Source organism: Ruditapes philippinarum, unplaced genomic scaffold, assembly GCF_026571515.1.
Source record: "Ruditapes philippinarum isolate M1 unplaced genomic scaffold, ASM2657151v2 ctg20205_1_1_1_1, whole genome shotgun sequence".
NCBI lineage: Eukaryota > Metazoa > Mollusca > Bivalvia > Venerida > Veneridae > Ruditapes > Ruditapes philippinarum.
This window is the reverse complement of record NW_026863790.1, coordinates 10542-73545: the sequence shown is the minus strand read 5'-3', so window position 1 is coordinate 73545 and position 63004 is coordinate 10542. Positions and strand designations below refer to the sequence as shown.

Sequence of the window (63004 nt, the reverse complement as noted above, 5' to 3'; positions counted from 1 at the left end):
AAAATAAACAAGATATGTTTGTAAAACATGTATGCCCCCTATCAGCAGCCAATTAGTCATGTGATAAGGTTATTATGACTTCTGACCCAGTGATCAAACAATTAATAAGGGTTATCCAGTATCTACTGGTCATGACTTTAACCTTTGACCCCTTGACCCAAAACTCAATAGGGCATCTGCTGGTCACGACCAATCATCATACAAAGTTTGAAGTTCCTAGGCCTAAGCGTTTTTAGTTAATTGATCGGAAACCGTTTTAACATACAAGGTCAATGTGACCTTGACCTTTGACCCCTTGACCCCAAAATCAATAGGTCATCTGCTGGTCATGACCAATCACCATACCATGTTGAAGTTCCTAGGCCAAAGGGTTTCTTAAGTTATTGATTTGAAAGCATTTTTACCTACAAGGTCAAAGTGACCTTGCCCTTTGACCCCTTAACCCCCAATATCAATAGGGGTCATCTACTGGTCATGACCAATAATCATACCAAGTTTGAAGTTCCTAGGCCTAAGGGTTCTTAAAGTTACTGATCGGAAACCGTTTTACCTAAGAGGTCAATGTGACCTTGACGCTTTGACCCTTGACCCAAAATCAATAGGTCATCTACTGATCATGACCAATCACCATATCAAGTTTGAAGTCCCTAGGCCTAAGGGTTCTTTCGTTATTGATCGGAAACCGTTTTACCTAAGAGGTCAATGTGACCTTGACCTTTGACCCTTGACCCAAAATCAATCGGGGTCATCTACTGATCATGGACCAATCACCATACCAAGTTTGAAGTCCCTAGGGCCTAAGGGTTCTTTCGTTATTGATCGGAAACCGTTTTTACCTACAAAGTCAATTTGACCTTGACCTTTGACCCTTAACCCCAAAATCAATAGGGGTCATCTGCTGGTCATGACCAATCACCATACCAAGTTTGAAGTTCCTAGGCCTAAGGGTTCTTTTGTCGTTATTGATCGGAAATCGTTTTTACCTACAAGGTCAATGTGACCTTGACCTTTGACCCCTTTACCCCAAAATCAATAGGGGTCATCTGCTGGTCATCATGACCAATCACCATTACCAAGTTTGAAGTTCCTAGGCTTAAGGGTTCTTTTGTTATTGATCAGAAACCGTTTTTACCAAGAGGTCAATGTGACCTTGACCTTGACCCCTTGAACCCTAAAATCAATAAGGGTCATCTACTGATCATGACCAATCATCATACCAAGTTTGAAGTTCCTAGGCCTTAAAGTTCTTTAGTTATTGATCGGAAACCGTTTTTGCTTACAAGGTCAATGTGACCTTGACCTTTGACCCCTTGACCCCAAAATCAATAGGGATCATCTACTGATCATGACCAATCACCATATCAAGTTTGAAGTTCCTAGGCTTTAAGGTTCTTTAGTTATTGATCGGAAACCGTTTTTGCTTACAAGGTCAATGTGACCTTGACCTTTGACCCCTTGACCCCAAAATCAATAGGGGTCATCTACTGGTCATGACCAATCACCATACCAAGTTTGAAGTTCCTAGGCCTAAGGGTTCTTTAGTTATCACTCGGAAACCATTTGGTCTACGGACCGACGGACCGACAAGTGCAAAGCAATATACCCCCTTTTCTTCGAAATGGGGGCATAATTAAGTATAAATGAAAATGAAATTTTTTTGAATCAACTATTTTTATCATCAATTCCTTCAATTGCTTCTTACGTCATAGCTAATTCATGCAGGAGGGGCTAAATGGTGTATTGGTAATTTGTGGAAGCCAAACAATAGTCACTGTGTCTAATTACATTAGCCTGAATGGCTTCATTTGTAAATTTAAAGCTTGAAAACAATTTTGAAATTTGCATGAACAGAATGAATGTGGAGGTAACATACTGCTTCGAGTACAATAAACATACCAAGGTTTGTATTTTTCTGGTTGGATTTTACGCCACACCAACACAGTATATGTCATATGGCAAATGTCCGGCTTTATTGCTCATGAAGACCTCAGTTACCCCTGTGTGCACCTGAGAAGAACCACCTACTTCCTCACATTCAAAGTCCCTGGTCGGGCAGTGATGGGGCAAGTGGTTTGAAGTCAATAACTTTAACCATCCAATTACAGAAGCCCCACCAAGGTTTCACTTCTCAGAGAAATTCATTTGTAGTTGACAGGGGTCTCTTACAAGTCAAAATTTAAATCTAACCAATGAAAAAGCTACTCAAAAAGAATGTCTTTTTTCCTTTAAACAGCAATCTGAGATTGTAATAGTGAAAACCAAATGCCACATTCAAGTGAGTTTCATAGCTGAAGACAATTCTTTCAAAAATTAAAACAGCCACGCTAATGCTGTATGACACAAACTTCTAAACTTGATCAACAGGACTTGAATACATACGACTAACCACTATTTACAAATAATGACCACTCAAATATGGACATACACTTTTATCAACTTTAATAACAACCATTCTAACACCTGGTCTACACAAAACTCTGCTATACAACCATGGAATTTCATTTAATAATGACAGTGTTATCAGAAAAAAAAGTCTCAATTTCTGTTAAGTCCAGATGGCCAAACTACTAGCCAATCAAATAAATACACCAGCCAAATAATCAACTTCTCCACTAATCTGAAAAACTTTATTAAAACAATAAAGAATGGATCACTTACTGCCAGCATTTGACCGCCTTGCCGTCTGCCGGAATTCTACTTCAGGCATTTGTGATGTAACAGTAATTCCACGACTTTTGTAGTAAGCATCGGCCTCCTTATCAACGACCAGTAGCTTAGTCTCGTCACCGCCAGCTTTAATTCTAGCAATAACTTGCTGATGTGTTTCATTTTCAATGTTTGCATTATTAACTTCAATGATCCTATCATTTTCTCTAAGGCCAGCATCTTCTGCGGGTGAATTTTCATCTATTTTACCGATATACTGTCCACCACGCTCTTTCTCCGCATGAAGGTTAAATCCATATCCTTGGAAATCAGGCCATTTGATCACATGACACTGTCTTGGATGGAAGGTCATTGCTGAAAACCCAACAAGAAACATGATAAATAAAATTCTGAAGAATCTTTAAAAACTGCTTTTTGAAGATTTGGGAATAAAATTGTAAAGATTTTAATTCTAAATGGATGCTTTATAATGGAATCAATTAAAAAACAAGAAACATGGCAATGCCATGAAACCAGGTTTTCAATTATCACCATTGTAGATAAATATGTTGTATTTGAAATACAAATACAAGCAACAAACAATGTAACTATGTGCAATGTAAACATGAATAATGTAGGAGGAATTGCCACAGAGGAAGTGTTCACTATAATTATATTCTGTATAAGGAAAAAAAACAAAGGGCCATAATTAAATAAACAAGAACCGGTTGAACCGGGTGATGCTCCCCGAGAAGGTTCTGGACACAGGAAAGTATAAAAAAATGAACAAAGGGCAAAAACTCCAAAATTAGGCAAAGCGGAGTTATGTTTTTTTGCACTGCACTTCTATTCAATGAGATCTATCTATCTATAAAGTTTCCTGATGATATCAGAGTTATGTCCCGGGTAAAAAGTCAAAGTGTAAAAATGAACAAAGGGCAATAACTCCAAAATTAGACCAGGCTTTGTTTAGGTTCTTTAAGCATTGCAGTTCTATCCAATTATATCTAGCTACCTACAAAGTTTCATGTTGATATCTCTAATAGTTTTTAAAGTATTGTCCAGGACAAAAGTCAAAAAGTAAAAATAAACAAAGGGCAATTACTTCAAAATAAGGCAAGGCAGAGTAATGATTCTTAAGCACTGCACTTCCCACCCAATGAGACCTATCTATCTACAAAGTTTCATGTTGATATCTCTTATAATTTTAGAGTAATGTCCCAGACAAAGTTCAAAGTGTCAAAATGAACAAAGGGCAATTACTCCAAAAATAGGCAAGGCAGAGTTACGGTTCTTGTGCACTGCACACCTTCTCAATGAGATCTATCTACCTACAAAGTTTCATGTTGATACCTCTTATACTTTTAGAGTTATGTCCCGGACAAAGTTCAAAAAGTAAAATAAACAAAGGGTGATAATTCAAAAATAAGGCAAGGCAGAGTTACGGTTCTTGTGCACTGCACACCTACTCAATGAGATCTATCTACCTACAAAGTTTCATGTTGATACCTCTTATACTTTTAGAGTTATGTCCCGGACAAATTTCAAAGTGTAACATAAACAAAGGGGGATAATTCAAAAAATATGGCAAGGCAGAGTTACAGTTCTTGTGCACTGCACACCTTCTCAATGAGATCTATCTACCTACAAAGTTTCATGTTGATACCTCTTATACTTTTAGAGTTATGTCCCGGACAAAGTTTCAAAGTGTAAAATAAACAAAGGGGGATAATTCAAAAATTAGGCAAGGCAGAGTTATGGTTCTTGTGCACTGTACACACCTATTCAATGAGATCTATCTACCTACAAAAGTTTCATGTTTGATACCTCTTATACTTTTAGAGTTATGTCCCGGACAAATTTCAAAGTGTAAAATAAACAAAGGGGGGTAATTCAAAAATTAGGCAAGGCAGAGTTACAGTTCTTGTGCACTGCACACCTACTCAATGAGATCTATCTACCTACAAAGTTTCATGTTGATACCTCTTATACTTTTAGAGTTATGTCCCGGACAAAGTTCAAAGTGTAAAATAAACAAAGGGGGATAATTCAAAAATTAAGCAAGGCAGAGTTATGGTTCTTGTGCACTGTACACACCTATTCAATGAGATCTATCTACCTACAAAGTTTCATGTTGATACCTCTTATACTTTTAGAGTTATGTCCCGGACAAATTTCAAAGTGTAAAATAAACAAAGGGGGGTAATTCAAAAATTAGGCAAGGCAGAGTTACAGTTCTTGTGCACTGCACACCTACTCAATGAGATCTATCTACCTACAAAGTTTCATGTTGATACCTCTTATACTTTTAGAGTTATGTCCCGGACAAAGTTCAAAGTATAAAATAAACAAAGGGGGATAATTCAAAAATTAGGCAAGGCAGAGTTACGGTTCTTGTGCACTGCACACCTACTCAATGAGATCTATCTGCCTACAAAGTTTCATGTTGATACTTCTTATACTTTTAGAGTTATGTCCCGGACAAAGTTCAAAGTGTAACAAGCAATTATTATAGTATTGCAAGCAATCCATAAGTCCCCTACCGGTAAGAGCCCAAGCAACATTCTGAAGGGCCATTGGCCATTCACTTAGGTTCCTATTTTAAGTAAATTTGTTGAAAAAGTTCTTTAAAAGTGATCACAGGAAACAGTTTTTATGTACAGACAGACGGACTGAAGGACACTCTAAAGTTATTTTTTAAACATCCCTGTTATCAAAATATAACATTTTTAAAATCCTATCATGATTGAAGAAGTTGGAGTAAAAATTACCAATTTCTCAAAAAAAAGTCTAAGTTCAAAAGGGGCATAATTCTGGAAATAGTCTTGCTAGAGTATTGAACACTCACAAATGTTGAGTGATAATAAGAAACATTTATATGAAGTTTGAAGTAGATACATTCAGAAAAAGAAGTTATTAAAAAAAAAAACAATGTTTTTTTCATGAAAATTTTAAGTTCAAGGGAGGTAATTCTGATAAATTTTGTGCTAGAGTTGTAAACCTTGTCACATATGATGTGGTTGATGACAAGCAACTTATATTTAAAGTTTGAAGAAAATACCTTAAGAAATAAAGAACTTATAGTGAAAAAACTTAAAAACTAGAATCAAAAATCCTGAAATTCAGTCTATTTGTTGCCATAGCAACCAGAATTTTCAACATAGGAAGATAAGAAAAGGATGTGCATAATTTCCATACTGCCATCTACCCATATGTCAAGTTTCATAAACATATTTTCAGTACTTTTTGTGTTATCACTGGATCCAGGTTATGTGTAAAATTTGCCATATTTTCAGTCTATTTGTTGCCATAGCAACCAGAATTTTCAACATAGGAAGAAAAGAAAAAGACGTGCATAATCTCCATACTGCCATCTATCCATATATCAAGTTTCATAAAAATATTTTCAGTACTTTTTGCGTTATCGCGGGATCCAGGTTATGTGTAAAATTTGCCATATTTTCAGTCTATTTGTTGCCATAGCAACCAGAATTTTCAACATAGGAAGAAAAGAAAAAGACGTGCATAATCTCCATACTGCCATCTATCCATATATCAAGTTTCATTAAAATATTTTCAGTACTTTTTGCGTTATCGCGGGATCCAGTTTTGTGGACGGACGGACTGACGGACGGACAGACGGACGGACAGACGGACGTCCGGCCAAAATGGAATAAGGGGCCATTTCTTTTGTTATTTTCTATTGTTTAATAGAGGGCCAATGGCCCCTTACTCTATTGTTACGGAATGAACTCTATTGTTCTCTTTTGTTCTGTTTACAGTTAGATGGCCCCCTATCCCTATTCGGTAGTGCGGACGGACAGACAGACGGACAGACGGACGGAGGGTAAACCTAAAGTCCCCTCCGGTAAACCGGTAGGGGACTAATAAACAGGATTTTCAATGTTAATGTCACTGTGACCTTGACCTTGGAGCCAGCCATGCGGAACATGCGTTCTGCACGTCATCTTGATGTGGTAAACATTTGTCTGAAGTTTCATCAAAATTCTTCAAAGGGTTGAAGAGTTACAGAGCGGACAGGATTTTCAATGTTAATGTCACTGTGACCTTGACCTTGGAGCCAGCCATGCGGAACATGCGTTCTGCACGTCATCTTGATGTGGTAAACATTTGTCTGAAGTTTCATCAAAATTCTTCAAAGGGTTGAAGAGTTACAGAGCGGACACAATTTCGTTTGACGCCCGCCCATCCGCCCATCCGCCCATCCGCCCGCCATACCCCAATCTAATAACCAGGATTTTCAAAATTGAAAACCTGGTTAACAAACTTCATACACATTTTAGACTTACTTTACAACATTAAAAAACAAATGAAAGAAAAACAAAAACCAAAGACTTTATTATGTTCCACCAACCATTATGACTATTACTAAATGACACAGCATAAACTTTAAGTCATCCTATTTTGTATCATAAATTCTTCATTTTTTTTTTTTAAAGAAAAATGTTCACCAAGAATTAGATCATACATATTTAAAAACTTTTTCAGAAAAACAACACCCTTTCTTCCAATCAACTACAAAACGTTAAAAAAAATCAAACAATATGAGTGCTAAATATATTTCTGGACAAACAGAAAAGTAAAAATTTAATGTCAAATTTAATAAGACCAAAATGCTTACACTTTCTTTTAGAGAAACTAAATCTTTCCTTCAAATTTTTAATCATGACTGAATAAAAACTCAATTTTGTAGTAATCCAAAAAAACAAAACCTTTTGAAGTAATAATAACAACAAAACTTCTTTTACATATTTCAACAATAGCTATTTTTCTCTTATCCAAAAACAGATCAACATGTTTATGATGGAAGACTGACCAATCCATTAGCTCGTAACATTCAATCAAGACAATTAATTTGACACATCTAGTGTTTTGCCCATGTTTTTAATTGTCATCCCACATATGGAAACATAGATATTCATTTTTATAGTAACAATTAACTATCTGATGATATGTAATACATGCCAAATTTATTTTGACAACTGATTGCGTCTTTAGCCTTACAAATACTATTTTAGTGGTGGCGTGGCCGAGTGGTTAACCTGTCAGACTAGTAATCTAAGGATTGCTGACCGCATGGGTTCAAACCCCATCAGGGGCAAGCCGTTTTTTCCTTTGGCAAGAATTTTTACATTCATTGCTTAGTACTGGTTGGTTCCAGGAACAGATTCGAGAATGTTTCAATAAGCTTATAGCTTCCAACACAATCAAACTAAAATAAATTTGTATATAAACTAAATACTATTTTGGTCCTGTGCAACATTAATAATTTACAGAAGGGCACCTAATATCTTCCTGTTTCACCTGTTTTTTTCTTGCAAAACAAATTTTTGGAGTCACTTGGCACTGACATTGACTTAGTCCAAAGCATATTGATGATATATCTATATCGGATGCTAAACATCCACGACAGAGTATAACTTATCTTTATTTCACTTTTATACCCGTTTTCATGATTTCATGTAAATACAATTATGGTATGCATTGTTAATATTTAGTACCTTCTGCAACTTTTATCATTACTGCTATGAAATGTGTCAATTACATTGCAGTTTTAGATATGTCATTTTGACAGGGCACCTGCTTGGTGAATTTTTAATCTTTTCTAGGTATTTTGATAAATTAATGATTCTTTCAATACTGCATCAGTTATTGATAAAGATCAACAGGAAAATATCAATGATACACCAATATCATCAATGACAGCTTTGCTTGAACCTCTCAATACAATTTTTAGGCATAATGGCAAAGGACCATCTGGGCAACAGACCTGATAATTTGCTGAGGCCAACATAGATGATAGGAAAACCAAATGAATAAGCCTTGTTAAATAAAGGTGTTACATACCTACTTATGATTATTCAATAATGCAGCTTGACAGGATCCGGATAATTGTCATTTTTGTCTATTCAAAACCTTGACATTACATTACCATCAGGTAAATATATATCGTCACCTTAGTGCAAAAACTCAATAACTGCATATAGATAAAGAAGCAGATATTGAGTTCTTGCACTAAGGTGACGATATGGTAATTACATTTGTATTCTAAATCAGAGACTCAGGCTTCTGGGCATCAAAGACCTTTGGCATGTCACCTTCAGCCAAATGCCACTTAAAATTATTGTTTAAATAAGGACACTATTTCAACATAATTAGGAAACTAAAATAAAATCATTGAAGATACGAATCAAAAAGATACATCAAAGTTGTATATATATAGTAAAGAAAGAGCATTGTAAACACATCACACTAGCTCTATAAATCTAATATTCTCATGCAAAGCATATCAAAAGCAAATAAAATTTCATGTAAAACCACAAAATAAAAGGAATATCAAACAACACCAGGGCAAAAGACTTACTCCAGAATTAAAAATATTTTGGGTTTTTTCCCATCTAAAGAGTTTTAAAATTTTTTACAATCCTTTAATATTGAAGGGAAATATTAAAAATTTTTAAACCCAGGAAAAATCCATCATTTCAGGGGTAAGTAAATTCCAAAGGTTTTTAAGTGTTTCTACTTACAACGTTTGTATTGCACCCTATCCTTTAAAAAAATTCAAGAACATACCTGGCACCTCTTTTTGCCTTGTTTCTGAGGCAACAACTTCAGGCATATCTGCCTTTATCTGGATTCCATTTCTCCTATAATAATCATCTGCATCTGAATCTACCACAAGCAGCCTTGTTTCATCACCTCCAGCTTTTATCTTCTGAATAATTTGCTGATGGGTATCTCTTTCAATATTTTCTCCATTAACTTCAACGATTCTGTCGCCTTTCCTTAAATCAGCATCCTCAGCCGGGGAGTTGGCATCAATCAGTCCGATGTACTGTCCGTTCTTCTCCTTCTCAGCATGCAAGTTGAAACCATACCCTTGGAAATCGGGCCATTTTTTGATGTGGCAGAGCCGAGGATGGAAATTGTGTGATTCAGAGGTTTCTGGAACTGAGACCGGTTCGGGGGTCGACGAACGCTCTGATTCAAAAAGGCAAATTAGAGAGTGTTTGTAAATAATAAATGAGAACTCTTGTTGTATATTCCTGTTCAATTTTTGAAAAAGAAAACTAAAATGATTTTTACTTAATACATAGCGACAACATAAATCAAAATAAATTAGTTGAAAACAAACTTTTTTTCCATACTTAGCATCATTTACTCTGCATACCCAATGTTTTACATAACAGACGCATATAAAGGCTTGCAGTTTTCCCAAAAATCTGAACTTACAGCACTTTTTAACTTCCCAAATAATAAATTTTAGCAATATTTTCCCAAAAATGAAGAGACTAATGCCTTTTCCCAATTAAGTCAGAAAAACCACTGATACCAGAAAATAAGTGACATATTAGGTTACAGCTCTGCTCAGCTATTTACAAGTATGTTAAAGTCTGCACCAGGCACAAACTGTCCGATTGAATTTTATGTATGTATGCTAAACATGGAAGACAAGTCTAACAGCAACAAAAGAAAGGTACATGTAGCTTAAACTATCTAAATTTTTACTGGCATCATGCAAAGCAAAATCAATATACAAAATACACTGTAAAGCATCTCACACTCTTACCTGATACTTCTTTTTCCCTCGTTTGATTGAAAATCACTTCTGGCAAATCAGGTGTAATTTTAATTCCATTATTTTTGTAGTATTCGTCTGCTTCTGGGTCAACAACTAACATCTTTGTTTGATCACCTCCTGCCTTTATCTTCTGAATCACCTGCTGGTGTGATTCGTCTTCAATATTTTCACCATTTATTTCAATAATTCTATCACCTTTTCTTAGATCAGCATCTTCAGCTGGTGAGTTGGCATCTACCAGACCAATATACTGGCCTTTCTTATCTTTCTCAGCATGGAGATTAAAGCCGTAGCCTTGAAAGTCGGCCCATTTTCTAATGAGACAAAGACGTGGGTGATAGTTATGTGAAGGTGTATCTACAGGCACGGGTTCTGGAGTTGGTGCTCGGTCAGGTTTGGGCGTTTCGTCTTCCTGGTCAGCTTCTTGGTCAGCTTCCTGCACATCATTATAGCTAGGTGGCTCTGAAGGGGGATCGGATTCTGGTTTTTCATCATCTGAAAACAATACACAACATTTTAATACAAGTTTCATCATCTGAAAACAATACACAACGTTTTAATACAAGTGTGATACATTGTAAATAATAATATTATACATTGTAAAAGTTTTCAGTTTACATACATATTTTGGAACTGCTTCACCTTATAGAGATAAAAAAAATTCTCAAACAAAGAGAAGAAATAAATCAAGACAATTTTACTAGTATAGTCTAAACATAAAATAACACAAAGAAATCTAACCATTTCCAATATCTTAATCTATGTACTCTATGTCTTGCTATGTTGACTAGAACAGTCTGTATTTAATTTCTAGACTCATCATAATAGAGTGTTTAAGTTGAGTGGACGCCCATATAGTCTTGTGTCAATTTTTAGACTGATGGCATCATATAAATCAATTAATGCAGCGTTAAATGTGTATTGCTTTTTTCCAACACTTTAACCCTTATCCTTCTATATTCGTGTGGCTAACTTATGACTTGCAATATTTGTGCGGGTCACTTCATTTTGAACTGTTCACATTACATTGTAATTACTTGATGGATTCCATCAGTTTTATGATATCATGCATTTTTATGCATCAGAATAGTAATAGAAATTGAACATGTGATATGAAAATGTCACAGAACCAGGTTTTACATGAATTTTATATTCTAGGAAAAATCAAAGGTCCATAATTCTGCCAAAAATGATCAAATAACAAAAGTAAGAAAGCCAACCAGCTGATGGACCATCCCTGGTGCCTCCTAGTGCCATAATTAATGCATGGAGAGGCACCCAAGGTTTTCTGGAAAGTTGCCATATAACTATTACTGTGTCCCCTTTGTGAAAAGTAGGACTGGAAAAAATGTTTTATAACAGGCACCCTTATACACTTTTTTCATTTCTGGTTTGAAAATTTTGTTAAAATACAAGTAGTTCAACATCAGATTAAATTTTCTTAAATTCAGCATGCCACCATTAAAATCTAGATCTGAATACCTTGTTTCCTGCTTCATTTTGGAATGATATAATTTTCTTCATAAGTATTAACACATTTTCTACATCAAATACTTAATTTGCATAACTTTATGAGAGGGAATCGAGGTGACTTCATTCATAAAATACCGACATAGCTTTTATTGAAAATGTCAGTCTTGCCCCACCACTAATATTAGATATAATTAATTTCATAAATTATCTCTTCCTGAATAAGCTTATAAAGAAATATGCTATTCATTTCTTTTTAACTTCCTTCAATATTTAGATTGTATATAAATTACACGACATTTGTATCCTATCACAGCTTTACATTTAGGGAGAATATTATATAATATAGTTTTTACAAATGTATTTCATTAAATTTAGTATTTTCAATTTTTAGGCACAGGTTCAACCTGACAAGGCTACCACTATAGTTCTACGATTATTGATGAATATCTAAATTCCTTGTGACAATATCTTTATATTAATGTAACTTTAAAATCTATGATTTTTTTATTGAGGAATTAACCCTTTTTTGTTTACACAAAGTAGATGTTTCAATTAAGTAGCATCCATGTACCAGGTGTTTAATTATTGTACAGGTGCCCTGGCTTCAGGGTAATGGTGGAGGGGGGATTGCATTATCCTATTATCAGTGAGAATTTGCTTTACAACTTTTAAAAAAATCGGTGACAGTGTCAGATGGTGGCAAACAAATCTTTAGAAAAAAATTCATAAAAGACAAAGCTAATTTTAGGTGAAAAATTTATATCATAACTAATTGAAGGATTGAAAACAAAATATAAGAGAAATTTCTCAGACATGTCAACATGTTTAATCATGAAGAATAGAAAACTAATCCTTCCAATGTGATTAATGAAAGAGACAACGTTCAATCAAAACAATGGGTACAAAATTTTAAATTCAAATTGGTTCACTCACAGACAGATCTTTGTATGTTAAATGTCTTGAGTGCATTAATCTTAAACTTAAAGTTAACACCTCTAGGATTATGCTGTATACTAGAGCTGTCACTGTCAAATCACGACAATCATAATTATATATCTTTTTTATCTGTGTTTGTTTGAGGTTGTACACTTCTACCGTATTTCACCTATGTTTTCTCACAATTGAAATGATCCACCATGTATATCACATGAAACAGGAATGTAAAAACAATGCTAAAATTGTGCAGAAGAAAGACCAAATACTGTATTCATCAATGACGAAAAGAAACAAGATAGTAAGTAAAATATATCTAATACTTATAGCAAAAATAATGGAAAGAAAAGAATTAGGCATTAACCCAGACAGCTTCTGAACCCTCAACATAAATATAAATGGGTTCAAATCAACCCTCAGCATAAATATCCAAGGGTTCAAATCCCACCAGGGACTTTGGATTCTTTCATTTACAGAAGCTAAAATAAACCAGCTACATTATGAAATGGTTCAACTTGGGTGCCTGTTTGTGCCTGAAATAATGATGCATGTAGGGGCAACTGAGGTCTTCCTCAAAAGTTGCCATATGACCTCATCTGTGTTGATACAACATATAACCCAACCAAAAATCTATATATGTATCATTCAAATGTTTATGTCATGACTGAACCTTCATGTGTCTGAGCAATTTATTCATATTTTTGTATATGGTTTGGTGTTAATTAGGCAAGATATGAATATTCCTACGAGTGTTGCTTTGCTGCAAACAATACTGATGTTATATGTGTAAGGTTACAACAGCTATAATAGTATGATAAACATATAAATCAAACAGTATGACAGTCTGCACACTATAGTGTTAAACTGTCAATGGACAATGGTGATTGATAACATGACAATTCATAGATCACCCACCTTAATCATCATGATGACAGTTCACATGCAGACATGTTCAAACAATGTTTCTATTTTCCCTACATCAAAACTTATCTCAATGCTTTTACCATTTAGATTAACTGGAAGAAATTCCAGCATATTAATTTACATCATGGGTTCTTATTTCAGCTCAGTCACACATCTCCATGCCCCCTGAGTCTTTTCCCACAAATTCAAAGGTAAAGACAGGCACAGAAGCAGCCAATCACATTTGTTATAATATACAATAAATAAAGTTCTTAAATACTTAATTATTTCATAACTGTAATTTTATTGCAAAATTGTATTTATACTATAATATATAACTTCCATTGTTGGGTACAAGTGCCTGTACATTAAATCGGCTGCTTAATTGATCAATTAACTTTCTTCATATGCAAAAACAGACAAAAGTCATGTCAAATTTAAGATTCAAACTTTTAAGTAGCCAAAGTCATGTCGACCAGACATAGCTGAAGTCATGTCACATTTAAAATTCAAAGCCATAAGTTATGTTAGCTTAAGTTATGCAAAATTCAAAATTTAAACCCGCAAGTAGCTAAGACAAAAATTAATGTCCCTTTGGATACAGAGATGGCAGATTGGTACAACAAAATCTTCCCAAAAACTTCCTCTACTCTTGACCCCATGAGGAAATATATTTTTTTGCTCAGTGTTATTAACTTTTCTATATAATAAATTTCCTTCATCTGAGGTTTTCCAGTATCAGAATTCATATATTTCTTTGTTTAAATAAAGTACCGCATAATATGTTACATCTACATGTTACATTCAAATAATATAATTTATATGGCTGTGTGGTTTATAAGAATCACTTGACCTTCACCTGTGTGGGTTCAAATCCCGGATCTTTCATGTGCAGAATTTAATGGCTTGCTGAAGATTAGTCCCAGGTCATGCTTAAAATATGCACAGAGGTGCGCCCGAGTCCTGGAGTCCTCTGCCAATAAAACTTAAATGTTGCCATTTACATTTACAACATCAGGGACACTTAAACCCCCAATCAAAAGCAGAGAATTATTTAATAGTAATGATTTACCATGTACCTTTACATACAGTCATAAACACCTGACAATTAGTATACTGTACAGTAACATTCCTAATGTTCACTAAGACCATATTCATCAAACAAAATAAAGTTCGTAGATTCTACCACCACCTTTTTTTACAGGCTGTAAGTGTTTCATTATCAAACATCTATAAATTTTTCTTTTTGTGTGAACAAATTTACAAATTCTTTATGATCAAATGTAACACCTAGTAAATCATGCTAAATGATCAATATTTATTTTTCACGCATGTACGATCTTGCTTTTTTAAAAAAGACATAAATTTTCAATTGATAGTCAGCTGAAATGAACCCTGCACAATTTCTTTTGGTTTTCATGTAAGATCTTGTTTTTAAAAGGCTGTACTTTTACTTACAGTCAAATGTCATATATACATGTAGTGATGCAAATTAAATACATGCATAAATCAAAACTTTATTTCAATTTTATTAATGGGTTTGATTTTTTTCCAATAAATTTTTAGCATCAGGTTTGACCGAGGGATAAGCCTTATAATTTGTTTCATGAACTTATTCTGCTATCCACTGTTGAAATATGAGTGATTATAAAGCGCCCAGTATCGAAAGCCAATGTGAGAGGGTTTCAGGTCAGAGTTCACATGTGTGCAGGTCGGCAGACAGACTCATACCACAAATGGCATTGACAGGTGTGTTTTTACCATGATCTTCAGCACTAGGTCTTGTCAATGGGTGGAGCCTATAGGATTACCATAACCTTCCAACACCCACACAAAATATAAACAAATCCAAATAACTTTCATTTTAGAAGGTAACACCCAGAAATTAAATATAATTTCAAATTGACCAAAATAACCATTGATATGATAAACTATACTATAGATCCCCTCAAATTATTAAATAATGAATAGGTGGGTCTTTTTTGCTTTTATTTTATTTTCATTTTTTTATTGTTACTGTTTCCTTGTTTGTTTTTTAAATAACTGCTGGATGCTTTAATATGATTAATTAATGCCAGCAAAACAAAAACCATGATTTCTGAAAAAGGCCTACATACCAAATTTGATTTTTATCTTAATAACAATCATATAGAATTAGTAGATTCTTTTAAATATTTGGGCGTTCATTTATATAAAAATGGCAATTGGAACCGAACACAAAAGCGAACAGCCCAGCACGGCTCGTACTCATTACACAATTTGCTTATTGTTTTTAACCAACTTGATTTACCCGTGTCCAAACAATGTGACTTATTCGATTCATTGGTAGCTTCTACGTTAAATTACGCGGCTGAAATCTGGGGTCATCATGTCGGGCCTGATGTTGAACTCATTCACTCCAAATTCTGTAGAAAAGTATTATCTGTCAAACGCTCTACAAATTTAGACGCTCTTTACGGCGAATTAGCTAGAATCCCGATGACCGTTCGTAGGCAATTAATAATGGTAAAATATTGGATAAAATTATTGACATGTAAAAAAGAATCTCTTCTTTTCAAAACCTATAACATGCTTAAAGTCGATGTTGAAGGAAATAACACATATAATAAATGTAATTGGGCTTATCAAATTAAAATTATACTTGATAAATGCGGACTTTCGTATATTTGGCAAAACCAATATAGCATGTTAATTGACTACAATATTATTGAACGACGCATATGAGATATTTATTATCAAAGTTGGTATTGTTCTATCAATAATTCTAGTTGTCTAGATACATACAGTTCTATAAAATATAAATTTGAATTTGAAAGTGATCTTGATTATATTAAGGACAAAAGATTTCGAGTTGCGCTTACAAAATTTCGCACATCATCTCACGACTTGTTTATTGAAAAGGGAAGATATACAAACGTACCTAGAATGGAAAGAATATGCAATAATTGTTCTTCGAGACAAATTGAAAACGAATTTCACTTTTTGTTTACATGCTCACAATATGCTGACCTTCGCAAAAAATATCTCAGACGCTACTTATAATTATACATGGCCTACATTGCAGAAATTTACTAATTTATTATTGTCTGAATCTAAAATAATTGTAAGAGATCTTTCTAAATATTTATATTATGCAAATTTGATTAGAAAATAGTTTTACAGAACTTCAAACACGTCACAATTATGAATTCATATGTTTTACATTGTATTTTTGTGCTCCTTGAAAAATCCATGTCTTCTGCCTATAGTTATGTTGTATGTGCTATAAACATATATTGTATGTTCATTACGCAATAAAATTATTTGAGTTTGAGTTTGAATTAAGTCCCCATATAACCAAGGCGTCAAACTGTAGAAAAATCACCTGACAAATACCTTAAGTAACAAATTATCTCAAATGACCATTAGACTAAACTGTTCTACTTATTTTTTCTTGCATATTTTACCTTATTTTAAATGGTTTACCACAATAAATTAACTTTTCATAGAAATCAAGCATAGAAATTTACAACTTCATTCATTAAAAGACGAAATGATGTTAATGCAGTTTGTTAAATGACAATATTATAAAGCAAGCAACTCATCCAGCACACTTCAAATTGCCATATAAAATTTCCGGCAGTCTGATATGCAAGAATAATCCTATTCAAATTAATTCACACAGATATCTAAGTCATGGAGGCCACATTTTAAAAATGTTTTCAACATGCCAGCCTTATGAAATCAAAAACTTATGCATGTATAGAATCTTCCATACAAACTACACAGTCAAATTCATGGGAAAAAAGCAGCTTAATTTGTAAAGCATTTAACAAGGTTTGTGTGCCTGTCACTAAAGTAATTATAGAATATTCGATTCTGAAATCCTATAATTTAGTGTCATATTAAACCAGTACTGACTGCTGGATTATTGTGCAAACACCAAGTAAACTAGCAGGCATTGGATGCAAAAGTATTTCGTTATATTGTACTAGGAAGTAGACTGGTACATTATCAATGTAACACAGACTGTGTCCTATTAAATTGTAGGTGTCAAAGGGAAGATTAAAACGGACCAGTCTGTCCATTACCAAAATAAGTACAGACACTGACAGAGAAGATCTTAAAATTCATGTGTACATTTATGGAGAAAATTTACTTTGTTGTGTTTCAAGGCACTGAAGAACTTGGTTAAGTCAAAGTTCAAGTAAAAACTTCCAGACATGGGGACTTATATAGGTTTTATATTAAGAAAATATAGGCAAAAACACATCAAATCAATTCAAAACATGTGAGTTTTACTATAGTTCCATCAAATGAGAAATAATCTCTGAAATTTAGATAATGAAGTTAAGAGGTTTTGATATCAAAATAGATATTTAAGGCAGCTAACAGGATTTCAATTGACAACAGCTTCAGGTGAGTCCGTAAGAAGTTACGCAGACACACGGTCTTACATTTCAACTTTTAAGAGAGCCTTTGAAACAACCAGTTTAATTTTCTATATTATTCTCTTGCTGTAAACAATATTCAAATCAGTTTTTAAGTTAATGAAATATTAGACAGCAGTAAGACTTGTTTCATGATGTGATGAGTCCACATTTCAGGAATGAAGATGGGTATATTTTACATACACTAACACTGCAATGCCGCATTAAAACTTTATCTCCGTCTATACTTTCCGCATGAACTATTTTAACAAGTCTATGAATATATAATTTAAATTACTATCATCTAATTGCACATTCATGTAAAACAATGAATTTAAAATTCTAATTCTCTTCATAATAAGATGTTTTTTTGCAAAGTCAGCTAAATCTATGTAATAATAGAAAAATTCAATGTTTGAGGGGTAACATAGTTTCACGACACTTAAAAAATACTTGAGCCTTCATGTCAGCCTACATGTCTGTGATGTCAGACCATTATCTGCTTTTGAAATTGAAACCATTATCAAAATATTACGTTTGAAATTCAAAGACGGGTAAGTCAAATTAAATACAAATTAAGCATTATTGTTAGGGTTAAGATGCAGGGGCAGATAAAAGATTTTTACTAAAGAGCGCCACAAAATTGCAATGTCTATTAGACATTTCAAAGGGAGTTCAGCATTTCGCAAGGGGTCCCCGGTGTAAGTCAAATTTTGTGCTAATTTTCAGATTTTTTCACTATGATAGCTCTTTAAGTTGATACTGAAATCTTAGAGGTTTTCAAATACTAGCCAAATCCCAGTGAAGGGGGAGGTCATAACCTCTTAACCAACACCCGCACAATGTCATGAGTCATACACACATCAAGTTATATGAGCCGCGTCACGACAAAACCAACGTAATGCGTTTGCGACCAGTATGGATCCAGACCAGCCTGCATATCCGCACAGTCTGATCAGGATCCATTCTGTTCGCTATCAGTTTCTCTACTTGTAATAGTGTTGATAAGCGAACAGCATGGATCCTGATCAGACTGCCCGGATGCGCAGGCTGGTCTGGATCCATGCTGGTCGCAAACACATTATGTTGGTTTTGTCGTGACGCTGCTCATATGATCTCTATTATACTTTCAAGATTTTAATTTTAATTTTTTCCTGATATCTATTGTTTTTAATTTACAAATCTATAACACAAATTCGGAGGACTATAATTTTTAAACATGCACTTAAATGTATTTTTTGGTTATTTCAGTTTCTATAATTAAAATTTAACTTAAAATGTATGGAATTAAATGCAACTAAACAGTCATTTTAAGTATTTCGATTTCCCTTGAAGTAAACTTTTCCCATTAGAATCTAGATTAACTAATAAATCCTCATTACTGTCATAAAATATTTTAATGGAAAAGAACGTACAAGTAAATGCAAGGCACAGTTTCTCGATAATTTGATAAACTATTTCCAAATGAGCACAATAGTTACATACAGAGAAAAATTGAGACATCAAATAAAAATTTGTTCTTTAATCTTATATAATACAAGGTCTACAACTTCTATTAAATTCTATGAAGAGCATAGAAGAATATTGTTGACTCCCTGTTTATTTCAAAATGAAAGCTATAATTACTTAGTTAATTCTATAGTAATTTATATAATGAAATATACCAGCATTTTCCTTTTCCTCATTATCTAGGTTTTCTCTATTTAATTCTGTCTCTTCAGAATTAACCTTAGCTTCTTCTGAAACAACCTCCTCAACTGGCTCATCTTTATCTTTTTCATATGATTTCTTTACATTATCTTCTAAATCATCCTCAACATCTGATTTTGTATCTTCATTTTTACCATTTTCAGCAACAGTTTCATTTTCAGCATTTTCAATTTTGTCCTGACTTTGTTTTACTTCATTATCATTATCTACTTTTACTGCATTTTCTGTTGCACTTAATCCATTTTCGGCCTGTGTTTCCATTTTGTAAAGTTAGCTATTTAATGTCTTAATTTATTAAACGATCAAGTACTTGAGGAGTTAAATATTAAATTGTAGGCAATTTTGTTGGTCAATAATTTAAATAACTAATAGTTAATCTATTCAATTCCAGTGGCACAAATATCAAAGTATTCTATTTCAGTGTTCAATTTCATGTAATCTATTCCTTAAACTTCCACTTTGTTCTCAAAAATACCAAACAACTCCCCTATAGATCAAATTTTGATAAATCCCTTTCTATATGCCAATGACAAAATGTCATTAGATCTTTTGAAAACAAAATTCCGGCAATTTGATAAATAATCCTTGGCTAATCCCAGAAGCTATATGGATGATAAAAGAGACAGAGTTGCCTTTTAAACCACAACAAATCTTAAATGAGTGAATGAGAATGAGTGTAATCTACCAAAGTTAGTAATGCGTAGTATACAGTGGCTAGGAACCTCCCTATGTTATCTGTATAACAAAAAATAAAGTGTGGGCATAGGCCCTTATATTATAATTATTTGTTTGTCTTTCTTATCTCTATAATAAATACCATTTGACACCCAGGGATTTTTATGACTGATAAAATATTAATATATTCAGCGCTTAAACTGTTACTATAGAAACCTGACAATTTCTTTCTTTAAATTTTTTGAAAATTGTTGTATGGTCAACTATTATGAGCAAGTAAAAACCCATCTCAAACTGTTTACAATACTTAACTATTCTTTAGACAATTATTACAAATCTTAATATGTTATTCTAATAATAATATAATAATCATAAACACACTGTATTAAATCAGAATTTTCAACATTCATCTGAGGTAACTAATACTAAATATGCTTGGCCTTGTGGATAAAAACAACCCACTTACAAAACCTATCAAAACTATGGACATATGACATACACATACATCATTTACAGAAAAAAGTATGTTGTATTAATCACCAATTAATATAAAAATAAATTTGTTCCAAATTTGGGGCGTTTTAGCATAATTTAAAATTTAAAGAAAATAGTAAAAATAATAGATTACTGCATTATAAATTTGTCAATTATTTACTGATTATTTTGCATAAAAATGAAAATATTGAAATTTCAATTCAAAATTATTCAAACAAAGGACACAATATTGTATGATTATATGAATAACCAACATTACCAGCAATTAATTCCATGGCTATTATAAATCAGCAAAAAAAAAGTTGTTTTTTTTGGGGTTTGTCATTTTTGTTGAAACTTTATAAAAAAATGATCTAAAAGACACTTTATTCAATTAAAATGTAGTGGAGTTTTATTTTTCATTCCCTGGGACAATTTTGGAAAAAAAATTTGAGTTTGCAAAATTGGGTTAAAAAATATTTGAAAAATTTTACTTGTATCAAACAGCTAAATTTGTGAATTCATTGAAAACTAAAACAATATTTTGGAATGAAAAAATAATGAATGGTTCTTTTTTAAAAATTTAACCAAAGATAGACTTGTTCCCAAAACCAATTTTTTGATAAATTATTAAATCAATTCTATTTGAATAATTACTGAAAACCAAAAAATTGAAAAAAAAGATAATTTTCCCATGGCATATTCAGTTCATTTAACAGTATTTACATTGTCATTTATTAATACATGTACGGGTACCTTAGGCCATCCTTAAAAAAAATGTTTTGTTTGCAGTAACGCGACCAAATCACAAAATTTGCCCTACTCAAATGTTTTTTCATGGTCTGGATAAAAAAAAAATTTTTTTGGAAATCAGAAAATTATGCCCTGTGCTTTGTTTTCCTTCTTTTAAAGGTTAATAGAAGAAATAAAATGTAGTTTTTATTAAATTAGAATTTCAGTTATCAATTTATTAATTGTTACCAGATTATTAAAGCATATATTGTCCAGCATTTTTTGAAATTCCATGTTTATTTGGGAGTACAGTTCAATAAAAAAAAAAAAAAAAAAAAAAAAAAAAAAATCGACCTACCTACCACCTTTTTTGAAAACTCTGGGTCGAGTTACTGCAAACAAACATTTTTTTTAAGGATGGCCTTAATCATGTATAAATCATGAATTTGATGATTATAATTATAGCAAATTGGTTTTCTTTACATCATTTTTGAGCTGATTCATGTTCAATAAAAGTGAAATAAAAATGAATTTGTAAGGAACCGTCTTAATAGGCAAATAATGGAAACAACACTTGAAAACTTAAAGTCACTGTTGTTAATGCATGATATTATGCACCAGTAAACTACACTGTGGTGTTGGGGATTGTCCCCTAAATGACCAGGGATTTTAGCCTTGTCCCCCATCAGAGAGATCCCCATTAGGGATAGACACACTGCCTAGGCAATTATGCAGTGCTTTTGATTTCCTGCCTAAGTCTATATCAAGACAGACACATCTATCTGTAAACTGTAAATAATCTTTAACAAAATTTTCATCAATATTTTTCTTCTATAAAAACTAGGACATCATTAATCATTTGTTAAAATCAATGAAAACTCATTATCAACTGAAAGTGTGGCGAGTTTTAACCTTAGAAGACACAAGTTCACACACAGGAAATTGTTAAAGAAATTCTGTCTATCTAGCTGAGAAACAGAGTTATGTTTTAATGAAGTCTTATCAAGGCCCCGTCAAATCTTCTTATATAGAGTAACCCAATTAATGTCCATATTTGCACCTTATCTATATTTTTATAACATTGGTCAAACTAAATTTGACAACAGGTTGCCAGGCATCCTATGCGATCTGAAGGCACTATAATCAATCAGTCAACATTTACTTTTATTACACTGCCATCTCTAACTTAACACACCCACCTCAGCCGTTTATACATGAGTGAGTGGGCAGAGAATATTTCCATTAGCTTCTCAATCTAGGATTTGAAATAAAAACATTAGAAAGTTGATATAATTATCCTCAAAGTTTTTTTTATCATTTAGAATTACTCACTGTATGTCATTAACCAGAACAATCCTAAATATCTGAAATGGAAAGGTCTATCTTGCAAATCTGGACAAAACAGTTGGTCCTTTAAAAGGAAATTTTCTATATAAATACAGACTGCATGAATAGCCAACATTGCAGACCATGATCATGGAAGCAGGACAAGTATGACAGGTGATACTAAGTCGATCACAGTCGGCAATTGGTCACATAGGAAGCATAAATTGCCAATCAGGAGGCTAAAAGGTTTAATATCTAACTTTTAAGGTTATTCATCCATCAATAGTCATACAAAAAACCGGACAACATTTTCACTGATTGAATGCTTATTATTAATCTGAAAACACCACAGGGAGATGACAAGGTTTGTCTGTTCCACCCAGTTGAAAAGAGCCAATGAACAGTCTTTTTCTAGTGTCATAGATTCTACCCTGTCCTTGATTCTAAACAGTATTTGTTTAATTTAAGTCCCAATAAAAGCACCTTATTAAATGTAAGTTACTAACTTTTTTTAACTTTAAAACTTGTCAAATAAGTTTAACATATTATATTATAATGCACATTGTTAAGAATGCATTATCTCAACAGTTTAGAAAGCAAAGCAAAAATAAGTATGATAAGTTATCAAACTGAAGTCATGGCCACTCTATCAATTTATATTATCTATATCCGGTATTCTGACAATTTAAAATGGGAGTGTTGTTTTAATAAATTAAACTGAATAAGTATAGGACCATTTTGTTCTTTCAATCAAAAATTCAAATTGGAGCTCATAAGAAAGCCTTTGGCACTTTTTATATCACATTAATGCATTATTAAAGGATTCAAATGTAAGAATTCCAAACTCATAATCACTTGAAAAAAATTATGGATCACCTATAAACTTACCAACAAACAGAAACAAATATACAGTTCTTGGAGGAGGAGTCAACCAACATATTTAATTGTACTTTGAAAATACAAGTACAACTTAACCAATTAAGCTTTGTCTAATTGTCTTTTAATTTTTTGTGCTCTTATCATGTGATACACAAAAATGTATGTTTTAATTGATACATTATGAGTCATAGAAAGCTTTTGATCACTGATCATCAATCAAATGTTATCAAACTTCTACAATAAAGTTTACAAAACAAATGATTCACCTATAAACAGCTGGGTGGCTATCACAACACCAGCATATGCAAAATAAAAGTGTCTTCTATTTTTGCACTTTGTTTGTTTGTAATCAATACTGCACCAAGAAATCTATGAATCATACATAAAAACATTGCAACAAATTACATCAAGAAAACATTGTGAAAGAGCAAAAGTTTTGATTTTTATTAGCAATTTGGAAAATTTTGTCTAAGTTTTCATTTTCTCCAAATTATTTCAAGTTTGTGTAAAAAGAATTTGTTTTATTTTTTTAGTAAAATAAGCAAAAATTTAAAAAAGCGTCATAGTCAAACTTTTTTCAAAAATAAATAAAAAAACATATTTGGGAATTATTATAAACTTAAAGGACCAAAGAGTTTTTTTACTAAAAATCTAAATATTTTTCAAAGATTTTTTGAACCATTTAATTATATTTGGACTCAAAAATTTGTTTTTTTAAAATTTCGACCCTTTCCCATTGTTTGTATTTTCTAGAAAAATTAAATTTTTTTTTGCCTGTTGACCTTAATTAAAATGGTTTAAAATTATAAAAAAAATCGGCTAAAGGTTCAAAGCAACGTAAAAATTTAATCTAACTTGTTTAACTTTTATGAAAATTAAATTTTTCTTTTTTTTAAAAAGAGAAATTTTTGGCCAATTGTTGGCTTTTAATATATAAATTTCAAACAGAATAAAAAGGTTCTTTATCAATTGTGAAAAGTTTTTAACTGATAAATTAGGTTGAAAACTTTTTTTTTTTTCCCTACTTTTTTACATTTAAATACCAAGGCACTTAAATTTTGCCTTTTATGGAAATTTATTTTCCTGAACATTTTTTCTAATTTAAAATTTTTAAGTATATCCTTGTAAAAAAGATATTTAATATTTTTTATGAAAAAAAGGAAAAGAAAAAATAATGGGGTTTGAAAATTTTTGTTTATTTAAAACTAATGGGGTGAGAACATGTTTTAAAACCCCAAAGAAATTTGCATTAATCTTTTTTTTTCATTTTAAATACAAAATGTTAACCCAAAAAACCCCTCTTTTTGTAAAAATGGCTTTTTCTTGAAAAAATCCCCGTTAAATTAATTGTTTAAAACTTAAAAATGTCATATAATCAAAAACTTGGAAAAATTTACTACATGCCTTAAAAAAACTCTTAAATTTTCCTTTCCATGGCAATAGGGGAATCCAAAATAGCCAAAATCACATTTTGTTGATTTTTTCCATAAAATGATTTTAAATCGCCTTTTAAGGTCGAGATGGTCAAAGGGTTTAGATTGTTACCGTTACCTTTTTGTCGATTTTGGGGCCATTTTTACCTTTTCCCAAAGCCAAATTTTTTTGCGTGGGACTCCGCCCCCCTTAAACCCCCCAAAAGAAGGGGAAACATCCCCTTTGGCCAAAAACCCCCTATGTATTTTTTGAGGGGCGCCCCAAAAAGGGTCAATTTTTGAAAAAAAAAAAAAATTTTAGGGCCCCTAAATAAGGATTTTTTCAAATTTTAGGAAAAAAAGGGGAATTTTAAAAAGGGTTTTAAAAGGGTTTATTTCTTAATATTAACAAGTTTTTTTCTATTTAAATTTAGATCCGAATTTAAAAAAGATAAATAATAACAAATTTTTAATAAATTTAAAAATTCATTTTTTCCCTTTGTTGTTATTGAATACTGTTGTAGTTTTTTCAGGGAAAAATAATTGGGGGCCTGATAGGTGGTTTGCCTTTTGTTTTTTGTTTTTTTTTTTCTTTAGATTAAATTAACGGGCATGTTAATGCCAAAATTAAATTAAGTTTTTTTTATCATTTTGAGTCGACTAACCCTTTTAAACTTAAGATTAAATCTTATAAAGTAAAAAAATAATTTTAAAAAAATTTTCATATGTACATTTAAATCTTTATTAAATTCGAAAAATTTGACTGAAATTTCCCCTTTTTTAAAAAATTTTTTTTATTTGGGAAAACAAACCCCTGTTTAAAATAACATGGCCCCTTTTTAAAATAAAGAATTTAATTTAAACCCCCTTCAAGTTTCTAAAAATTTGGCTTTTTTTTAACCCGAAGTTTTTTATATGACTATAATAAATAAGAAAACCCCCACACGTCAGTTTCGTTTAATTTTTGTTATAATATTTTTTAAAAGTTAATGGTGTTTTATTTTTAAAAGGAAAGAATTTTATAAAAATTCCTGTTTTTTTATTAATAGTTTATCATGTTTTTTTGAATCAGAGACTGTTTCAAAAAAAATTTTTATTGCACCCCCTTAGGACTTTGTCATTTTTAAAAAAATAAACAGCCGGGTTTTTTGAAATTTGGTTTGAGAATGGGTTTTAATAGGGACTTATACAACTGTATGCTTCAAGGGAGAGAAACCTTGCAGAGTCAATAATCACCTGGTATTTCAGAGATGTTTTTTTTTCATGGCTGAACCTTTGTCAATAACTGACATTCAATGTACTAACATTAAAACTCCTTTTCAACTCACCTTTGTCATCTTCGGGTCCTGGGCGTGGCGGGGTCTCTATTCGGACGACATCGGACATGTCGCTGCTGACAACAACTTTCTCTTCTTTATAGTGCTTGTCAGTCTCGGAATCAACTAACAACATAGTGACACTATCTCCTGCAGCTTTTATTCTATTTACAACCTGCGAATGATTCTCATTTCCAATGTTTGTTCCCTCAATTTCAACAATTCGGTCCCCTTCTTTCATACCAGCGGCCTGAGCAGGGGAACCATCGTCCACTTTTCCGATGTATTGCCCAGCTCTACCACGTTCTGCATGCAAATTGAAACCATATCCTGGAAAATCAGCCCATTTTCTAATGGTACACAACCTTGGCTTCAGGTCTAAGTCTCCCATTTTTGACTAAATGGTTTAAAAAGTCGAAAAATTTAACCCTACAGTTCACCTGTAACACTTAACAATATGGCGGCTGTCAAACAAAATTGTCACATGACTACCCACTAACCAACCAGATAAGGGGTAGGGAATTATCTGAACAGGTACATTTCAGGTGTGTATCAGTGGTCACGGACAGGTGACTTGCAGTAATTAGAGTGACGCGACATGAATTTTTGCGCGCTCTTGCGTGAAAAAAAAACATCAACAAAAAGTTGTCTACTAAATAGCTCTAAGCAGTTGCTGCACTTCTAAAGGTACAATTTATAAACCAATTAAGTACCGATTAGTATACCCCCACAGTCAGTAGTAAAAGGTTTTAAAACTGGCTTACAAAATGCAAGATTGTGCACATTTTTTAGTTTTATGTAGATCTATTTCAAAGATTATAATATGTTCTTTAATATCAGTTGTTTTTTTTTTGTTTTGTTTTTTTAATAGAACTGATCGATGAATTCATGACGTGAAATATTCAATATCTATGTACATTAATTTATAGGTACCATGATATAAAAAGTAATTAAGATACAGCAAGGATATGTACGTGTATTTATCATATGCATCTTAAACATGATAATATATACGCTCCTGCAGAATTATATATAGTAATACCGTAGAATCTACACCTGTTAAATGTACATGTGTGCTGTGGAGCATCACACATGTCATCAAGGATAAGTATAAACAGTTTTATACGAGATTTACGTACATTTTTGCATGCATTCATACCCTTTGCTTAATTGAATTGATCAATAAAACAAATAATTAACAATAACAAAATACATTAAAGTGTTATCATAATTGTTGACCTGATAGGGTAAGACGGTTTTAACACCTTTTGAGAAGCTGGGTTGCACTTTGTCAATTATACGAATTAGCATTGTTTGCATACCTTGGCACGCGCTCCTTATGGTGACATTTTAAGTCGTTAATTTATGGTTAGTACTTTAAGACGATGTCACAAAAAAGGAACATAAAAAGACCTACAGCTAGGATTACTTCAGTTTGAAAAGAAGAACTTGCAAAGTGCATACACAACAGCTATCTATTATAATAAAGTTGCCAATTATTAAAAAAGAAAAATGGTGAAGAGAGGATATCACGTAATGGCAGTTCCAAAAAAGGTATGTATTGTTGAATTTTATTTGGTTTAATCAAAAGTCGTTTTTATTCGGAATATGCATGTAAGTGTACTTGCAATTATCTTAAAATGTAGACAATGAATTTTGAACTCGTTTTCATTTCCTAATTGATATTTTTTCATCTCATCTTTTTTTTCTCGCAATCACTGAAAATTTATTTTGTACATTGTACATGTATTTAAAAGTCTTCATCAATGGAAATATTACGGTTGCATTGAAAAATGCTAATGCATTATGGTATGACTTCGTTTACATGCAATCATCAAAGTCAGCATCACTCACCATTTTTTACGATTATGATTGTTATTTGGAGTTGTGGTAATATCTCAAGGACTTCACGTATATTGATGTTATTTAAGTTCACATGAAATAAAATTTATGTGCAATCACAATACCTCTTTATTAATAATTAAAGACAAAAGACCTAGCAAATCTCCAGTTTCAAGTTATGTCGAGAATTTAGCATTGCGTAAGACTGTTAAACAGTTTATAATCTAACGTTTCTTGCAGTAAAATTGATAGGAAATTTTTAAGCACATTAAATCATTATTTCATTTTCTATCGGCATCCCTGGGCTAAAAAATTTTTGTTTTGTCCACATGTATATGGTTAAATGGCGTATAATCTTCAACGAAAGTGGTTGCGAAACAGGAATGGGCAGACATGTCTACAGTCGAGATTAATCCTGTTTAACAAAAGAAGGATACCGCAATCAAACTATATTTAATTTGCTTTTATATTTGAACGGAAATTGCCGATTTTTGAAAGGTTCTTATTTTCATTAATATTGTCGTTTTGTTATATTTTTCACATATCTTTTCTTTTCCAGGGACTTGAAAACATTCGTTTGTCTTCATTTCGAAGCCTAAATAGCGAAGATTTCGATGTTCTTAAAATTGGATACCTTGGCGTAGAGGTCAGACGGCCACGTGCACAGAAACAGATACGGACAAAATCACAGGTGAAAAATGATTTAACCGAACAAGTCATAGATTACGTGCCAACACAAGCTCTTCAACAAATTTGTACTGAATATTCGGATCTAAGATCAGATTCGGAGTCCTCTTTAATGCAAGATATACAACCAGAGTTTTCACACCACAAGGGAACAGTTCAAAATGCACCACCAGAAAATGACTATGAAAAACCGATTGAAGTTTCTTTACCTAAAAGAGCAATTAACCCATTACATTGGTTTCAACTTGATGATACCGGATCAGATTGCACTAGTCTTGGTAGCGCAAGCATTGATACAACTTGGTCTGAAAGTTCAAAAGAAGAACTCAGTGAGAGTGTTTTAAAAAGATATTCTTATGCTGGGTTCTTTAGCAGTGAAGAGAGATTAACAGATACTGATTCTAAAGAGCTTCCAGATGCCCTTGAAACACCCTTTATTGACATGGACGATGCAGCAGTACACTATGATTGTGAAAGAACTCTAAATACAGCAACATGTACCGGTTTAAGCCATCCGATTGAAGACAATCGACTACGAATCATGAAAGTGCAAACAATGACTGATTTAAACAACGAAAATCATTATGCCAAGAGACAAAATGCAGAGTCTCTGAATAGTATTCTTAGTAACGTATTCGAAAATGACCTAGCAGGCAAAGGAAGATACAAAGATAACAATATCACGAGTTCTGGTAATTTTTCAAATGGAATATCAGAAGGAAATCTTTCAAGTCTGAACAAATTGGGACGTACAAAGAGAACCAATTCAGATGACACTGTTTTAGATATGCAAAAATATGTTATACAGAAGGAAAATATGTTTACGTACAATAAAAATAATTATAGTATGAAATCTTGGAACATGAAATGTTTCGATTGTAAGACAGTGAAAACGAATTCTAAGCTTGATTCATCAACCTCTTCTCCAGAAAGTGTTACTCCATATCCTTTAGATGATCTTTATAAAAAACGCCAGAATGCACCGACAAAAACAAGCGCTAATGTGGTGAGCCTTATTCTTTGTGGTTGTGTTAGAAGAAAGACAAAAATTACCAAGAAGTTTCGTACGGCAAGTAAGTGCTCAAAGAAAATTGGAGGCCGCATACCAACTGTAGGATTTACTTTGAGAAAATAATAATGACAACTTGACTTTACTTGTAAATATATTTGTTAAATAAATTTATATATATGAAAGCGTATGTAGTTGACTTATTGTTTCTTTAATGAAATTTTGAAAACATGTTTCTTATATGGAAAGTCTAGAAAGGGATAAATTCAGTTTTTAAAATAGGTAAGCTTTAAATTTTTGCACTTAAGGCTTACTGGTGATAATAGAAACAGACTGCTTAAGTAAATGTAAAATGAGGTTTGTCACGATTTCCCAAAAATAACATAATAATTCTTATTGATGTACGAACTTAAGTCCTCCCTAAATACTAGAAGCACCATGGTAGATAACTTGTATCATCTATTGATCCTTTGTAATACGCACCGCTATATATACATGTTTATGCCCTAATAATGCAAGGGCTGTGTCGTACACCCACACCCCATTTTTAATTTCTTCTAAATGGAGTCTCCTGCTACGATTATATACTTTGATGAAAAATTATAATGATAAAATGAACGAAACAGTTTGCATTTAGCGATGTGAAGCTGCTGGTTTAAAAAAGAACGAACGAATGAATGAATAATAATTATAATATTGTCATCCTGTAACATAATGTTATAGTTTTTTTAATAGCCTCTTTGACATGTGATTGATATGGGTCCTTTAAAGTGGCCTGCCTCCAGATGAGGAAAATAATTCTTCAACAATTCAAGACACAAGATATATATTTACAGTTCAATAAATGTGTAAATTAACAATGAAGGTGAAACTGAAATAGATATGTGAAATCATCACTGTGTTGAGTGTCTTACCAGTGTGTACAAGGCGCATAAACCTGATTATGTTCACATCCTTAGCATACGCACTATATGTATATCCAGGAATTTACATAACCGAGAATTATATCTTCATCTTATTTCATAACGCAGACTAGGGTCACTGTTGATGGTGCACTTCTCGTAACAAAAAAAGACTGTGCATTGCTTAGACGCCAAAGAAATTAAAGAGTAGATGATTACAATAGTATTTTGGCAAAAAAATTTGGAGAGGCAAATCAGTTCCAAGACTATTTTTTATCAAAATGTTAATATAGTTTAAGATACATCATGCTCAAATTATTATAACCATATTAAGAGTTTACAAAGAACAGATAATATTAGGTTACATTTCAAATACTATACGCTTTAGGTATAATGACAATATGAATGCATAGTACGTGTCATTAGAAAATGCAGCCATTTTAAAAACGACACAATTAACTTGACCAGTAATAGGGAATGCAGCTTCCGAAACACAGACTGTGCATTTTATTACTCAGATCAGACAAATTTAGTGAGAAGTTCCTAGATTTCAATAAAATTCTGGAATAAAATTATTGTACCAAAAGATGAGCATAGTATATGTTTATCAAACAGGTTGAGAGGAAAGCTGTTCGATATCTTCTTAATGAATATTGATAAACAAGTAACATTTATTATGGTGGTACCATCTGTCTACCTGGAATGTTAGCCTTATATGGCCCATCATCAAATAATACAGAATAAATCTAGGATGGAATTATTATTTGTCGAAGAAGTTACCATTAATAGATAAAAAAAAATAACGATTATTTAAAATAAAGTTTGACTAAACATAAAAAATAGTTCTGTAAAGAACTTAATAAGAGTCCCAAACACCTTTGTTCAGATAAGTACAAGGGAATGATTTACATTGTATGGTCAATTACTGCTAATGTACTGAAGTTCTATTCAATCAGGGTCTTTCAAATATTTTATTTGAAAGACCCTGATTCAATATTTGCCAGTTATCATTCAGTAAAAATATAAAAATTTGATAAACATTTCCACATGAATTCAAAGTGTCTGTTGAGTTCAAATGGTTAACAAAACTATCAGTTTATATTTGTAAAATGCATTTGTGCTAATCGGATTGTTAAAACTTGTAGAATTCTTAAAAATATGCCATATTTTGCTGTCAAATTTATGTGAAAAAAAAACACTTGAAAAAAGCCAGAAAAACAATAGCAACAACACGAAAAAAAAGACACCACAACAAAAAAAACATAAAATATGATAAACAAGATTAACAAGGAAAGGCGTTCAATGAACAGAAAAAAAGCGGTGTGGTACTGCGAAACCGTATTCCGTTTTTTAAGAACGGCATTTAACCCAATTTACGCAACGTTTCGGACATGTGCTACATACGGGTTCTTTTCAACTAAATTTCCAACATGGGTCGCATGCACAATCCTGGGTACACATATTTTAACTGTACATTTGTATTATTTATATATCCTTTAAAATTGTTATGTTTTGATATAAATTGAAACTTTATCTTTAATCTTATGTAGACGGTACAATTTATTGTGAAAGATTAAGGGAGAAAAAATGAGTAAAGTAACACGTGGGAAGCGGGTGGGGTGTTCAAATTGCCAAACAATACTTAGCAATTGTTCATTCATGATTAATAATCTTGCATTGATACCGTGTTTATTGGTTTGAATCACTGTGGTCCGATTCCTTGAATCCTGTTTGTTAAAATGTTTAAATACGATCACGAAAATTTTTTTTTTTCTATTTCCAACTGGAACCTTTGGATACTGCAGGGTCTAAATTATTAAGGAAATTGACACCTGTAATATATATGTTGCTTTAAATATAGACACATGGATTATAGCTGGACATGCTAAATCATGGCAAACCCGGCATTTTCACCAGTATGTAACACAGTGATGTCATTAAATTTGAGTTTATAATACATTTATGCCTTGTTCTCATATTTTCGTGGCGTCATTTCCGGTCGTGAATGACAGCTCGTGCATTTGATTGGACTCTCCAAAAAGCAGTCAAGTTCTTGCAGACACTAATTTCTATCAATTACTACCGTTAAATAAATGTTGAATGTCAAAAGATTTTCATGTTCTCTGTCAATGTCATTTCGATTTCGAGACGTTTCGGCCCCAAGACATATCGGCCCCAAATTACCCAAGACGTTTCGGCCCCAGACGTTTCGGCCCTTTACCAAATCGGCCCCAGAATAAGTACTGTGTTTTAAATTTCATGGTTATAATAATCATAAATGACAATTTTCATGAAGTGGAACGCCAATTTCCAAGTACCTTGAAAGATTTACGAAACGTCTTATATATTTTACGTAAAAGATTAAATCTTTACTAAAACCATCAACGATTAGATACTTGTTGCAATTAATGTTAACTTCAATGTTTATGTATACATGTATCTCATAATAAATAGCTACTTGTAATTATTTCCTTGATATTGAAAAATCTAACACATTTAATTATCAGGTAAGGAAAGTTAGTTGTTCATGCACGTGAAAATCGAAATATCCGGTCATGTAATTTTACAATGAAAAGAAAACAGAAGCCATAATATCTATAATTCTTTTGTCACTGTCAACATTGTTTGATTAAACTTTTTAATAAATATATAGCAGGTACATTTATGATTTGGTTTCAGTCTTTCAATCACTTTTATAACATCTAGCATCTATCATTATCTAATAACAATAAAAATTAAAAATAATATCAGAAGATTATAGCAAACCTTTTTTTAATCTTTTGAAGTTTTTCTCTGATATTACTTATATAAAGCTATAAACAGTTTATTAGTTATTACTTGAAAAAAATAGGTAGGCCTATAGTTTAATTAAGATAAAAAATAATGTTTTCTAAGGAATAATTGTAATTAACTTTTATTAATCAAGAAGTTTTAGTGGTATGTTTTATAAATTAAGGATTAACCTGCCTTTATTGTTTGTTACACCTTTAAAAACATTAACGTATTTCTAAATAGTTCAAGAAGTCAAAAGATAATAAATAATTATTTAAAGAATTAAAGGGTTTCATAATTGTTTAATTCAATAAATTGTTGTTAATTAGTTTAATTAATTGTCTGTATGCTTTATTTACCAAGAGTCGTGGGCATTTCTAAAAATAGACCAGTGACGTATGATGACGTCACAGGAACAAGCATGGAAATTACCAGAAAATGTTGAACTATTTGTATTTTGCACTGTCATGATCTTTTATGCATCTCTTAAGACTTATTTCCGATTATCTAGCTCATTTTATATAGGTACCATTTTGCATTCACATGCATTTTGCTTTTCCTTGAGTCGTGGCTAACATGTATGTCAACAGTAGTGTAAGAAAACATTTGTCAAATCTCAGTGAACTATTTCAAGTTACCTAACCAATTTATTAAACATCATTATATGACTAGAAACTTCTATCTTTAGCGATTTAGAGTCAGATTTGATTAATTTATTCGGTACTTAACAGTCTTCAATAAGATCTATTAGAGTTTGTAATGAAACTAAAATAAAACATCAGGGCAACTTTCATTCTGCCTTCAAAATCTTTTATACATTAACAAAATTGTAGCAACAATTGCAAATGATATTTTAATAAAGCAATGTGGTTTTCAAATGTATCATATACCGTTCATTTTGCTTTATAAACAAACATAACTAGTTGCAAAAAGACGGAGATACAACAAATGATTTCAAAATTTTATTCAAGTTGGATAATGGATCGATAATAGATATAATGATGCCGGTGACCAAGTGTTAGTTTATATTTCAATTAATAGTTCAGTGAGACTTTCTGTGGGCCCAATTTTGGCGCGAAATTAAGTCGCACCTGTTCCAAACACCGGAAACCAGTAGGTTGTTGATGTTGTTGTCAAAAAATGTAAACAAACCGTACAAATGGCCAAATTATTCGATTATTAGGCCAAAAAAAAAAAAATTGTTTGTTTAGGGTAACCTTCCCAAAATTGCTAGGTAGGGTAGGTAGGGATTTTTTTTTATTTTTTTTATTTTTTTTTTCAAAATCTATCTTAAGTTCGGAGCGTTTTCTTGCACATGGCAGTCTTTCCTACACTACTGTCATTGCCTGACTTTGTATTATCATATTTTATCATATATACAATAATTCTGATTAAAATCTGCATAGCTTTAATGCCATTTAATGTTATTTCAATATTGAATAAAGACAATATACTCAAACATGTGTTAATTTTGATGTTTGTTAACTAAAGGCACTACTTTAAAGTTTGACTCTAACATGAACAGCAAACAGTGCAGATTCTCATCAGCTTGCAAGTCTGCTGATCTGTGTCTATATTGGTTGCAAACAGCAGATCAATCCTCTGCTAGCATTGTAGGAGTTAAGTACAATAAAAGACCTAAAATGACATGCTGTGATCTGGGTTTCAAAGTTTTAGTTCAAAAATCTAGACGTTGATAATAGTTCATGTGTTAAATACTGCACATTTCATTGAATTAAAAATTGTAGTGCTGACATATTGAAGCTCTTACAGTATTGCAAAGTGTATATTTTGACACTATGGTACAATTTAACAAAGTCTATAATTTTGACTTGCAACTTTGATACACTGGTTCACATAAAAAGTGCAAACACTTCTATTTGTAAAAAGACACCCTTGTCAATCAAATACTGTTTAATTCAATCTGATACATACATGTATACATCAACATATCAAAGACAATAGCTTTTTGATGAAATGAGAAAAAGTCACATACAGAGACATTGAACAATTGCTAAAAGAATTAACCATGGGTAAGTTGTAAATCAATGGTAAATTTTTAAGATCTCCCATATCCTAAAGCACCAAGAATCAAACTCTAACCCTGGACCAAAGGGTCTGAAACAAGGGTATTCAAATCCTTGGTTTAAACACGTGTTGCACACAGGAAGCACAGTTCTGAACGACCTTTTTAACTCTTTATCTATATCTGCCCCACTTTCAGCACAGTAATAGCAAGTATCAAGCTTGGCTAAGGAAGAACTGTAAAAAGAAGTTTCTACTGGGATAGAGCACTCTATGTTTAGTCTAACCAATGCAGTGCCATTAAGGCTATTGTCTGGTGGGGTCAGTGGTGATCCACATGTATACTGGTACTCTGATAAAAGGCAAGCTAGCTGAAGATCCTGTGTTCTCGAAAATTTGACCTTGCTGTAAATAATTCTAGGTTTATCACATTCATCACATGTGATTACTGATCTTGCATTTTGTCCAGTAAACATAGATGCATCCCCCTTCAGTTTTGGATCATCTGGTACTAAGTTTTTTGACTTGGAACCATCTGTTTGTTTCTTTGTCCTGTTAGAAGTGGTCTGGATTGGTGCTTCTGCTCCAACTGGATTTTCGTCTTGATTTATCCTCGTCTTGGGTTTGTTCAGGGTAGGTCTGTCTTTCTCAGATGTCTCTGTACCATAGACAGTTTCAAATTTTTCATAATGTTCACCATCATCTGCTAAGGTTGGATCAGGGATGAAGTCATAATTTTCCTTTGGAGGCCGACAGCATTCTATGTCTTGACACTTCTTTATCTGGAAAATATAATGACGCTGACGGCAGTGTTTCTCAAGCCAGGCTGTATATGATAATACCTTGCTGGTATGTAGTTTCACAAGTTTGGTCAAATCCAGATCAGGAAACAGGTGATTTGCATGTCTAGAGAGCAGATCAATTTCTTCCTCTCCAAGTGACGATCTGACCTTTACTGGCTCTCCTTTAAGGGAAAGTCGGCGAAAACGGCTTTCAACAATCTGCAGTGGTATTTCAATGGAAGAAGCCCACTCATCTTTGAGATCAGGTGTCTTGACTGCAGCTTTCCTGATACTATCCATTGAGTTACAGGATCTCAAAACTTTTTCTATTGCCTCGCTGCATTCACTTCGAGATAATGTACAATTCTGCAAACCAATGTTAAGGATTGACATCATTCTTTCACAAGGATTTGTCCAACTATGTCCAGGGGCACATCTTGCAGCAGCATAGAAATCCAAATCAAGCTCTTTGAAAATACAAATGGCTGCTACTTTCACACTTTTAAGATTGTTTCGGTGGTCAGAACCTCCATCTGTGAACTTCAGTATGACAGATGGTTTGTTTTCTAAGTCTTTAACTTGCTTTACTATCGCAGTGGCATGTCTCATAGGCCCTGAAGCCTGGAACACAGAATCATTCATGAATACAGTCACTACTCCTTTGTAAAAGGACCCTTTAATGTCTTGGGGTATTTCACAGTGAAGATAAACTGAGGGTGTTAAATTGCCTTTCTGATGAAGATCATGGTCGCATGCAGCCAATGTGGTCCCAGTTGGTATTATAGTTTTCTTCCCACGAACTCCTGTGGATATGTGCACATTAGGCTCACCAATTGGTACTTTGGCTTTATCATCACAGCAGAACAGTGCGGTAGTCTCGGCATGTTTGATGGCAAATTCCCTCATGTACTTCCATAATGCATTACAGTAGTGATCATCTGGATGAGATATCCTAAGCTGTCTTTGCTGTATCTTGTACTGCACATTTATTCTGGATGTGAAGTTTAGAGCTTGATGGCAGTAAGGATTTCTGGGTGTGAACTGCAGTCGTACAAGAGATTTTGACGGAATGTTAGTTCCTTCTGGACATCTTTCTTTTGTCTGTACTATTAAGTCACCCAAAGAGAGGAAATGAGACAAATGGGCTACATTATGCCGGCGTTCATCAGCAGCAGTATATTCTTCTACAAGTTCAGCCATTTTGGTAAAGAAAAAGTCATATGTTTCTCCTTGACGACCTTTATTTAGATGTCTGAGATCAGCAACTAGCCCAGTTTCTCCCATGAATATCAACCGGAGTCTCTGTTGCATTTCAGGGTTTGAAGCTGCTGATGAATCTAGAGGCTAACTCTTTATAAAGCAGATCAACAACAGCAGGTTTCACTGTGGCAATGTTACTAAATCTTGCTCTGAAATCTCGCTTCATTGCTCTGGTATGGAACTCTGGGAGTTTGGGTTTAATTGTAGCCATAGCACTAGCAATCTGTGTTGCCTTTTCAGAGTCACTACGGTCAGTGGGGACTTTGAACAGACAAAAACATGTGGTAACAGAACCCCCTGGACAGTATTTGAAAATGTCTACATTAACTGAAAACTGTATACGGTCAAAGAACCTTGCACGCTGCATTTGATTTTCAAACCTACTGTTTAAATGAGTATCTTCATCAAAAAAAATGGGTTTATGAAAATCTGAGACATTAAGAATCTTGTCCAATAATTTGTATTCTGGCTTAACACCAGTACAAGTAGCATTTACAGTCCAAACACTAACCCACTCTGCTACTGGTCTGCATGGATGGTCTAAGTTTTGGTTAGTCTGTACCTTTTTATTTTGACTTAACAAATAAAATATATGACATTAAGCACTCTGCTAAGTCTTTTATATCATTGTGAGCTAGCTCCCATGCTGGAGATGATCGCATGACTGGTCTAATGCACAAGCTCATCAGCACTTCAGCGTGTTGTTGCAGTTGCTGCGCTTCAAGGGGCTGCGACTTCTGCTTTTTTCTCCGGTATTCATTGTATCCCTGGAAAACAAAATCAATGTTGATATTTACATGAAGACCTATGCCACTGGTGCAAACATTTATTAAATAGATTTTAAGTACTGAATCCATAGGATAACACTGTTTTAATAGTTTGCTTTTATCATTTTATACTGAGGCAATAATGTATTGCAGAAATACCAAAGTTCTGGAAAGGCATGATTCTTCGAAAGCAATGACAACAAACTGCAATGGTAACTGCTACACTGCTCATGCCTACTAGCACTGGTTTAAGCGGTTTTCAATTTTCAAAGCAAAATATGTTGAAATCAATGGTCTTACATAAAGGACCAGAAAATGGTCTAACATAAAAGACCAGAAAATGTATCAACATAAAATGATGTACGTTTGTTTCGTTTGTTTGGGTTTTACGCCGCTTTGAACAATAATTTTTCAGTCTGACATATCACTGGACAATTGCTGTTGTGAAGTGTTTAAGTTATTGCAAGGGGTTATCTCTAAAAATAGAGTGTTATTTTAATGTTTGATTTCAATGGTACCTCAAAGTCCTGAAAGGCTGTAGGAATTGGTTTCACACCTTTCTCACGCTGACTTCTCTCATTTATGACCGTATATTGGTTGGTTATGTACCATAGAGCATTGGTCAGAGCCTGAAAGTTAAATAATATCAAAAATTAAACACTTCTGAATATTAAAATAATAAAAACAATCTATGTCTTATTTTCATTTAATATCAGATATTGTAAAATGCACTGCATCAGTAGCTCAAGAATAAATCTTTGGTAAACTTTTAAGTTCTGACATATGAACAAAGGGTTAAGCCGTCACCCACAATCCTAGATATATGGCCGTTTCAGCCTTGCTTTTTAAATACTTAATGTTCTACATATACATTTCATTAAAAAAGGATTCATAAATTTACAAAGAGTGATATTCTGATATACTTTTAATGTTCTGAAACTACTCTCAAATTAAACCGGATGTCAGACATGAACAGGCCTCACGGTAAAAACAACTTTCATGACAAATATTTTCTAAATTTAGGTTCCTGAGTCTATAGGATGAAACACACAAAAATGGTTTTGATTGTATTTTAAATATTAAAAGCAAAATTAAAGTTTAGGCAAGAATGCATGAATATGAAACACCAGATGGTCTTTGTCAAGAGGTCCTTTCTGCTTTTAAAAGTGTAGTTAGGTACAAAAATGGAGCCATCTCATTTGAGATTGTGTCTTTGGAAATCTTCAGGCATTTGTGCAGTCTGATCAAGGCCCACTATGTTATATTTTTATATATACTGCTCAGACAAAGAAACAATATTTATTTTTATTTTAATAAACAATGAAGCAATTTCTAATACCAAATTCTTCACTATGCATGTGCAGGATGTCTCCGAACTTAACTTTAAAAAAAAGAAACTTTAAATGAAGATTTCTGAAGAAACAGTTTCATGCAATGTGGCTCCAATATTTGAAGTATTAGTGTATTGTTAATAGACAGAAATTGTGTTGTTCTAGTATAGACACAGAAGAAGCATTTAAAACATAAAAGCATTTGTCATTAAACATTCATTGAAAGTAAAGATGTTTGTATTTGTGCAGATAGAAAACCAATCCCAGAGATGACACACTACTACAGTATTAAACATATAAAAGTACATCTACAGTGCTAGACTCTATACTAAGGCTATTCCACACCAAAGCTATAATACTTAACCAGTTCTCCAGTCTAATATCCCTGGAAAAACAATATTCAGATAGCATTCAAATATTTAACAAGCCTCCTGAATATGCACTGAATTTTTTGTGCATTTGCTTTACACTTAAAACTACATATGCATGTAAATGACACTTGATACTACATATGCATGTAAATGGACAGCAAACAGTGAAATTCTTGTCAGATCAACGTGATCTCGGTTTACACTGATTGCAAAGTGCTCATAAATTGGTTCCATTTTATAATATGCTAGTAAAGCTTAAATGTTTCTTAAGTTTGAATGTAGAAACTGAAATGCTGGTGTAACTGCTGGCAGCTTTCTACTCTGCCTTGGGTGCTTTACACACTTAGTATATAGATCAATAATCTTCTGAGGGTGTCAACCACATCAGAGAAACAATTAGCCACAGTCGTGCATTTTACTGTTTTCAATGCTTTTCATAGTTTTATTTAATACAGTAGTACTTCAATGATAGACTGAACTGTCAAAAGAAAAGTAATTGATGACAATTTACCTGTGTGACATATTGGCCTTCTGTTGTTGGTTCATAGAAGAACAACTTTCTTGACACCATCAGATCAACCAGATTGTTGTATAGCTCATCTTTTCTTGAGAGTGACCCAGAGGAAACACCAGAGCTATATTTAATAAAATATTTATTGAGCCATGCATTTAAATTTTAAGTGGAAAATGTCTTCGTTAATTTTCCCTAATTTCTGGCAGTGTATATCTGGGGTTTTCCTTATACAGTTTGCTGCCTTGTGTAGCTTAGTTTGCCCTGGATATTAAACAAAAAGATTCATGTTCAATCCCAGTCCAACACCATCAAATAATGGTATCAATATAGAATCCGACAACTTGGCATATCTTATGCAGGGCTGTCATAAGATTGTGAACAGTAAAAACATTGTTAATATATGTCACAAAACTGTCAGTCATACTCAGTTCAATGTTATATATTTACCTTGATCTTTTTTAATGGGGCAGTGGCAACAGCTTTACTATTTTCCATCAAGACTTCAAAAGCATTTGTTCTTTTTTCCACACTGGTATTGCTGGTCTGCGCATGAAATGTTTCCTCTGTTTGAGGAACACACTGTAGCTGTATGTATTTTGTACCCGGAAACTGAAAATAAAAGTTCTGAAAAGTAATATATAGTAGGACATCAGTGTTCACTGAATATTGTGTCTTAGTATCTATAGAAGGTTGGGAATGCACTACGCACAAATCTATAAAAAAAACTATCTTTGCAGTATTCCTGTTTTTCACTTAAATGCAATGGTTGTTTTCACCTGTTAAGATCTGCTTTGTGTTGCAAAGTTGGGAAATTTTATATTTAATTAATATCTAGCTTTCTCATACTTTAAATATTAAAAACATGTTGCAATGTTAGACAGAAAAACTACTTCATTGCTTTTTTCCATCTCTTACCTGGCTGAGCAGAATGCCAATTGGCATTTCATAGATGTCAGAAAAAGTGTCATCTAAAATTGTCCATGGCCCATCTGGAAAAAAGCAAAGACTAGATCTCAATAACACACATGGAAAATGGGATACATTTGTGACGGTATGAAACAAAATAATGCACAGCACAGAGTCAGACTCCAAGTCTGGCTAAAAATTTGTTTAGTAGTATGCAAAAGAGGATGAAAAATTACACTGGAACAGCTTTGCAGGTCTCCGGAACAGCTTTGTACATATGTCATCTGACCTGTGGCTATACTTAATACTCAAGTCCACTTGATTTTCAGTGGGACTACGGTCTCATTTGCCTCTAACTACTCTAACTGGTTTAATAAATTGCAACACTTTTAATTTTCCAGTCAAGCTGAAATGTGTAACTTCTGTGTCATTTTCATTTTAATGTAACTGTTGATTCATTTTGAAGTGTGGCACAGGACATATCAAAACAGCTTTTCAAATTTTAAATATTAAAAGCAATGAAAACAAAATTAATGAAAGATAGAAAATAACAGACTCGATTTTAATGCATCTTTACATATCAAAGCAGTATTAAATGAAAGGAATATTACATGCATGCTATTCACAGCCCCTTTAATAGTAGCACCACGTTCAGCAGCATTTCAACTGCACGACTTATCATGTCAAGATAACTGAACAGGCCTGAATAAAATATTCCCCTAAGTGGAAGGCAACTATGCAATGTCGAATACATGAAAGAAATCTGTCTTTTGTTTATAGCATGCAGCTTGTGTTTTAATATTGACTCTGACATTGAATTCAAACTTCGAACCATTTATCTTTGACGGTACCTTCATTTTTGGAAAGGGAAACTTCCATTAACCCATCGAGATGACATCGCATTTGGCTCTCAAGTTTTGAAAATGTCATCTGAGAGTCTAACACCCGGAAACATCTCAACTCTGCCGCGTGTTCGCATTTCTTCCTATAAATATTTAATACAGACATTCCGCAGTCAATTTTTCGCCATGTTGCTTGTTATAACAGCCAGTTTCCGATAGCGTGATTTTCATTGGACCGCAAAACTGCACGAGCCAATCAAAACATGTATAACAAAAAAAGACCGATCTAAATCGTCTGAGCGTTTTACGACAGCGTCTCAAGCGTTCAATTCGCATTTATCCGCCCTTTGAAACTCTCTATTCGCTAACGAATATTTTTTTGCCCAGAAACGGAAAAAAATAGTTAGGGTCGGCGCATTTTTATAGGTAGGGTCGGGTTACCCGAAACAGACATATTTTTTTTTTAGGCCTTACAGTATTTACAACTTTTTAACAACAAATTATAAGTAATATATATAATTAAAATACATTTTTAACCATACAAAACGTCATCTACGATTTTAACCCACCCATGACTCAAGGAAAACCCACGACTTAAGGAAAAGCAGCCATACTATATAGTAGGGCCGAAACGTCTCGCGGAAAAGGGCCGAAACGTCCAGGGGCCGATTTTTCTACTGGGGCCGATTTGGTTTGGGGCCGAAACGTCCTGTTTCCGTCATTTCAATTATAATTTTTTCTTTTCTCATTTTAATATGTTATTTTCAACTACACCGCAACAAAAAAGAACCTGAAAACGTATCTTCGCCTAAAAATTCATCACCGCGACTTGTGCCTAACTTAAACCAATGTCCCGAAATAATTTGAGTGATGTCCCGAAATAATTTGAGTGCTGTATAGAATTTGAGCGTGTGCAATGTAACTACCGAAACGAGGCCATCCAATCAAAATCCCCGAAAATATGAGACAGCTTCCGAGCGACACAGATTACTGATAGTGAAAGTAGAAAGATTAGGATTTCTTACTGAAATAGTTTATTTTCGTATTTTAAACGGTTCCCTTTTGTTTGTCATAGTTTTTACTCACTGTTGATGTTTTTTGTCTTCCATTTACTATTAATTAAAAAACGGTGGCTTAAATTTAAAACATTAAACCCCCGAAAATACGGGTCAAGGGCATAGTGTATTAATTAGTAATTGTGTTACAGACCTTTTATATAGACCAATTCACTTTAATAGGAGCATTTAAAGATTTTCACATGTTTTAAGTTTAACCTTCCATTAATTGTTACGTTGTTATTTTTTCCAGAAAGGGTATATCCCAGTCAGCACTCCCTTACAGACGATCAGTTCCAACAGTAAGTAGAAAGCTCTTGAATAAATCCCATGAAAATTTGTTTTAAAATAGGCTTCATATTACATTTATTAATTCATATTCAGCAATTATTTGATTGGATTGGTAAATTATGAGAAGATTTGAACCAAAGCCAGGTTTGAAGCAGCATTAATTGCCAATCAATTTCAAATGTAAAAGTATATGCACTCCCTGTCATTGAAAATGGGGTGTACATTTCAAAATTTACCAGTACACCTGAAGTTCAAACATGAAAACGTTTAGGCTAAACACTCCAAGGCTTTTCGTTGTTTTTTATTCATTAAATAAAATTATCCTGTTAAGATCTCGCAAAAAAAATTGTTAAGATGTTAGGTAATTAGTGAATTGTGCCAGCATGTAAAGTTTCTTATTATTTCAGTGGTTGAAACTGACATCAGAAGATGTTCAAGAACAGATTTTTAAGCTGGCAAAGAAAGGATTGACTCCTTCACAGATTGGTAGGTAGCATTTATTATCTGTGCACTTGGAAAATAATTTTGTTGTCCTACCTTTTAAGATTGATACACTGAGGAGGGACTGTGTCAGAGTATAGTAAAGATATTCAAATCTGGGTACTTCTTAGTTTAAATCAAATACTTCTCACTGCAGGGTTCTAATTCTGCCAGGATCTTAGAATTTTGTCATGGTTGGAAGCAAGAAGATTGTTAGTAATTCACAGATAAGTTGGTGGGTTGGGGAGTTTAGAGTTTAAGTCATACCTGGGGCTGTTAAATTCTTCCATGTTAAGAATCTAGTTACTGGTCGGTGGTTGAAAACCTGGTATAATCAGTGTTACCTATTGGGTTTTGTCTTTTAGTTATACCAGAACTTTGCTATATTATCAAACTTAGCTGAACTGAAATAAAATTAGTTTTTGTTTTGGCTCACTCAGAATTTATGCCAGATTTGTATTAAAAGCAAATGTGCAAGTATATGAAGCAGCCTAATTCTTGATAAGACTTAAATAAGATTTTGTAATTATTTTTATCATTCTGTAATTCTTTTCAATTCAATTATGAAATATAATTAAGTAGCTGTTTCTAGTTTTTGTGGAGTGATAAATTATTGTAAGTTTTCCTTAATTCTGTTTTTGGACTAAGTTGTGCCAAAGTAGTGCTCTTGACAAGGAAATGAAAAATTTCTATGCCTTATTTTAGGTGTGATTTTGAGAGATTCTCATGGTGTGGCTCAAGTGAGATTTGTCACTGGAAACAAAATTTTGAGAATCTTGAAGGGAAAGGGTCTTGCATCGGACATCCCAGAAGATCTCTATTACCTGATCAAGAAAGCTGTCAACATCAGAAAACATTTAGAAAGAAACAGGAAGGTACATTCATTTAATGCATATGAATTACAAAATGACAGATGATGCATATAGATGGTATTTCAATTTATTCGTCTACACTCAGCATTTTAAGCAGCATTTTTTGTTTCACCCATTTTAGAGTCTTTGCTAAAATGCATATTTTTGCAGCTTTGAGAAGTGAAATATTTTTGGTTCTTGCGTAATGTTTTCTTGCAAAAATAAATTCCAGACAACTATTCACTTTAGTTACTTTGAAATTGAAATGTTGCAGGTAAGAGAAATTTGAATAAAACTATACAAATGTAGCCAACAGTCCACTGCAAAACATGAGTGACCTGGTCTTTGTGGGATTTTGTCAAACTTTCATGGTTATAGGAGGAGTCCTCCTTTAACTATTCAATTTTGTATTACATCTCAATATAAACTATCTGTCTCCCTGAAGTAGTATGACATTGTGCCAAAATGTAGCTCAGTATTAAGACTGCTAAAACAACATTGTAACCACTGTATTGATTTCTTCAATGTTATTGGAACTGATTAGCCAATAGAATTTACACTTCTGATTGAATCTATGCATTTCGAATTGGCAAATTGGAAAAAGTAAAAATTGATATGCTGTAGAAAGCATTTGATTTTAGTCAGTATTAGTTAATTGAATACTTGTGTTAGTTCATAGCACAGCATACCATATCATATCTAACCATAGCACTGAACCATGGTCAACAAATGAAGTAAGTATGAAATTTTTATTACTACAATGTAATATTGTTAACTTTCAGGACAAGGATGCCAAGTTCAGACTGATTCTTGTAGAGAGCAGAATTCACAGATTGGCCAGATACTACAAGACCAAGAGAGTTCTGCCACCAACCTGGAAATAGTAAGTTCTGCTCCCCTAAATTACCACACATAAGTATGTTGCTCTTTGTTAATATGATGTAAAAAAAGTTGGTTGTCCTTCTATAGCCAACGCCCATGGTGTAACACTTGGATAAAGTTTTACATTATAATGTATAACTTGTTAACTCGGTGTAACACTTTGATACGGTTTTACATTAAAATGTATAACTTGTTAACTAACTGAATGTTCACTTGAAACTTCAATCATGTAGATCGGTCTCCCAATAACTAGATTTGCATGGTTATATAATACCACTTTGAACCACTGAAATTATTCACACATCTTGAGGGTCATGTTTTAGATGGTCTTATTATTAGCTTGCAGACTAAGGCCTTTAAGTTGAACATTGATAGTGAATGTACATACATAACTCCTGCTTGGCTTTTGTTTAGTTTAGTATGGAGTGTAGTTTGCTACACTATTGGCAGCTTGAGTTCTGCACTGGTACTTAAAAAAATAAAGTTGATATATGAAGAAAAGTTCGACATTATTATACCTTTCGTACATTAACAGAATAGTGTCAAAAAAATTTTGTCTTAATATGGTAACAGTAGACATACATGTTGTCATTGGAACAGTGTCTTATTTAGGACGGGGGATGGGGGGGGGATTCACTCATATTTTTGAGAATTCCCATCTATTTTTGAGGCAGGGGGGGAAATTTTACATAGAAAAAGATCAACAAATGTAATAAATTCTCACTTTTAAATTAAATGTTTTTGGAATCCTAGAAAAGCCACTGTTGGAACCAAAAAACTTTATACAGTCCAACACGAGTATTCAAAGATAATCTGAAGTACCGGGGACTGAAAATTTACTTCGAATAATCAATGGGTTAAAATAATATTTTGAATTTTCAAGTTAATGAACATAATTTATCTGAAAAGGACATTGTTTAATCTTCTGGTAGTGAGTAGGATTAGCCTTTGCCCTTAGTATAGAGAACATCCACGCTGTAGCAAAAAAATTATATATTGAGATTGAAATCTGGACTGTTCCAAACTGCTCCAATTTTTAAAGCATGGCAAATCTTTGGTAAAAATTTAACAGGTTAAGCTAGGCATCTAGTTTAGATTATAATAAAGTAAATGTTATATAACCTTTAAATGTAATAGTTAGTTTCGGGATAAGTATTAAGATGACTTTTCACAGTAAGTGAGATTGCAGATTATTTTCTGTTAGTAAATTTGGATTTATTATTTGTGTGAATTGTTGCCAAGATTCTATTCATGACTTTGTTTGTTATTTTCAGCCAATCCGCCACTGCTGCAGCTATGGTACAGTAAAGACTTTATAGATGTCGTACCTTGTACAGTCTCTCTAAATAAATGAAAAAAATCTGAATAGTGTTGATTGTTATATTGTGACAAATTAGTAACCTATACTCAACATCACTAATTCCGCGTCATCACTTATTTCATAGTAATGGCATATTTTTATGTGACCAGTGTTAAAATTGGTCAGAATTGAGATATTTTATTCAAACACCTAAACAACAAAGTTTTTGTGCAAAATATTTTAAATCTATAGATTTTTACGTAAAACAGAACAACATTTTCAAACTTCTGCAAAAAGCAACAATAGTCTGTTAAATTTGTGCATATGTCTGAAACGAGTATCATTTTCTAAATGTTCTTGTTTGTTGAAAAAATAAATTTTGAGTTACAATGTAAAGATACTTTTAATATTTAAATTGATGCAAAATAACATGTAGAAATTTTAACTGAAACATGAAAAAAAAACTGAAATAAAACACCATTACCTCGATTTAAATGATGACATCCTGTTTTCAAAATGGCCGACATGTGAATTAAAACTGATTTTGACCAAATATATTGTTGTTTCCTTGTGTCATACAGCAAAAAATACCTATACGTTACAGCTTATAACAATTTTTGTACTATAAGTTTCATATGTTGATTTCTTTCTTGCTTCAAAGTATACCAGTACTTAGTCTGCTGAAATAAGTGACACTTTCTTTTAAATATTGAAAGGGAACTAAAAATGTGACTGTTCAAGTAACAAACTACAAGGTATCCATGTGCTATTTCATGTTGGTTGACATGTACAGCTAAAACTGCTTGAGCTAGTTGGAAAACTTTAGCATGTAAAGTTGTTCACAAGAAAGGGGGGGGGGGTGGATTAATCTAGTTTTGTCAAGAGTTTTTGCCCTTGATTTAGTTAACATTTTGTGATGCTAGCTCAATATGTATTTGACAGTTCATGAAAGTTTAGCATATGAAATTATACACCTGATTGGGTTTTTTTATATGGATTAATTCAGTATTTGTAGTTAGTGCCCTTTAGTAAAAAAAATTAAGATCGCGTGTAGGTCAAAAATATATTTGATACATAGTCAAGAAAAATTATTCTTATTGTAAAAATTTACCCAAACTTGAAATTACAATGCTCTTCACTTGAATCGTCATGAGAAAATTGCAAATTTACGATTTTCACTAATTCTGTATGTATTATCTTTTGTTTTGAGTGTCAACAGAATTTTAAGTTGTTGTTTTCTTTTTTGATCTCGGTGGAGTCCCTTAAAGATATCAACCTGAAACTTGAAATACTTGGAGTAAGTTGTTTATTATGACAGTGTACTGTTGTCAGATTAGGGACGTTATCCTGCAAAAAAATGTTAGTGTCGCCCATTATTCACACAAATAAAAAGGTATCTCCATGAAACAACATAGTATAGCATGTTTGGTTAATGTAATGACTATATCATTTTAACGTCGACTCTGATTTGCATCAGGAGATAAAACAACATTCAGATTATTTTTAATTTATTCAAAATAAAGAATACACTGGAATATTCATCCCTGGTTTATGAAATTGTCTTGTAAATCGTTGTTGCGTTATGAGGGGCGTGGCCACACAATTTCACGTTACCTGCGTCAAGGGCAGACGGCAGAACTTCTGTTGCTGAAGAAAGTAGTCCCAATATTCTCAGCTGAAAAAAGAAAACTGACATTTTATTACTATTATACTCATATCGAACCCGTATAAATTTTGTCTGCAACTTTTTTTTTTGATGAAACTCGAATCCCAAGTAGCACTAGTATTTAGTTAGATTTAAGTCATCGGCGTACCCGTCTTTATACTGACCTGACAGGAAATGCCGCATCAGAAGAAAGAAAAGAAGTTAAAAAAACACCTAAAAACAAGTTCAGAATCGACAAGTTCTTGTTAAAATCGTAAAGAAGCAATACATAATCCATGTTTAACATGTCTGTAAACGGAAGTGATAGTTATTGCTACATGAATAGGGACAGACCAGTATGTAACTTACAGTCCACTAACCCCCTGTTCCCCACCCAAAGAAAAGCATGAAACAAATGTACAAATACATGTACATCTTATATTGTCATTAATACTATTGAGAAACACACGAGACAGACAAGTGTGTTCAAAACACACTAATTGAAAATATAAAATGAGATGAAGGATTTACTTCAAGACTTCTCATTCCAGCGTCTGTGTGTACCAGATGCATCTCGTCTGCTGTCACTGTTGCGACGTAACATATGTATGTCTTTCCCGCACGATGCCTCACAATAAAGTCATGCTGAAATTTGGAGGATAAAATGTATTTTCTAACAACTACAACCAACCCCAACAAAAACCGCATTTTTCCTGTCGGCGTTATCACCTAAATGACAGTTAAAGACACAGACGGCTATAAGTTCTAAATAAAAATATTTGAAAATCAAAATAATTAGAACAGTAACCTAACTAGAAATTTGTAAGACTGTTGTGTTGGTATATAGGTCTAAGTGAAGCACCAACTCGCAAACTAAGTTCATATTTTTCGTTTCTACATACCGTATGGCCATTATAAGCAAATGTGAACGATTCTCCCTCATTTGGCTCGTGTGTATGATGGTGAGGCTTTTGAGTTGTAGCCGCCTGAAAGAAAGGAACAAATCTAATCTACCCAGATGCCAGATTAACATTTAAATTATGTGCTCTGATTCATTTAAATTAGGTTTTCTCCACTAGAAGGTTGGAAAAAACACCAATAACAGCATTTCTATATGTTACTGACCATACGCCCCACACTCGCCCCAAGAAAAGTAACAATTGTATTTACACTACTGAGAAATATGCATCGAAACATTACACTGATATATATGTCCATGTACAAGTATCCGATTCAATTCATCCATGATTGCCACGTGACAATTGAAAACCAATGCAATATCAAATTTATACTGCACTGCCCCCTCCCTTAAGTGACTTAATGTATAAGAATGTTATAAGAATTGACATAAGCCAAAAAGCACAGAAATATATATACTAAATATTGTTAGAAATAATACTCACAAGGCAGACGGCCACGAGGCCAGCAAAAGCGACGCAGATCTTCATGGCTATTGCAGAAGTTTTATAACTAAACTTGTAAGCCAGTGATATCTACATATATATACACTGGAGATAAGGCATACATATGATTCCAGTTCACACTGCCTTAACTCGATGAACTTTAAGAATGGGGTTGAAGTACAATTATGGCAAATCCTCAACCTTACTGCTATTCACATTTCTTTTGTCTTTGTATTGACAAGAAATTAGAACAATATACATTTTATCCTAGTACAGTACGTAGTGACACGGTTTTAGAATTACCATTATTTTGAAGGTAAAAAGAACACTTTCGGCGATTGTAAAAGATGTTTTTAATTCTTTGTACATAAAACATGTTGTACAGTAGACAAATGCATCTATAAATGACTCGAGTAAGTCAAAGAAACGATTTCTAACCGAATACGACAGTATTTGCTCAAAATGCCGCTACCTAGCTGTTCCGAATTTTGCAAAGGTAATTGTTATTGGGAGAGGAAAATGGCCTCATAAATGACCCTTTCATTCCATTAGGGCTAAATTGAATTGATAGCTGGAAATGTAAAGTTTAAATATCAGGAGAATAGTAATTTCTACTACAGACCAACAAACCTTTGACCCAGACAAGCATACCCATGTACCCGCTCCATTTCTTTAAATAAAACAATTTCGACAAAAGATACATCTAGAAATAAAGTTAATTAATGTTATGGGACTAAAATGCCTGATTGTTCATAAGACGTTTGGATTACTAAAGCGAGCAAAACTATTTTGACATCTTTTTGAACGTGTCTCTATAACCATTGGCCCTTTTTTAAAACGTTGCTGCATTATTGAAATATATTTTTTGTGAGAATTGAAACAGAAGCATGTCTTTTGAAAATGAATCTTTGTTGGTTTAAAAATGAACGAACCTAGGGTTTTGTACTTGGGGTTAAATGAACGTAATTTGGGTTAAATAATGAACTTAATAATTAGAACAAATGAAATTAACTTTTTGTCTTACTATATAGGCTAAACCTAAACAATTAGAAACATACAAGAGAATTCAGTCGTTCTCACGAATTTGACCTTTGTAGATATATTTAAATGTGAGATAGACGTAAAAGGACATTATGAGCCCCCACTTTGATCTATTATATATAAACGTTTAATTATATCTTATTGTGATAAATTCCACTTAAATCGTGAAGATAGTTTTACAATTATGGAAAGCTTACTTCATAAACTTGGCTTGTACGCGGTCCTAAAATGTCTTTAAGAAAGAGGGAAATAACTCGGCAAAGTTGAATACAAAATTAAATTTGATTTGTGAAAATCTGACTCTTAAATTCTTTCATTGAAGTTAATGAAAAACATCCTTTTCACCACATGTAAAAAGCAATACAATGTATCCAGTCTTTAACATAGAAAGTACTTAACCCTTTCCATCATGAGCATAATTATTGTGAAAAATGACCGTTTTCATTAAAAGCCTTCTGTTACAAGTTCAAACTGCTATGAAACTATGAAAAATGATCAAATACTAATCAAACTTGGCACAAATGTTGACTGGACCATTGCCTTTGTAAAGACATGCTAAGTTCAAAATTTCCTGTTACCATGGCAACGAGGGGTCATCTCAAAATTGCCAGAAATCACTATTTTGCGTAGTTTTTTTCCATCAAAATTGATTTCAAAGTGATGCAACTTCTCAATGGATTGAGATAGAGTCAAATGCTTTTCAGCGTTGGTTACACATTACGTTACGATCGACCTGGGATCATTTTTAGCATCTCCCAAGTCCAAAATTTTCTTGGCGATAAGGGGTACTACCCTTCAAGCCCCCAATCAGAAAGGGGCACATACCCCTTCTGGCAATCCCCTGGTGTACCTTTTTGATAGGGGGCGGCGCCGAAAAAGTAAAGTGATCCCTTTTTTAACAACATTTCCCAAACGAAAAACAGTGTTTGGGGCCTAAATAGGGTATTTTGTCACTGTTTGGGGCCTCAAAAAAGGGGGGGGGGTTCGAAAAGCCGTCAAAACACGTCTATATAAAGTAAAGGGTTAAATAAATGATCCCAATTAGAATGTATGGAACACCATCTGTGCATTTACACGTTTCATTTCAATTAATCTAACTATGCAGAGATACTTAGTAATGCATTTGAATTATTTACACTAAAAATATTCATAAAACAAAGGTAAATAAGCTATATTTTATTTAGACCATGATATAAAATCTTCATATTTACATAACAATATTTACATGGAAATTTAACATATACGTTCATAATGACATTTACAAACTATTTGATACATATTATATTTTATTAAGACAATCATATAAAATCTTCATATTTACATAACAATATTTACAAGGAAATTTAACATATACGTTCATAATGACATTTATAAACTATTGGATATATAATATTTTTTATTTAGACAATCATATAAAATCTTCGTATTTACATAACAATATTTACATGGAAATTTAACAAGAATGACATTTATAAACTATGGATACAAAACAATAAAGCACTTAAAAAACAACGCACTATTTTAAGAATTACAAGGTTCGCATATCTGTGTTTTTACAGGTGAAGAGGACTGTTAAACGTGCATTTATATGATAATTTCTGGTTCCCTGCAATCGGTTATACTCCTGCTTGACATGGATCCAAAACGCAAATCGGATTTGGAACACACAGAAGATCGTGTTTTCTTTAAACTATCCCTGGCTCCGAATATAAAATCATCCTCGATATCACTTTCATCATAATCATAACTGAAGTTCATGCTGAAATCTTCAGACTTGGTTTCATCCATTCTAGGAAATGAGCAATCAAACGAGTAGTCAAACCCACTACTTTCATCAAAAGTGTCCAGTCCAATATCACGTGGTTGCAGTGAGAAGCGGTTCAAGTTTGAGATAGCTGATTCTCGTCTTAGAGTCTTGGTTTGGGGTTCAATCTTTTCTTTGGCATATACATCAATGTCTCGTGACACAAGAGAGAATCGGTTTAGATTTGAGATAGCTGACTCTCGTCTCAATGTTCGCGACTGATAATTTTGTGTACAGTTAAAATCAATCACACCAGCATTAAAAGCTACATCAAGGGCATCGCATGACTCAGAAAATCCATCTTCACAATCAAAATCAGATTCACAGTCTTTATCCCATAACGAACGACGCATATTAGTTTTGTTTTCAAATGCCGGCATGCTGTATCGTTCCATACGTCTTCTTTTCACATCCGGGGAATCACATTCGTCATTTCCGGTATATTCCGCATAGACTGGAAAAGTCTGGTCTGCCATAAATTTCTGGAGAATAATAGATTTACCTTTCTTTTCGTTCATTTGTTCCAAATTGTCAGGAATCAATGTAGTGTCAGCTTTTAATGTTGTATCAATGTCTTCTGCTCTACGTTTCTTTGTACGAACATCATTCAATGGTGTGCTATGTCGTGGTGCGTCTGTATTACTGGTGAGGATGCTAATGTGACTTTTTGATTTACCAATAGTTGAGGTTGATGTCTTAATCGATGGTTCATATTCACTGCCAACTGAATGATACCCAGTGTCTGTTGAACTCATTGTTCCACATGATATTGTTCTTTCTACAGTTCTTTTCGAAGAGAATTTCTGTTTAAGTCCAAGCTTTGAAGATTTCAAACTGTCACGTATCAAATGTTTGTTGTACTTTGAGCTTTCTTTTGTCTGCTTCGCCTGACAACTTTCTGTTTCCGTAAATTGTTTTTTCAGTTTTCCTTTACCCAGTTTTTCAGCAGTAACTTCTCCGCAAAATGTAAGAAATTTGGCCATTTCGTTCAGATCGACTTTAGCCAAGAAAGCGTCCATACTGTTCACTGAAGCGTTAGATGTCAATCTCTTCATAAGTCTATTCTGTTCACTTGAATCAGATTTGATGTCCGAGTTTTGTTCTAGAGCTTGAAGTTTTGTTTGCTGGTACCTTACATAAAACGCGAGGTCTGACACTTGTTTTAATGTCTCTTTGGAGAGATCACTTCCTGGGGCTATTTCAGGACGCGATTGCTTCCCTGAGGACAACTTCTTGGATGATTTCTTCGCCTTTGAGAACATTTGCGACTTTCTTATTACAAACTCAAATTTTCTGGTAGGTGCATTTGCTCGCCAAATTTTCAATAATTTCGTTTTACCCGTAAGCTCTTTGTCAAATCCGTCAACACTCATGAAGACAGCTAATGGCATTTGGACATTTTGTAGCTTCTTGATGACGTCACTGCACGTGGTATTCTTAGTAACAATCATTGTAATCGTCTTATCATCCAAGGTAAATGGAACTTCATGTTGCTTTTTCAAAGCAGCCATCTGAAAGAAATAAAAAGAACAATAAATATATTTATAAGGAAGATTTAAATGTATGCTCTTTTATATTCTACTCTGCACAATATCTACATTATTGAAATAACTTCTGAAAAATTTCAATTTGAAATTAGGTTTAGATTAGCAAAGTTTTTTGTTTGTTCAGTTTTAATTTTTTTTTTCGGAAATTCATAATAATAATAATTATTATAATAAAATATTATTTAAAATTGTATTTGTTTTAAATATATTATTTTAAAGTGACATTATGCTCATATTTTCATATTGAAGTCGACTTTATATTTCAAAAAATTGACTGTTAAAATAGTGTTTGACCAAAAGTTGATATTGGAAAATATTCAGGGCAAAATTATAAATCTGCCTAAAATATAAAAAGACTGCCCCACTCTTTTTATAAGCTGAGGGTTATAGGTAAATTCTAATAGATATTTACAGAAATTTTATTGGATCTGTACATTATTTATTGTTTATGAGAAGTAAATTATTGAAATCAACGGAATTATAGAACAAAATGAAAACTTATTTTGATATTCACCTGTTCACTCACTATATACCCTTGAATGGGCATAATGTCACTTTAATTTACGTGCGACAGCTCATAAAGGTAAGATTTCTCATTAGCAGAGCTTGCTGTAGAGCTATTTAAACACTTATGAGAACTGTTTTAAAGGAAATTCGTACTTTTCAAGAATCAGATCAATCCTTTGCATGGTTAATGATCATTCTTTTACTGAATTTACTGAATTAGTATAAAAGAAATTATAATTTCCTTACCTCTCTATCCAATATATCTTACAATTAAATAACAGACTAAACGCAAATTTAAATGTAGTACAAATATTTATAAGCTATCTTGTATGGAATAAAAATATAAGTATGATTAATTCCAGCTCTCGTGGAAGATATATAGCTAGCCTCGTTCTGGCTGATTAATTCTTCATCTCAAAAGGCTCAAACTAAGGCGCTTTCAAACATCATTAAAGGATAACAATAGAAGATGATTATGTTCTCGCCATGTCGTACAATGATAATTGTTCGTTGCGACAGGAAGCGAGTCCCTTAAGCACAATGTTTGACTAGGTATAATTGTTAATTAATCAAAAGGTGAGAAAATTCTTAGATTTCTCAAGCAGATAACACCCTTTCCGATCTTCAGGCCTATTATGACACCAAATTTAATTTATTTTTATTGTTTCAAACATGTATTTACAAATAGGAGAAGAAAGTCTAAATTGAAATTAAGGAATATTTTCATTGATTTAGATGATAAAATATAGATTTGAATAAGAAACAGGAAAGTAAACACCAGAAAGATTTTATCTCATCCGTGACAAACAAGTTAACAAAAGTTTGACATACACGATAAACTGATGACATCATAGATTGTAAAGTGTGGGTAATCAGAAATTACAATTGCAAAATGTTGCAGTCAATCAACAAGTAGACATTTCAAATGACCAAATATCGTGTTTGGCAGAAATGGGAAATAAAGTTTATAAGTTTGACCGTGGACAAAAGCTGGTGCCTGTGTGGCTGTGTTCCGTGAACGTTGCTCTCCATACTTGAAATTGTTAACTTTGTAATCGTAGTATTGACAATGAATGTCATTATTTATTATATTTTTTAATAGTCTTAGATTAATAAGAATTTTTGCATATACAAGCATGCATTATTTATACGTCAAAAGGTTTTGGAAAGTTTGATAAACGCTATGTACTTATCATATTGTTTTGTTGTTTTATCATTGAATATTATAACAGATTCATTATTTAGTAAAATGGTCTAAGCAATAAAAACATTCTCAATTAAATAAATTTCTATGTTATATCAATTTAATTCAATTTAAAATATAATATTATATATTTGCATTGAGTATGTATATCAGAATAAAGTTTAAAGCAGCATGCCCACAGATTCATGCTAATTTCCAGATGCATGCTAATTTTCATAAAAATTTTGAAAATGTATTGAAAAGAAATATTTTGTGAAGTGAATAAAGAAAGTGATTTACACATTGCAAACGGCACTTTCATTCCAAATTTAAATTACCAAAAGGAGGTCAAAATAGCCGTTATTGTGTTAGTCTCGCAGTTGAAATATGATGATGTAATGCAAAATCAGTCATTAATCACACATAGCATGTACATTATTACTAAAATCTCGAATCCTTTTACTTTTCTTAAAATCTAAGTACACTTTTTCAAATTTTATTTCATTCAAATATTCAGACATGTTGTTCGCTTACCAACTCTATAACAAGAGGAGAAACTGATAGCGAACAGCATGGATCCTGATCAGACTACGCGGATGCTGATGTTGGTTTTGTCATGACGCGGCTCATTTCTATATTACCTTCTGGCATAAATCAAAAAATCTTCTTAAATTCAAAATAATGTTTTAAAAATGTATATAACTACAACTACAATTTACCTGGGTTATTTATGTCAAAATACCATATTTGCTTATAAGTATAACCGTTGTTTAATAATTGGGATTGAAACAGCTCCAGAATGCTGGTTTGGAAAACGAGAAAATCCCAAGAATCTTCTTTGAGTAACGTTATAAAGGTACGTCTGTTTTGTAAGAAAAAAGGCGTTACGTACCTTGTCATGAAAAAAAAAAAACAAGTTTAATTAAAAAATATTTTCTTCGTATATCAAATGAGATTCTCCCTGTTTCAGAAGTGATGAAATCTGAGTTCACAATTTAACAGTAGCATGCGTTGTCTTAATGGCCTCTAACATTTTCATTAATGAGGAAAACTCTGTCAATTTTGTAAAATTTTGAAAAAAAAAAGATGAATAATTATTTAACTTTTCGCTTGAATCAAAGACTTTCAAAATAACAAAATGAATTATAAAAATGTTGTCAACTATCCATTTCCACTTCTGGAAACCAATCTGATTATACGATTACTGCATATTCAACTCAACTTTCTGCCGTTGTTTAACATCTTAGATGCTGTAAATTATTATTATTGTGAAGAAACGGACGGGTTTTCAGTTTTGAATTTAAAACAAACATGTTTATTTCAATGGTTGATTCCAAATGCCCTAATCACAAGTAAGATATCTACGAGTATTACGTATTTCTTTATGTTGCACATGGGTAATATAACATCGGCGTACGAAAGCGAGAATAAACATCAAAACAACTTTATTGGCTCAAAATTTTTAAACATTTGTAAAAATAATAACATGTTAATCTTAAATGGCAGACAAGGCAAAGATAGAGATATTGGAAATTTTACTTTTAGAGGAATATCTGTCATAGATTATATTGTAGCTTCAATCAAATGCTTTCCACATTTCACGAATTTTGAAGTCATTGAGACTGATCCCTTGTTCTCCGATGGGCATGCCATAGTTCAAGTAAATTTGTCACTGTTATTGTCCGACATGAACGATCAAGATACTTGTGCACCGGTAATTCGTAAAACGCCGAAATGGTCGGAAACTTTAAAAAATGAATTTGTTATGAATATAGATGAACACGAATTGTCGAACATAAATTATTCTTTATCAGATCTAAATACAAACCCGACCAAAGATAACATTGATAATTTATCTGTCATGATCGCGAACATTTTTAGCAATTCCGCCGCAGCGACTTTTCCTGTCAAAAGTTCTAATTCGAATTATTTCAAATTTAAAAGAGATGCACCGAAAAATAACAAACCTTTTTATGGGCCTCAATGTCAAAAGGCGAGAAACCTCTATCACAAAGCACGTAGTAAATATAACCGAAATAGAAGTATTAATCATAAACATGAATTAGCACGTGCGAGCAAACACTACAAACGGACCATGAATACATATATGCGTATACACAAAGAAAAAAACGAACGAAAATTTCGTGATTTGCATTCAAATAATCCGAAAGATTTTTGGAAAATTATAAATAGTTTTAACAAGTCTGAACCAAACAAAATGCCAACTACGGAGGAGTTTTACGAACACTTCAAAAATGTAAATTCTAACTCACATACTTTTGACGATGAAAGTTTTAATTTTAATTTTGACGTAAATCCAACAACCATGAATAATACGTTAAACGCTCCGATTAGTCCCGAAGAAATTACCAAAATGATACTGAAGTGCAAAAATTCGAAAGCAGCTTCACCGTTCGACAACATTTGCAATGAATACATTAAAAGTACCCAACACTTAATGCTTCCTATATATACAACCCTTTTTAATGCAATACTCGATACAGGTCATCTTCCAGAATCCTGGCTAATAGGCACAAATAAACTAATATTCAAGAAGAAAAGGTTCTCCCTTAGATCCTATTAACTACAGACCTATTACAATACTAAGCTGTTCAGGCAAAGTTTTCACCGCAATATTAAATAAACGCATTAACATTTGTCTCAAGCAAAACGATATTCTTAAGGAAAATCAAGCAGGATTCCGCTCAAATTATTCTACATGCGACCAATATATTACGTTAAAATTTTTAAAAATTGATAAATTAAGACAACAAAAGAAGAAAATATATTGTTCATACATAGATTTTTCTCTAGCATTTGACCAAATATGGAGAGTGGGTCTCTGGAGTAAATTACTTAAAATTGGCATAAACGGAAAATTGTTTAAGGTTATCTACAATATGTATGCAGATATTAAATCTAGTGTCTCTGCAAATGGCACAATGTCGCAATTTTTCAAAAGTAACTGTGGCGTCCGTCAAGGCGAAAATCTTTTCGCCGATACTTTTTTCTATTTATTCTGAACGATCTAGAGTCTTACTTAGAAGAAAGAAACCCGGGTCTTGAACTCAATCAACCCCATATTGACACAGAAACATATCTAAAAAATTTTATCCTTCTTTATGCAGATGATACAGTTGTCATCAGTGACAATCCTGTCTCATTTCAAAATATGCTCAATGATTTTTATAGCTACTGTTCTAAGTGGAAACTGCAAATTAACATGAGTAAAACAAAGGTTATTGTATTTGGTTCAAAAATCGGCCCGAACATTACTCTTTTACATTGAACAATAAACCTATTGAAACGGTCAAAGAATACAAATACTTAGGTTTACTATTTTACTCGTCTGGAAGCTTCATCAATGCAAAAAAAATCTAGTCGAACTAGCAAAATAAAGCAATGAATGCTCTGTACGCAAAAATTTTTAATTTGGACCTACCAATAGACATTCAACTGAAACTTTTTGATCAAACTATCTTGCCAATTTTAACATATAACTGTGAATCATGGGGCTTTGAAAATAATGATATTATAGAAGGGGTCCATACAGATTTTCTAAGAAAAATAACTAATTCAAAAAAAGTACACCCATTTATATGTTATACGGTGAATTAGGCCGCCATCCCGTTAGATATCATAATTAAAACTAGAATGATAAAGTATTGGGCCAAAATTTTAAGAAGTGATGACTCTAAACTAACAAGAATATGCTACGAAAATATGTTACTTTCAGTTCCAAACTTCAAATGGATAAACTATATGTAAAGAAAATATTAAGATCAGACGGGAAATACTTTTATTTGGAACAATCAAAAAATCTTAGACTTAAAAAATATTCATATTTTAATTAATAAAACACTAACTGATCAATTCTTACAAGATTGGAACAGCAAAATGAATATATCCTCGAAAGGAAAAAATTATCGGCTTTTTAAAAATAACATTGAATTAGAAAAAATACCTTACCATACTCCCAACAAAATTAAGAATGTCAATGTTTAAATTTCGGACAGGGAACAACCGGTTACCGGTCGAAGTGGGGAGATGGAGGCAATCTTTTGTTCCGCTCGAGTCTAGAAATGCACGTTATGCTCTTTAAATGATATAGGAGACGAATATCACTATACCCTAGTCTGCCATTTTTTTCTCTCAATCCAGGCAACTATTTATACCTCGTCGATTTTATTCAAGACCAAATACATTACTTTTCAAAGAATTACTAAATACTAATTCATATAATATCCTTAAACAAATCGCTAAGTTTTTTACAATAATTCTAAAAACATTTCAGTAAATTTCACTGATAAAATTGCTATTCGTTGAGATTACTATTTACTATTATTTTATTATTATTATTTTTGTAAATCATTATTACTCACCGATGCAAACACATCCACTTATTACAAAATATTCCTATGAACAATAAATCCATTCATTAATTTTCACTCTGACTAGTACGCAAGCACTTTTGATTTGTAGCTCGATTTTCGACAACACCGTTGCTTGGTTACGCCGAAAGACCTTCAGTCCTGGCCTGAATGAATGAAATTTTCTATGAATGAAAAATCGTGCTTCCCGTGCGCCATGGACATTTATAGTAAAAAGTATAAAAATTACTTCTCAACGGTGTATTATTTTCAGTTTGTCCCGTTAGATCTGAATTTACCTATTCAATTTGTTTTTTATATACGAATATACTTTATTTATCTAGAAAAACAACCTCACTACTACATTTACACATTGATCTTGTTAAATTGTTACATACGAATTTGACGTCTCATTGTTTATTTACTATTTCAGTGCTCTAAGTAGCTATGAATGAAAATCATGATTCTCGTGCTCGAACGAAATGGATAGTAAAAGTTGTAGTAGTAATTTTCCCACGGCAAAATGATTTCATTTCGCACCATGATAGCAAAATCTTTTTATGCTGTATTTTTTGTTCTTACTGTTTTCCTATTGCGTACATGTAAATTTCAAATAGTACTTCTGTATGTATAGGTGTGTGTGTGTGTGTGTGTGTGCGTGCGTGCGTGTGTTGGTGCGCGTGCGCGTGCGTGTGTGTTTATGTATATGCGTAACAAATTTATTATTTCTGTTTGTGCGTGCGAGTGTGTTAATTTTTCCCTGATTTCTAGATAACTTGAGATTAAATTGTCAAAATTTGCAAAGACATATATATATATATATTTTAGCACTTGTGTTAAAAGCTTATAATATTTACCTATGTTGATAATATCCACTTTCCCCACATGAAATTTAAATTATGATACCCATTTAACATTTAATATTGATATATATATTTTTACACATGTAATTACAAAATGTCACCTTGTAATCTGTGCCTCTCAAATAAAGATTATGTTCTGTTCTGTTCTGTTCAGTAGTTTTTATATTACTATATATAGCGTATGTAAACATACTGTCTGCCAATCAACATTGACTGATTTAACCTGTGTTGACAAATATTTACTTTCATTACCTTCAATATAGCATTTATGTTTCTGTCATGCAAATCGGATTCAAATCATAACGCTCACGTTTTCTCACTCACAGTAAACTATTATGTTAACTTTGTCAATGTGTATTTTTTATTTGTTTGTCTTTTTTGTTTGTTTTACATTTACATGAGCACATTTAGATGTTTCATCACTGTCCCCATGTTAATTACCAGTACAATGTTTAAAACTTAATTTTCTGTCATGTTGTTCTGTATATGAGCCTGACATGAATAAACGTTTATGTTGTTGTTGTTGTTGTTTATTTTTATTCATTTCAATGCGTTTTGTCACATGATAAAAAAGAATCTCAAGTACTAACGTTGCCAAAGTTATTATAATATCATTTTATGTTATAAAGCCAGCCTTTGGCGAGCTTTAATTGTACTTTTTTTCTTCATCTATGTTAAGAGACACAAAACGTTACACTACACATTTTCTTTCAAACTAAGTAGAAATCCTAATGTTTGTGAAGTTTCCAGCCACTAGCAGTCTAAATAAAAAGAAGACTATTGCAAACATGAAAACGGTCAGAAATGCATTTTAAGCACTTCCATAGGCCATTACACGCTTATTTTCAATATCATGATCTTTATATTTTGTGGTGCTGAACTTTAAAGTTTTCATTCTGACGTCTCGGAATTTGTGAAGTTGGCATCTTGTCAACTCGAAAATGGTAGAGAATGCACTCTTATCACTTCCTGATATTATTACTAACTTATATTCAATAAATGACCTTTATATTTTAAGATTTTTTCATTCTGACGCTTTGAAATTTGTGAAGTTAGTTGGCAGCCTAGCAGCCAAGCAGACTGAAGAAAACTAAGGATATACGCTTGTTAAGCACTTGCTTAGATCATTATATGTTTATTTTTAATATCATGACGATATTTATTTAAGATACTGAAATTTAAAGCTTTCATTCTATCATAACCCATAGATATATTTCTTTTAAACGAATTCGTGAATACTTTTAAGTGCTAGGTTTCTTATTAGATGAAATGTCGCAGATT

The 63004-nt window shown here is 32.7% G+C and overlaps 4 protein-coding genes across 6 annotated transcripts; 2 read left to right on the top strand and 2 right to left on the bottom strand.

Moving 5' to 3' along the window:
* Window positions 1-2658: 2658 nt before the first annotated feature.
* On the bottom strand, window positions 2659-27001 carry LOC132723348 (Na(+)/H(+) exchange regulatory cofactor NHE-RF2-like; the record flags this gene model as incomplete). 3 transcript variants are annotated; one of them, XM_060708041.1, is given in 4 exon segments in its annotated part: window positions 2659-3021; window positions 9241-9648; window positions 10238-10744; window positions 26504-26996. In XM_060708041.1, coding segments are annotated over 4 exon segments (1657 nt in total), but the record flags the coding sequence as incomplete, so codon positions are not given.
* A 723-nt stretch (window positions 27002-27724) lies between these two features.
* On the top strand, window positions 27725-30208 carry LOC132723346 (uncharacterized). Its single transcript, XM_060708040.1, has 2 exons — window positions 27725-28045; window positions 28893-30208. Exons 1-2 carry the CDS (start codon window positions 28004-28006, stop codon window positions 30153-30155), a joined length of 1305 nt encoding a protein of 434 aa, XP_060564023.1. The 5' UTR covers window positions 27725-28003; the 3' UTR covers window positions 30156-30208.
* Window positions 30209-32276: 2068 nt separating this feature from the next.
* Window positions 32277-47426, top strand: LOC132723344 (small ribosomal subunit protein uS15). The gene is made up of 6 exons (XM_060708038.1): window positions 32277-32384; window positions 43810-43858; window positions 44255-44333; window positions 45033-45202; window positions 45961-46061; window positions 47335-47426. The coding sequence occupies exons 1-6, from the start codon at window positions 32362-32364 to the stop codon at window positions 47366-47368; spliced, it is 456 nt and encodes a 151-aa protein (XP_060564021.1). The 5' UTR covers window positions 32277-32361; the 3' UTR covers window positions 47369-47426.
* Window positions 47427-48855: 1429 nt separating this feature from the next.
* On the bottom strand, window positions 48856-50498 carry LOC132723345 (uncharacterized). Its single transcript, XM_060708039.1, has 4 exons — window positions 50409-50498; window positions 49908-49991; window positions 49537-49650; window positions 48856-49035 (listed from the first exon to the last, which is right to left on the bottom strand). The coding sequence occupies exons 1-4, from the start codon at window positions 50451-50453 to the stop codon at window positions 48910-48912; spliced, it is 369 nt and encodes a 122-aa protein (XP_060564022.1). The 5' UTR covers window positions 50454-50498; the 3' UTR covers window positions 48856-48909.
* Between the last annotated feature and the right edge of the window lie 12506 nt (window positions 50499-63004).

Bases quoted from the DNA above. Each gene is read 5' to 3' on its own strand.
- LOC132723344 (XM_060708038.1), top strand. From the start codon at position 32,362: ATGGGTCGCATGCACAATCCTGG. The intron at 43,859-44,254 runs GTAAGTAGAAAG...TTATTATTTCAG, and splicing joins ACAGACGATCAGTTCCAACA to TGGTTGAAACTGACATCAGA. The intron at 46,062-47,334 runs GTAAGTTCTGCT...TGTTATTTTCAG, and splicing joins CTGCCACCAACCTGGAAATA to CCAATCCGCCACTGCTGCAG.
- LOC132723345 (XM_060708039.1), bottom strand. From the start codon at position 50,453: ATGAAGATCTGCGTCGCTTTTGCTGGCCTCGTGGCCGTCTGCCTT. The intron at 49,992-50,408 runs GTGAGTATTATT...CCTTTCTTTCAG, and splicing joins GCCTCGTGGCCGTCTGCCTT to GCGGCTACAACTCAAAAGCC. The intron at 49,036-49,536 runs GTAAATCCTTCA...TTCTTTTTTCAG, and splicing joins CTGGAATGAGAAGTCTTGAA to CTGAGAATATTGGGACTACT.
- LOC132723346 (XM_060708040.1), top strand. From the start codon at position 28,004: ATGGTGAAGAGAGGATATCACGTAATGGCAGTTCCAAAAAAG. The intron at 28,046-28,892 runs GTATGTATTGTT...TTTCTTTTCCAG, and splicing joins TAATGGCAGTTCCAAAAAAG to GGACTTGAAAACATTCGTTT.